This window comes from Helianthus annuus, chromosome 12, assembly GCF_002127325.2.
Source record: "Helianthus annuus cultivar XRQ/B chromosome 12, HanXRQr2.0-SUNRISE, whole genome shotgun sequence".
In the NCBI taxonomy this organism is placed as follows: domain Eukaryota; kingdom Viridiplantae; phylum Streptophyta; class Magnoliopsida; order Asterales; family Asteraceae; genus Helianthus; species Helianthus annuus.
Window position 1 is genome coordinate 58,319,794 of NC_035444.2, and position 72,089 is coordinate 58,391,882.

A 72,089-nucleotide genomic window follows, 5' to 3' on the forward strand; every position below is an offset into this window, starting at 1 on the left:
GGATCACTTCCGCCTCCCCCAAGTCTTTCATATCAAAACAAGACGACAAAAATTTCTTTGTTTCATCAACTTGATCCTGGTCAGTACCGAAGATCAACATGTCATCTACATATAGACAAATTATGACTCCTTTCTTAGAATCATCAAATTTGCTATATACACACTTGTCTGCTTGGTTTAATATAAAACCATTAGACAAAACCACTTCATCAAACTTTTGATGCCACTGTTTTGGTGCTTGCTTTAAGACATATAATGACTTAACTAGCTTACACACCTTATGCTCATTGCCAGGCAAAACAAAACCCTCTGGTTGTTTCATATATATCTCCTCATCCAAATCACCATTCAGGAAAACAGTTTTCACATCCATTTGGTGAATTACAAGATTGTGTATTGCAGCCAAAGCAACCAACAATCTAATAGTGGATATTCTTGCTACAGGAGCATATGTATCAAAGTAGTCAATTCCTTCCTTTTGTCTAAAGCCTTGGATAACCAATCGGGCTTTAAACTTTTCAAGTGAACCATCTACTTTCATCTTCTTCTTGAAGATCCATTTACAACCAAGTGGTTTACACCCAGGGGGTAGATCAGACAGTTTCCAAGTGTTATTCTGCATAATAGAGTCCATCTCATCATTTATAGCTTCTTTCCAGAAAGCTACATCTCGAGATGCCATGGCTTCTTTCCAAGGGGTCGCTGCCCCCGGACCCCCGCCAAGGGGTCGCTGCCCCCTTGGAACCCCCGTAGAGTACGGGCTCCGCCCGTACACTTCGAATTATAATAACTCAAACAAGTGTGCACTCCCGCACCTCCTAACTTGCTTGATGTGTATTATTATTTGCTTTGATCACCAAGTCAATCCTGATTACAATAAAATATCTAACAATTTATAGAAAAAAACTGATTATGGAAACTTTTATGGAAGAAACAGGAAGTCCCTAAAATGCCCTGTCCCCAGTCCCACGTATCTAAGTGTGAAGGATCACAAAAGAAAAAAGTGTGTATAATTGAATGACTTGTCGTGTTGTGTTTGTTAGATTGTTTGGAAAATATATTAGACTATATGAGAACACTAGCAACTTATTTCTGACTTATTTTACTTCGAACAATTTCAAGTTGTACCTTGGTATTCACATAGAAACAAAAGAAACGATTACGAATCTACACTTTGCAAGTTCGAGTCGAATATTCCATGGTTTGTTTTTTCAATTTGGGAAATTTCCAAAATAAAATATAAAAACTAATGCCCATGGCTTTATAGCATGGTGGTATCTTGGTGGTGGGATAAGACTTTGGGATCAATATGTCCTTGGTTCGATTCCGACAAGAGGGGTTTTCAGTAACGGAGCCAGAAACTTTTTCTTATGGTGTCATTTTTTTATGAATACCCCGGTTTATAGTAACCCAGAGTCGAACTTTTTGGATCGGTTCGGATTTAGTCGAGTCGAATCACATAATAAAAGCAAATATCACAGTAAAAGTATAATGTCAATTAATAAAAACACATAATAAAATTACAAAGTCATTTGAAATATATAAAAAAATTCATTTAATAGTTGCTCTGTACGCATTTTCATGTTTTGAAAACGATTCATAATGTTTTCAACTAGTATTCGAGCATGCGATTCGCGACGGGTCGTAGGAGGTTGATGGTGAAGATTGGAGCCCACGCTTCGCGACGAGGTCGTAGAGGTTGATGGCGAGGATGTATATATTTCATGACGGTAAAATTAAGCAATCAACACAGTTAAGTAAACAATTTAGAGTTAAAAGTTCCATTTAACTATAATAAGGTATTCAGAAAGGGGTAGCAGCGCAGCTTGTTGCTCGCTTACCTGCGATATTGATGTAACTCGGCCAGTTCATATATATATTTAAAGTTTATAGTCAGAAGAAAAAAAAAGTTCCATTTAACTATAATAAGGTAAATAAAAAAATGATAATATTTGTTATCTTGTATATTTTATATTGAAGGGTTAAAAAACAACATGATTAAATAACCATGCCTAGAGTTAAAAGTTAGCCTTAATTATAATAAGTAAAACAAAAAAGAGTTAAACCTATAAAAAGAATAAAAGAACAGATATTTGTTAAAAAGAAAAAAGTTAAGTTTATTAATTTATTAAACTTTAAGAACCGTATGATAACTCTATTAAAGTTTGGTGATCGAAACATAAATCGCTTATAACAAAATTTAATTATTATTAAACTTACCTATGATAAATCTATTAAAGTTCAAGGGTATATGTAAATCGTTTATCAAAAATTTATTATAGTTTAAAGGTTGTGTGATAACTTTATTAATGTCCAGGGTTAGAAACGCAAATTAATTATAAAAAAAGAAAATAATATTATAGCCTTATAATTATGAATTAAACTATTAAATGACCACACATAGATTTATTACTATTCGTGTTTTGAATTTTTATAGTGTAGAATGACAACTTGCCAAAAAAAAAAAAAAAAACTCTTTTTTGTTATAACAAACAAGTGCAAGCATCATTCAGATGATCATCAAACATCTGATTTCGGTTAGGTTAAACAATTAAAACAAAACCAATTAGACATGTGCCTATAATGCTTACTAGATTAGAAAAAAAAATTAAGCATGGACCTCTAATGATTTAAAATACACTAATTAAATTCAAGTAACTGGGCTTAGTTTTTGAACTATAAATTTGTTTATTATCTAATTCTTTTAGAAGAAAACAAAACAATGGTGTTGTTTGTAAAAAGATAATGGTGTTGCTCATAAAAAAACAATGGTGTCGTTTGAATTTTTCCTATTATACGTTGTATTTGCTACACAAAATTCAATGGTGTTGGGCGACACCGTTGTTCAAATTGTGGGTCCGCCACTAGGGGTTTTTCCCATATTTATTGGGTTTCCTCCTGAATTGTTGTATAAGCATTATGCCTAGTGGAGATGGATATGATCGGGTGGTCCGCTGGTGACAAGATGATACTCTACTGGTCTGTCAGTGATCTAAATTTGTCGTTCAAAAAAGTAATAATATAAAAACTAACTCTTTTTTGAAGGGCCATAAAATCGCGAATAGTGAAGAAAGGAACAATACCTTGTCAAAGCCATGTTAACATGTAGGGGTGCGTGTGGGTTGGTTTGGTTCGGTTTTATCATTAATCATAATCATAACCGCTAACTTCGGTTATGCTTAATCGGTTATGAAATCGATTATGGTTCGGTTTTGGTTAATTTCGGTTATTAACTAAAACTTTAACTAAAACTAACTTTTCGGCTAAAGTTAAAAATGATACGCCAATAAGCCTACAAAATAAGAATGAACCCCAACATGTTGTACTTAGCTTGGGCTTTTTTTATAAGACTACACCTTTTAGTTAAACTAGCGATGTGAGATCCATTTAATAAATTAATTATGTAGTTAGTGTTATACAGAAGACTCATACGATCATAACACCTGGTTCTTAATCAAAATAAAGGACATCTGCATCAATATCATTTTGTTATTAACATACTTTTATATCAGTAAAAAACCTCTGCAGACATAAACCTATTACATAGAATTTTAGACTTAACATTACAAGTTCGGTTCGGTTTTGGTTATATCGGTTAACCAAGGCTTCATAACCATAACCATAACCGATTGGTCGGTTAACCAAAGTTTCATAACCATCGGTTATGTTGGTTATTAGTTAAAATCGGTTTGGTTATGGTTCGGTTATTGGTTATGACGATTAATTTGCCCACCTCTATCAATATGGTAAATTGGGATTACATAATTTCATTTTCTAACTTTGTATAAAAAATTGAAAACCTGAGCATAATAGATTAAATTAAAGGGTTGTTTGTCAATCTAGTGTTGAGTTTTTAAGAAACCTGATTATTATATTTTATTTTATATTTTAATTGAAAGGCTTGATGAATAGTGTTTGACCTTTCTAATTGTTTATTTATTTTATTATATTATTTTTATGCATTTATTTTTTAATAATATTTTATTCTTGTTTGTGACGATAAATGAATATTGGCACCAATAGCGTGACGATCTAAATCGATTGATATCGTTCGAATAACATTGGTATCAGTACCTATTTTCTTTTTTTATCATGTTTTGTCAATGTAAAATAGTTGTTGATTTCTATACTGAGTGCATGTATGGTACATGTACTTTAATAATTCGAACTGATACCGATCCAGTGATTGTGGTAATGTACCGCCACAACGCACAGACTAATACCCTAATTATATATAATTAGTGGGGAATTGGTGGAGTTGTGGAGATTTAGTTTTCTATCTTTTTAGTAAAACTTACATATTATTTTATTCTAGAGTTTAGACTCTATGTCTCTTCATTACAAAATTGAGGGTTTTCAGTATAAACATACCCGTCAGATATCTTTTGCTAAAAATGATATCCGTTGAGAAACATAAAACAACTAAAGAATATGTTGAGATGTTGGAATAAAGTCTAAGACTAGTTTACAAGAGTTTAAGAAGTTGAGGGGCTCATGTTGTAATTCTGTAAAGATGGTTTATGCTTGTTTAGAACATGTTAGATAGTACAGGGATGATAGTGAAAAAAATAGAGATAGTTTGTTAATGGTTGTTAGTTGTTACTAACCGTTGTAATCAGTATAATGGGGGATTAATTGGGTGTTTAGGGTTTGTTTGTTGTTTTTGAATTTCAAAGTGTATTCTTCTTGAATCATTTGTAATTGTTCAATTCGTGAGTTAATAAAACCGAGTGAATCATTTGAGGTCAAATTCCTATATTATTCTTTAACAATTGGTATTAGAGCCTCGTTGGCTCGATTCTAAGAGAGTCTGATCAGAGAGTTTTGAGTTTTCATGATGGGATCAAAGACGGGGTTCGTTTTTGATAAATCTAATGGGAAAGCGATTTTAGTCTGCGGTGTGTAAAGATGAAGGCACTGTTAGTTCATAATGGTGTTGTTGATACACTGAAGGGTGAAGATAAGCTCCAGATAGATTTTACAGACAAAGAAAAGAAAGAGATAATGGAAAGGCTCATAGTGAGTTTGTTCTGAGTCTTGGCAATAGGGTTCATACAGAGGTTTCGAAGGAGACAACAACTGGGATTTGGACCAAATTGGAGGGTTTATATATGACCAAATCATTGGCGAATCGATTGTACTTGAAAAAGAGATTATACACTTTTGATATGTCTTCTGGTAAGTCACTTGAAGAATTCACTGATGTATTTAATAAACTCATACTTGATTTGGAAAATACAGAAGTGGTTCTTGATGACGAAGATCAAGTAACGATATTCTTGACTTCACTACCAAGTTCTTATGAACATTTTATGGATACTCTCATATAAGGGATGGATTCGATATCAATGGAAGATGTATTGGCAACATTAAATTATAAAGAGTTAAAGAAAAAGTCAGATGCTCAAGATGATGTTGGTGAAGGCCTGATTGTGAGGGAAAGAACATAACAGAGATATTTTAAGACAAAAGGGCAAGAAAGATAAAAGTCAAAATTTAAAAGAAAATGTTTTATATATAGTTATGGGAAACATTAAAAGAGATATTGTCTTGATAGGAATCAAGGTCATTAGTCAGCAGAAGAATCTCTAGATGGATATAATAGTGGTGATGCTTTGGTACTAACAAATGCTTGTCCAAAAGATGACTGGATCATGGATTCTGGATACTCCTACCATATGACTCCTAACATAAATTTATTCAAGAAATTCAAAGATGAAACCTTGGTGAAGTTAAGTTGGGGGATGATAGGCCATGTGTAACCAAATGCCATGGCACCATTATTCTCTAGTTGGATAATGGTACAGAAATGGAGTTGTCCAACGTAAGGTATATGCCTAAACTTTCTAAGAATTTGATTCATTAGGAACATTTGAAAGTAATAGTTATACTATTAGTTTAAAGAATAGTAAAGCCAGGGTGGTTAAGGGTTGTATTGTAGTGTTGTGCAGTACAAGAAAGGCTAACGACATTTACGTTTTAGATGGTCATGCTATGGAAGGAGTTGTGGCAGTAGCATATAAGAAAGATAGTTCTGCTATGATATGGCACAAAAGATTAGGGCACATGAGTTGTTAAGGGTTAAAAGATTTAATGAAGTAGGATATGATAGATGGTTTGACAGATTGTGAATTTGGGTTTTGTGACAGATGTATTATGGGTAAGGCACATAAGGTGAAGTTTTCAATGGGAATTCATTATTGGTTTTGATAATCAGAGAATGCTAGAATAATTGATAAAATTGTATTGTATATTGCATCTTTTACAATGACATGTACAGGGAATATATAGCTTTTACACGAAGTCAAATATGGAAATATAGTAATTTGTGATAAATGGATGAGTTGTCTCAATGGCTGTAATATTGCTGGCAAATGTTTTATATTTGGAGATGATGTGATCTGATCCTTATATTCAACATTCCCCCTCAAGTTGGATAGTGGGATTTCCGATATTCAACTTGCCAAGACATTTTATGAAGACATTTCCATTGACAACTTTTGTTAGGATATCTGCCAGTTGATCTTCTGATCTAACAAATGGAAGCTTAATAATTCCGCTTTCAAGTTTTTCTTTGATAAAGTGTCTATCCACCTCAACATGTTTTGTGCGATCGTGTTGAACAGGATTTTCTGAAATCTGAATGGCTGCCTTGTTATCGCATATGATTTTGCTGGTTTGAGCTAGAGAATACCCAATTTCATTCAAGAGTTTCTGTATCCATAATACTTCTGCTAGTCCTCGTGCTATGCCTCGAAATTCTGCTTCAGCACTCGAGAGAGCTACAACTTTCTGTTTCTTGCTTCTCCAAGTAACAAGGTTTCCACCAACAAGAGTGAAGTAGCCAGATGTTGATCTTCTAGTTCCTATATCTCCTGCCCAATCAGCATCAGTATATATTTGAGTCTCCAAATGCCCGTTTGCCTTGAATAGGACTTCGTAACCTGGTGTCCCTTTGAGATATCTGATAATTCTCCATACTGCTTCCATGTGAGTCACTTGGGGTTGATGCATGAATTGACTCACAACCCCTACTGCATACGCAATGTCTGGACGAGTATGTGAAAGATAGATCAGCTTCCCTACTATTCTCTGGTACTTCCTTGTATCTGCTAGTTCCGCATTTTCTTCCATGTAAAGTTTCTGGTTCACCATCATAGGAGTATCAACAGGTTTGCAATCTATCATACATGTTTCTGCTAATAAGTCCAAAACATATTTCTTTTGGCAGATGAATATTCCTTGCTTAGATCTTAAAACTTCAATTCCAAGAAAGTATTTGAGCCTCCCTAGGTCTTTCATTTCGAACTCTTTGAACAAACTTGCTCTTAACCTTGTTATCTCTTCCGCATCATTACCTGTGATTATCATGTCATCAACATAGATAATTAAACAAGTTATGAGTTTATCCCTTTGTTTGAGGAATAACATATGATCTGAGTTACTTTGTTTAAAACAGTATTTCTTCACGGCTAAAGTGAACCTGCCGAACCATGCTCTAGGAGATTGTTTCAAACCATAAAGAGATTTTTTAGACGACATACTTCCGTTGGGTTAGAGTCCTTCATGAATCCTGGAGGAGGATCCATATAGACTTCTTCTTTGAGCTCTCCATGTAGGAAAGCATTTGTAACATCAAATTGATGAAGGGGCCAGTTCTAATTTGTAGCTATAGAAAAAGGACCCTGATGGTGTCAATCTTGGCTACAGGAGAAAACGTCTCTGAGTAGTCGACCCCATATGTTTGAGTATATCCCTTTGCAATAAGTCGGGCTTTGTATCTTTCTATGGTTCCATCCGCTTTACGTTTTATAGTAAAGACCCAATGACATCCCATTGTTTTTTTTCCATGGGGAAGAACACATTTTTCCCATGTATCATTTTTGTTCAATGCATCCATTTCAGTCTTCATTGCCTCTCTCCAGTCTTTAGATTCTAAAGCTTGTTCGATAGAGGTTGGGATTTCTTCAGAGTATAGGGATGTGACAAAATTCTGAGCTTCTGGTGAGAAATTTCCTCTTGCTATGTTTGCCATTGGATATCTAGAGCTTCGAGCTTCTTTTTCAAGGGAGTATCTTTTTGGAGGTATTCCTCTGTTGGTTCTTGGTGGGAGTTCATATCTAACTGGTTCAGTCCTGTTTTGATCTTCTGATCCATCCTGAGGTATCGGCTGTTCTGGTTCATTGTTAGATGAATCAGGAGGCTCACTATTGTCCCTTGTTTCGTAGTTAGAATCTTCAGAGATTGGATTAGACAGATTAACAGAGTCAAGATTAATAGAATCAACATGCTCTTGAGTGTGTTCTTGAGTTTGAGTGGTACTTACCTTGGACATTAGGTTGGGGAGATCATTGTTGATGGTACTGTTTTTTGGATCCGTGGATTGTGGTAGTGACGTGTAGTCTGATGATGGTATCCACTTCAACCAACTGAATGCATCATTGTACTCCTTTTCCCCCTGACTGTTGTGTTGGGTTTTATAGAAATATTCAGTTTCAAGGAAATCGCAGTTCACGGTGGTGAACATATGACGTGTGTTCGGGTTGTAACATCGGTAACCATGTTGATTAATTCCGTAGCCCACAAATACACATTTTTCGGCGCACTGGTCAATTTTGGACTGTTCTGTTTTTGGTATGTGAACGAAAACAGAGCACCCAAAGACACGAGGTTCAATAGTAAGAGCAGTGGGGAGTTTATGGATTTTTGACAGTATTTGGAGTGGGGTTTTCAGATCAAGGGCTTTCGTTGGAAGACGATTTACGAGATAGGTTGCAGTGACAAGGGCTTCAGACCAAAAGGATTTTGGAACTTGGGATTCAATCATAAGGGAACGGGTTATTTCTAAAAGAAAGCGATTCTTCCGTTCAGATACCCCATTTTGTTCAGGAGTATGAGCACAGGAGGTTTGATGAATTATCCCTTTTTCTTGACAAAACTCTTTCATGGACGTATTTACATATTCCCCCCCCCCCCCCCCGTTGTCAGATCTAAGGATCTGTATGTCCCTTTTAAATTGAGTTTTAATCATGGCCCAAAAACTCATGAATTTTGTAAACACTTCTGACTTATTTTTTAAGAGGCAAGTCCAAGTCATACGGGTGCAATCATCAATAAATAGCAAAAAATATCGAAAATTTTGCCCCCCTCCCCCAATTTTTGCTGGTCCCCACACATCTGAATGAATTAAAGAAAACGAAAAATCAACCTTAGTGTCATTTGATTTGAAAGTATGTCTGTGGCTCTTGGCTAAAAAACATGTTTCACAGTTCAAAGCTTTATTTGTAGGAAATAAATTAGGAAATAAGCGGTGTAGATAACCAGCAGAGGGGTGTCCCAACTTCGGTGCCATAACCAAGCTTCCATATCTGTAGACCCATGAGCTAGCATCACAGTTCCTCGTTGAGTCACTACCTCATCCACATAGTACAATCCTTGGCGTTCAGTACCACGCCCAATGATCTTGCCCGTCCTGATGTCCTGTAAGATACAAAAAGTTGGGTGCATTAGAACTATACAGTTTAGTTCTTTTGTTACATGGCTTATGGATAACAATTTATGGGATAGGGATGGAACATAGAGGCAATTTGGTAATTTCATATCTTTTGAAATTTGAATAGTTCCTCCCCTTTTACTTGGATAACTTCTCCATTTGCAGTATGAATTTGGGATTTTTGGGGTTTTGATATTGAACACATGTCAGAAAGCTCATAAGTCATTGTATCAGTGGCACCACAGTCAAATATCCAGGTGTCACTATCTTTATAATTGGTTACCATGTTTACTTCCCCATTAGTCAAGGGATTTTTTGATTCCTTTTGTAAAACATAAGGATTTTTTGATTCCTTTTGTAAAACATAAGGGGGCTTTTCTGTCATTTCCAAAACTTCAACTTTATTTAATAAGTCTAGGATCTCCACATTAAAGAAACGTGGATTTGATATATTTTCTATTAGTTTGTCCATATGTAAAGAAGAGAGAGAAAAAGGGTTTCTCCCCAAACCCTTTACCTAATCCACCGTCTACATCATCAGTCGCTGCTGCTGATCCACAGTATTTTCCATTTCCTGCCGCCACAAAGAAAGTTCCGATGCCGTCTGATCCACCGTCACCGCCGCTGCTGGTGGTCGCTTGACTGCTTACGGCGGCGGCTGCCTTACCATCGCCGCCGGTTTTGTTTTCACGCCCCTTTTTGTGGCCGTCGGCCCACCACTCAGGGTAACCAACAAGCTTGAAACACTGTTTTTTTGTGTGTTTCATCATACCACAGTGGTCACATTTCAATTTACTTTTATCAACCCAGGATTATGACTTTTGGTCTGGCCGGCGACCCTTTGAGAGGAGCCCTACCCCATCAAAATCACCGGTCAGATTTGGTCCCGATGAAGCCCCTTGCTGTGCGCCCCCAAGAATTTTTTGGTGGGCTGTTTCTTTCCGAACGGCTGCATATGCAGCTTCGGCTGATGGCAGGGGGTCCCATCGGAGGATCTCCCTTTTTATGGGGTCATATTTCCGATCAATGGCATTAAGAAATTGGAACAACTTGTTTTCTGGCCTGATTTTGTTATAGGCAGCAATGTCTGTAGAACACTTCATTGGGTTCGGATCTCTTTGTTCAATTTCTCCCCAGATGCCCTGTATCACAATCCAAAATTCCTCTAATGGTGCACCATTTTGTTTTAACTCATTTGCCTTGACATGGAGATTGAACGTCTGGAGTTTATCCTTGCCACTGCTATAGGTAACCGCAAGGGCGTCCCACAGCGCTTTTGCTGTCGGAAACTCTGTTAAGTTACTGGCCAGCGCTGGTTCAATATTTTGAATCAGCCAAGAAAATATGACAAGATCATTCTGTTCCCACTATTCGTATTTTTCATTAGTGGGTTCTGGAGGTTCTTCGGTAAGATGGTTTAGGAAGGCTTTCGATTTCCCCCCTATGGCAACTCTTATCATCCGAGCCTATAGGGGATAGTTTTGGCTTGTGAGTTTGAGACCAATTTTTAGGCTATCAAACTGGTTTGGTTTGGTATTTGGGATCTGGGTTTGATTTTGAACTCCATTTTTTAGGAGATTCGCGATTTGAATGGCGAGGCTGTTGGTTTCTTCATCGGGCATGTTTTTTTTTACTTGGGTAGATGATGAGCACGCTGGCTTCTTGGATCAAGAACGCTACTCTGATACCATATTGGTTTTGATAATCAGAGAATGCTAGAATAATTGATAAAATTGTATTGTATATTGCATCTTTTACAATGACATGTACAGGGAATATATAGCTTTTACACGAAGTCAAATATGGAAATATAGTAATTTGTGATAACTGGATGAGTTGTCTCAATGGCTGTAATATTGCTGGCAAATGTTTTATATTTGGAGATGATGTGATCTGATCCTTATATTCAACATTCATAAGTTAAAAGGAGCATTAGATTATGTACATGCAGATCTATAAGGACTAGCAAGAACCATGTCATTAGGAAGGGCTTCATACTTCTTATCTATACTTCTTATCTATGATTGATGACTTTTCTAGAAGAGTATGGGTGTATCTTATAAAGCATAAGCATGAACCGTTTGGCAAGTTAAAGAAAGGAAGGTGTTGGTTAAGGCACAAACAGAAAGAAAGATCAAAATGTTGAGAATAAATAATGGTCTTGAGTTTTGTAGTACTGAGTTTAATAAATTTTGCAAGATGAATGGGATTGCAACGCATTCATCCATATTTGGAACTCCCAAGCAAAATAGTCTTGTGGAAAGAATGAATAGAACCCTTCTTGAAAGGGTTAGATGCATGCTTCATCAGTCAGGTTTACCAAAAAGCTTTTGGGAAGAAGCTTTAAAGATAATTGCACGTATAATCAACAGGTCACCATCCTCAGCCATTGAGATGGTAGTGCCTATGGAGAAATGGTCAGGATTACAAGTAACTAACTATGAAGACTTAAGAGTATTTGGATCTCTTCCTTATTCTTATGTTAACAATGGTATGTTGGAGAACAGAGCTCAGAAATGCATTGTTATAGGCTATACAAATGGGGTTAAAGGATACAAGTTGTGGAGGTTAGAAGAGGGTAGTCCCACGGTCATCCAAAGCAGTAATATTGATGTAAAAGAAGACATAATGTATAAAGATGTAATGAAAGGTTCAAATGAAACTCATGTGAATGGTAAGGGAGTTCAAATTGAGGTGGAGCCTGTTACAAATGACTCTGCACAGTCTAGTGCAAGTCATGGTTAATCTTCATCAGGTACTACAAGTGAACAAGTCACTGAGCATTGTATTGCTAAAGACAAAACTAGAAGGCAAGTAGTGAAACCTGTAAGGTTCAGAACATCAGAGGACATCTCTGCATTTGTCTTTCATGTTGCTGAACCTGATAGCATACTTGAACCAATGTCCTATAATGATGTTATGAGTTCTGTAGAGAAGGATAAGTGGCAAAAGGCTATGAAAGAAGAAATGGAGTCATTGTACAAGAATAAAACTTGGCAGTTGGTTATCAAGTGTAAAGATCAAAAGTTAGTGTCTTGTAAGTGGATATACAATATCCAGAAAGGCATGCCACGTGGGAATCACCAAGATATAAAGCCGGGCTAATGGCTAAGGGATTCACATAGAGAGTTGGTGTGGATCACAATGAAATTTTCTCTCATGTTGTTAAACATACATTAAGAGTTATGTTGGCATTGGCAACATACAAGGGTTTTGAGTTGGAACACTTAGATGTGATGACAACTTTCCTGCATGGTAATCTTGAAGAAAAGATCTATATGAAACAGCCTCAAGGTTTTGAAGTTGTGGGGCGTGAGAATAAGGTATGGTTACTGTTAAGATCATTGTACAGATTAAAACAGTCACCTAGACACTGGTGCCTTAGGTTTGTTGAGTATATTGTCTCACATGGGTTTCAAAGAAGTAGATTTGACAGTTGTGTCTATCTCAGAGAGTATGAATATGGGAAGTATGTGTACTTGTTGTTATATGTAGATGACTTATTGGCAACTTGTAAAGGCCAACAAGTCACTAAAGATACTAATGATTTGTTGAAATAAGAGTTTGATATGAAAGAGTTAGGGCCAACTAAAAGAATCTTAGGGATGGAAATACAAAGAAATAGAAATCAAGGGTTGTTGTACTTAAATCAAAGATTTTATATTAACAAGGTGTTGGACAGTTTTGCAATGATAGAGAGTAAAGTTGTTTTAACACCACTGGCTTAGCATTTCAAGTTACCAGCAAAATATTCTCCTCAAACTGAAGAAGATAAGGTTGATATGGAGAGGTATCATTATGCAAGTGTTGTGGAAAGTTTGATGTATCTCATGATATGCACAAGACTATATCTAGGTTATGCAGTTAGTTTGGTCAGCAGATAAATTACAAATACTGGGAAAGTCCATTGGGAGGCAATTAAATGGATTTTCAGGTATCTAAAAGGTACAAAAGATGTGGAATTGATATTTGGAAATAAAGATCGTAAAAGCTTGATTATTTGGTATTCATATTCTAGTTTTCCAAGGAACTTTTTAAAAGGGAAATCAATAACAGGCTATGCTTTGAAAGTCTTAGGTTCTCTTGTTAGTTGGAAGGCATCACTATAACAAATAGTTACTTTTATCTACAACAAACATTGAGTATATAGCAATCACAGAATCAGTGAAAGAAGGTTTGTGGCTAAAAGGATCTGTAAATGATTTGGGAGTAACAACTGAAAGGACTGTGGTGATGAGTGATAATCAGAGTGTTGTGCAATTAACAACGAACCAGGTTTACCATGAAAGAACTAAACACATCAATGTGAAATTACATTTCATCAGAGTTGTGGTTAAAAGAAAGGAAATTGTAGTTGAATAGGGGAACACTTTAGAGAATGGTGCAGACTTGTTCACTAAGGTGTTATGTAACAACCTATGTAAACCGTGCCAAGATATTTTCCGCTTTGCCCCCGATGGGTTGTCCATCCAGGAACTCGTGGTTTTATTTTTTACCCGACGAGTTGCCCGCCCAGGCAAAATGCGTCTTGGTAGAGATGGCTTCTACCCCTTTAAAGGGAAGGTTTCGTTCTCCTCCTCAACCATCGTGGGACTTACATCTCCACCCCTTAGGGAGCCCGACGTCCTTGTTGGTATACCGGCTCGACCCCTAGCTCTGATACCATTTGTAACAACCCAAATAAACCGTGCCAAGAAATTGTCCGCTTTGCCCCCGATAGGTTGCCCATCCAGGAATTCATGGTTTGTTTTTACCCGAAGAATTTCTTGCCTAGGCAAAACGCGTCTTTGGTAGAGAAGGTTTCCACCCCCTAAAAGGAAGGTTTCGTTCTCCTCCTCAACCGATGTGGGACTCACATGTCACCTTGTCCAAAATTTGAATTTTGTTGTGATTTACTCAATACTAGATAGACTTTATCCAAAGGTGGAGATTGTTGAGATGTTGGAATAAAGTCTAAGGCTGTTAGATTAGTTTATAAGAGTTTAAGAAGTTGAGGGGTTTATGTTGTAATTCTGTAAACATGGTTTATTCTTGTTTAGAAGATGCTAGCTTATGACACGTGTATTACACGGGTTTGTTTTAGACCAGGAGATCAGTCTTTCCATCAAATCAATCATAAGTATATAATGCTTTAAGTTTAATTCATTAATCGATACAAATACGAAATGCCATATGCTTATGCTTGACGGGTGGTCCGTAGGACAACCCTTATAAGGTTTAATACAATGCACATTCTATACTTTATTCGGTTAATTGCTTGAACTTGGTAACCACTAGATGTTTGGATTATGCAGGTGCTAAAGTGTTCAAAATGCAGAATTATAAGATGGCAGCGTGGATTTTGTTTTGTTGGAGGGCCATAATTGACATTTTGGGAAACAACATAAATGGCCATGATCATTATTCTAATAAAAAAAACCTACAAATATTCAAAGGGGCTTTTCAATGGATTGACATCATCATCATTAAAAGTTCACATGAACATAGTGGAGAGCATATGTAACTTATCGAATTTAATGGCCTTTTTATGGAATTTTAAGAGGTCTCATGAGAGGTTTTTTTATTATTATTATTCGGTTACACAACACTTAGTTAGGGAACGAATTTGGGACTTGGTGGAGGAGGGTTGTTCAAGCAATGGATAGCTAAACTCTTTATGTTCATCTTTAGTTGAAGGTTTGTAAAGACAAGTGTGCTTGATTTCATATTTCTAGAATGGTAAATTGAATTTATGTTTTATTTATCATGGTGTGTTCTTATTTGCTTGTAAATTGTTGATGCTTATGATTATTCTATTTTGAAACCATACGTTCTTGGTGCCGTTGGCAATCGAGATATCATGGGTAGAACTAGGATCGGGTAAGGGTCAATTGGTCATCGGGTAACAACCTCACGTTCTAGGAATTTGAGTACTTAGTTCCCTTTCATCACAACAAGTAATTGCACATGAACTATGTCTATGTAGTTCTTTCTAGTGAATGATAGCACAAATGTTGAAGCAAACCGGAAACTAAAGATGGTCACTCGTCTCTAATTGTTTACAACCAAAACTTTTCTTTTGCAATTTAATTAGTTAATCTTAGTTTTAAAAATCAACCAATCAAACCCACTCTTGAATTTATTTTTCTTTCAATTTAGTTTACTTTAGTGAAGTTAGACATACATCGAGATAACACATATTCCGCAAACTCCCTGTGTTCGATACCCACTTACTGCTATCTATATAGTTGTTATTGGGATTAAATTTGACTGTGACCACGACATCACGTCAAATTTTGGCGCCGTTGCCGGGGAGTAGTGCGCAACGTGTGTTATCTTGTGTATTAGTTTAAAAAAAATTTAAAAAATTAAAAAAAAATGAGTTACCAAGAGGAGTACGATTACGGTGATTATTATGATGAATATTCCCAACTTTCATATGAAGGCGCTCAGATGTACGATCAAGACTATTATCATGCTCAGTATACATTTGATCAGTATGGTTATGAATGTGTAACCCAACAACCTACTTTGCATTATCAGTCACATAAATCTGAAAGTCTTGACGAGATGATGAGAAAGAGACACATGGTCCATGTTGAAAAAGAATTAACAAAACCTCATTTGTCAATGGAAGAACGAGTAGAACTTTTGGAATGGAAATATGATTTGTTACCAAAAGAGGTGAAAGAGATGAGGCCAGGGACGTCGATATTGGAAAAACGTCAAGCAAAACAACACTGGATATATGTGCAGATTGAACAAATGACACCTATGGGTGATGTAGAAGAAAAGGTTTTGAGTCCTCCCGAACTTGAAACTGAATTATTAGGATGAGGAATATACAATTGAAATTATTGTGGAGGAACCACCTATGGAGAGCAAAGTTGAGGGCCTTTTACTTGATGAACCAATCAAAGTTGATTACAACTCTCCGGCTGTGGTGGTTATGGAAACCAAGAGTGTTAAGGATGCATGTTTAGAAATTAAGAAGGTGGCACTTCATGATGTGGGATATTTCATTCATAAGTTGTGTTTATGGGAGAGTTTGGATTTGTTGGGTACAGAAAACGAAGTAGTGAAGTGGAGAGTAAACTACCGAGCATTTGTTGGAAATTCGGTAGGAAAATATGGATTTAAAGAATTTTGCAAAGAAAGATGGGACGTGACAAAGCACACACACGATAGAAGAATCAAACACCGTGCTTACATCAGCAACGAAAAAGGTAAATGTGCATTGAGACCACCTTGAGACATATCAGGTACGGTCGGGCTGAAGACCTAAATTTTAGCGCTCTCGGGAGGCAGCCCGAGGATGTAGAGTATTGTATTTGTGTTTTGTCTTGCTTTGTTTGGTGTTGTTTTGGTGTTGTGTTGTGTTTTGGCAGGTTATTACGTTTCAACCCTCGCGGATGCAATAATTCAAGTGTGGGGATGTTTGGCAACATCCCTGTTGAGATATTGGCGAATCTAAGAGATGTTTCGAACCGGTCCGATTACTGCAGCTTCATCACTACCAACACTGCTAATTTACTAATCAGGTCGTGTCTTGTTCTCATCTTGTGCACCTTTGTATATATTCATGTTTAAGTTTTTGGTTGGGCGGTTGGGTGGTGTTTTGATGTGTTTAGTTTATGGGTGTGAAAGTTGGTGGTGTCATGTTTTCAAAGAAGAAAAAAATATAAAAAAAAATATAAAATGAAAATACAAAAAAAAAAAAAAAATTGTGGTTTGAGTGTGGAGCCTTTTGGTTGGTGTTAAAAAGGTTTAGCAATCAAGTTTCCTTAAAATCATACATTGGGGTCAATGTATCCTAAGTGTGGGGATGGGGAGAAATTTTGAGGTTTAAAAAAAAATATATTAAATCAAGCAAAACATTATGAGAATTTGAACACCTTGGATTAACCCCAAATGATACACCGGCAACCCTTAATACCCTTCATTCTTGGTGAGAGTTGAAGCCACACTTGTATATAAATAATGCTTATATTTGATGAGAGTGGCTACGGGTGGGGGTACATTAGAACTTGTGCTTGTATGCGGTTTGAGTCCTTAGTTAGACATGAATGCGAAAAGGATAAGGGCAATTAGGTAGCTTCGTCTTGGTGAGTGCGAGTGTGGGATTTGGGGGGTTGGACCTCATTAAGTATATATATGAGCATGGTTGCGAGAGGGGCGGGGGTTTGGACATTTAGTTGCCCATTTTGTGCCTAAAGCCTATCGTTTGTTACCCCTTAGCGTGTTTCCTAAAAATTTACCCCACTTGACCCGGTCTTATAGTGCTAGTAGTTATTTTAGTAGTGTGTAGATACGTTCGATGTTATGTTGAATGTTTGAAAAAAAAAAGTGAAAAAAAAGAGAAACGAAAAGAGAAAAAAAAAGAATGGAAAAAGCAATGAAAAAAAAAGTAATGTTGAGTTGTCTTGTATATAAGTTTAAGTTTGTTTGTTTGTTTATTTCATTATGTAATAAAAGACCGGGCAAGTCCTTCGCTACTTCATATATATTCCATGTCCTACCCATTCACCTAGCCTTATTACAACCTTAAAAGCCCCTTTGATTTGCATTCATATTTGACACTCGTAGGAGGAGGACCGATTTAGGTACAAGCATATAGTTGTGCAACCGCCCGTTTGCCTTTTGTGTGTCTAGCTTACTAATGCTAGTGCTTACTTGTAGCCGAGAGGAGAGATTTAGAGAGGGGTGTATTGTTTTGGGTGTTAAGAACGGGTTATTAAAAGGACAACATGTTTTTGCTTGGTTTGCATACTTGATCGTTCTTGGTTGAAAATAGTTTTGAATGGGTTGCTTGGGACAAGCAACGGGTAAGTGTGGGGATGTGACGGGTGGTCCGTAGGACAACCCTTATAAGGTTTAATACAATGCACATTCTATACTTTATTCGGTTAATTGCTTGAACTTGGTAACCACTAGATGTTTGGATTATGCAGGTGCTAAAGTGTTCAAAATGCAGAATTATAAGATGGCAGCGTGGATTTTGTTTTGTTGGAGGGCCATAATTGACATTTTGGGAAACAACATAAATGGCCATGATCATTATTCTAATAAAAAAAACCTACAAATATTCAAAGGGGCTTTTCAATGGATTGACATCATCATCATTAAAAGTTCACATGAACATAGTGGAGAGCATATGTAACTTATCGAATTTAATGGCCTTTTTATGGAATTTTAAGAGGTCTCATGAGAGGTTTTTTTATTATTATTATTCGGTTACACAACACTTAGTTAGGGAACGAATTTGGGACTTGGTGGAGGAGGGTTGTTCAAGCAATGGATAGCTAAACTCTTTATGTTCATCTTTAGTTGAAGGTTTGTAAAGACAAGTGTGCTTGATTTCATATTTCTAGAATGGTAAATTGAATTTATGTTTTATTTATCATGGTGTGTTCTTATTTGCTTGTAAATTGTTGATGCTTATGATTATTCTATTTTGAAACCATACGTTCTTGGTGCCGTTGGCAATCGAGATATCATGGGTAGAACTAGGATCGGGTAAGGGTCAATTGGTCATCGGGTAACAACCTCACGTTCTAGGAATTTGAGTACTTAGTTCCCTTTCATCACAACAAGTAATTGCACATGAACTATGTCTATGTAGTTCTTTCTAGTGAATGATAGCACAAATGTTGAAGCAAACCGGAAACTAAAGATGGTCACTCGTCTCTAATTGTTTACAACCAAAACTTTTCTTTTGCAATTTAATTAGTTAATCTTAGTTTTAAAAATCAACCAATCAAACCCACTCTTGAATTTATTTTTCTTTCAATTTAGTTTACTTTAGTGAAGTTAGACATACATCGAGATAGCACATATTCCACAAACTCCCTGTGTTCGATACCCACTTACTGCTATCTATATAGTTGTTATTGGGATTAAATTTGACTGTGACCACGACATCACGTCAATGCTGAACATCATAAATTTGCTAACAACATTACTAAGTGTTTCATATATGAGTATAATGGGTCAGATAGTGCTTGGAAACCTTTTCTTTCTCTTTTATTGAATTTTCTAAGTTATTAATTGTTTCATATATGAGTATATTATCACAATGATAATCCTTTTTGCTGAAACAAAACAATTTAAGAGGTTTCAAATAAGACTGCCTTCTAGTCTTTTAACTTTTCGCCATATGCAGTACTTCCGACTTCTTACATTTTTCTCTGCCAAAGATCTCATCTTGTTATCAATATAAAATTTTCAAATTCATCACTTGGTTGCCTAGCACCCTGCTTTGGTAAAAAAAAGAAGCCAAGTATTCTTTTTCTTAGAGCCCAAATGTGTTTTTGGTTCTCATACGAACCTGCAGAGTAAGAGTAAAACCATATCTTCTATAAATAAAAAATCATCAACATAATTAAAAAACCCTTCACTGATTTAAGTATGTAGATTTATAAACAAACCCTACAACGTGATGTTTCAGTAAACTAATAGTTGTTCAATAGGGTCTTGAAGGAATACCCTTTTATTTATATTTTCCTTTAGATCAAACTAGGTTAATGCCCGCGTAATACGCGGGCTTCAACCAAAACCATATTATTTACTTTGAAATGAAATATTCTATACAAACAAAATAAAATACAAAGTGTAGGGTAAGAGTAAAACCATATCTTCTATAAATAAAAAATCATCAACATAATTAAAAAACCCTTCACTGATTTAAGTATGTAGATTTATAAACAAACCCTACAACGTGATGTTTCAGTAAACTAATAGCTGTTCAATAGGGTCTTGAAGGAATACCCTTTTATTTATATTTTCCTTTAGATCAAACTAGGTTAATGCCCGCGTAATACGCAGGCTTCAACCAAAACCATATTATTTACTTTGAAATGAAATATTCTATATAAACAAAATAAAATACAATTTAAAGATAGTAGAGTCTTTTTGAAAATTATAGAATAATGCACGTGAGTACGTAGCTATGCAGTCATTAATATAATTGGGTTTTCGAAAATAAACCTGAACCACTCTTCCACCGTCAAGGCACCCGATTGGGAGCATATTGAAAGTTGAAGTAGTGAAACCACACCTGCAAAGCCAAATTACATGCAATGTCTATATCATTTATGGATCCATTTACATAAGAATGGGTTGAATTAAGACTTCAAGTTTTGTTTTTCTTTTTTAACAAGTCAAAAATGTAAAACTCAAAAAATTTAGCCGAAAAGGAAATGGATTGAACGGGTCAAAAATTGTGCGACTGTGTTTAAATATAGATATAATCACTCGCATGGTATCTAACACACCAATTACTTAAATGACTTTTTTTCTCATTTAAAAACAGTGTTCCCAGTTAACTGAACCCAAGCTAATTTCAATTTGTGCCAAGAATGAGAAAACAAAAGATAAATGTAAAGTGACTAACATACCCTTGAGCTAATTGAGCTTTTGGATGGACATAGAGGGTTGGACGAAAATGACAAAAAATGAAAACCTTAGGGACACAGATGAAAAAAAAATTATTTGGACTAAAGTGGCATTTTTTTGTTAAGCCACAGAGACTAAAATAACAATTTACTCAATAAATATTAACATCTAAGAACAGTACATTACCAGCCAGCAATTACAAGTGGATGGATAGACACTGTGGCTCCATGCAGCGCACTACAAAGACAAAAAGTAAACATCAAATAATAAATAAAAACCAGCATTATAAACCCATTATTGCTTTCATATATTTACCAACTCATCAACTGACTCGATTGAGATATTGGTGATTAGAAACTGACCGTAGTAATCAACCCCCAATTTAAAAAACAAATAAATCAAAAAAGAGTTTAACCAACTTAAGTTTTGAATATATAACATTAAAATGTGAGTTAATATATAGTCTCTCACTCTTTGTATCATTGGTTTTTTCAGCATTTTTTTTCAAATCTTGGTACACAACAGCTATATGACTAAGCTCAATTTGGAATTTATTTAAGATCATAAAGAGTCACACTATCTTCAACCTTGAAATTATACACAACCTTAATCACATCAAATATTCTATTATTTATAAATAAACTATATTAAAAAATGTTGTTTTTTACAGATATTCGACACATAGATCATTCACCAAAAAGGATTATAAATTTCGATAAGGTTGTTTCACCCAACCCGACCAGTACAATTGAATTATCCATTCTGACCCGAGAACCCAACAAAGCAGCAGCCCCTGCTGCTTTCTTGCTAACCAAAAGCAAAAGTAACCCTAATATAGCATGATTTGTTGTGTAAAATAACAGCACCCAAAATTCAGCCTTTGTCTATAGGTGATGACAAACATCAAGCTTTTCCACTGCCATACTTTTACCATATTTTAATATTGCAAAATAAACCATTCCATGAAGCTTCACCAATCAATGCCTTTGATCCAAAATTCTCATTTTTTTCTTTCGGTTCATAAAGCAAAAGTGCAGGCATTTCGATAATAATTGGAGAAAAAAATAGAGTAAGAAGTCCATGGAATCCGTGGCCAAAGACACACTCATCACGCACAGCCCCATTGGGCGTGGTGTTCTTGCTCCTCCACGGCCCCCGTGACACATTCTCCACACACCCTACAAGCCCTAAATATAGTATACATAGTTATAAAAAAAAAGATTATGTTACTCACAACTTTTTTTAAAGTTTCGGTGGGCCCGTTTTGAAGTCTCCATCATACACACACACACACCACTTATTACATTCCCACTATCACAACTTCAAGACTGCTTTGAGTTCTACCACAGTATACTATTTTTACAACCTGAGCAAGCAATATATACTCGTTGTTAACCACGGATGCAATATAAAGCTACACATAATTCATAAAATGTTATGTTTATTTGAAATGCTGACATTTTAGGACTGCTAAGTGCACACACAATACAAAGAACATAATATAAGGAAGCTAGTCTTCTCTTGCAAAAAATAAAAAAAAAGCCTACTTGAATGTCAGGGCCAAACCCGGGATAATCTTACATCATACATTCTAATCTAGTAGCTGACTTGAAAGCAATTTTTATTGCATCCTTGTATTTGTCATCCAAAATACACATTAATTATTAGTTACACCCTTTTCTTTCACCATCTAACAATGATTAGATTAATTTGACTACTTTTAAAAATGTTCTTTATATAAAGAATATCAAATAACCTTTTTGCTAACAAAACTCATAACCTATAGAATATTAGGGAAAAATATAGAAAATTAGTTACTTGGGGTTACCGAACTCTTTTATAGCGCCACCAGTTTTTTGATAGCTCATCAATGTAAGGACCAAGCTCAAAAATCAACTGCAATGAAATGTATAACCTATAGAATATTAGGGAAAAATATAGAAAATTAGTTACTTGGGGTTACCAAACTCTTTTATAGCGCCACCAGTTTTTTGATAGCTCATCAATGTAAGGACCAAGCTCAAAAATCAACTGCAATGAAATGTAACAATAAAATCAAGACCATGAAAAGAAAACAACAAAATAACACACATGGAAAGGAATGTCACAATACCTGCAATATACTTGGTTAATGTTTTATGGGTGGTATGAAAAGTAGCCAGTTTCATAATTAACATCACCATCAGCATGACATGTTGCTCTAAGCAATGGATCCAGTTGAAACTCCAAAGAGTCGAATCGGTATGTGGTCATGGGTGAAATTTCTTTATACGAAAGTTTCACAACAATCACCCTTGTCTTCAGATATTGATATTACGATCTCTGTGAAACTTTTCTTCTGCAAAAGACGTGATTCATTTGTCAAACCTATACAAAACAAAAACTAATTGCATAAACATATAAAGCAAAAAAAAGTAATATTGGTTTTTTTCAACCCGAATAAAGGCGTACATGCTCCAGATATGGTCGGTTGCCTCAAGAAGTGTTTTGGAGACTAACTCTTTAACAGATGGGTACAACTTCACCAATTCATTGGACACAAAATCATGAAGCTCAGCTGCAAACTCCACTCCAGTTGGGCCACCTCCAATAACAACAAATTAAAGAATTCTTTTCCTCTCATCATCACTCAAAGTAGGTAAGCTTGCCTTTTCAAAGCAATCTATTACATTCCTCCTAATCTAAGCATTTTCAACTTCCTGAATTGAATTAGTCAAATAAATAAGTCAAACTATATTATGTAAGTGGAACAATTGATAAAGAGTCATTTACCTTCAAGTAGTGACAATTTTCTTCTACACCAAGATTGTTAAAACGTATTAACACGGGCTCTCACTGCAAGAAGGATGGAATTATATGGTAATAAATTAGGTTTGTAAGTAATGGATTGTTTCAAAATGATGCCAAATTGAAGACTAACTGAGTAAATAGTTAGATACAATAAAGATACATGTAGGAGCAAGACTTGTTACCTTCGACAGGGGAATTCCACCTGGTAAATCACATTTTAATCAAATCTCGTAAAGATATTGTTGCATCATTAGTTTTGTTTTTAAATCTCTTTTGCTAATGGCACGAATACCACACCCACCTATAACCCATCTACTACCAGATCCGTGCAGCCAACCACCGCCTCCACTCATCTTCACCGCTGCGAAACCACCACAACCAACAGCGTTGAACCACTCCCCCTTGCACCCATAATCGACCATCAACACCCCCTTCTAACCCTAACCGACTGCTGCTCCCAATCAGTTTCACCAAATCAACCCAAATTGACATGTTTTTAACATCAATTTAGCAAGAAAAAAAATACCCAAATCGTTACATCAAACAAACACTCGATGATCAAATATCTTGAATGAAACAAATGATACAGAAAACATATATATGCATATCAAGATACCCCAAAACCTCATCAATTATCAAGATATCTATATAATGAATATAATAAATGAATCTAAGCAAATTATCAACAATAATAATCGTACGAAGAAATCAATCATACCTGATTAAGGATTTGATGAGGAGGAAACCATAGCGATCGATCCATGGTAAATAAACTGAGTAAAAGTCCATCATTGGGAGAATCCGAAAGCGGCATGAAGAAATATATAGATTAGGGTTTCGAACATGAACCAAAATCAGAATAATAACCAATTTCGTACAATTAAAATAACCAAAATCAATCAGAGCTTATTAGACAATGATTGTTACCTGGAAACAGAATCGTGTTGGCGATGAAGAAATCTGAGTGAAACACACACGGACGGTGGAGGAGATGAAGAGGATTAGGGAGAGATAAAGAGGCACACGAATTTTGATCTAGGGTTTGGGTTTAGATTGCCAGTGAAGATTGAGAGAGAGAGAGAGAGAGAGAGAGAATGATAATTAGGGTTAAATGTTAGAATGAAGGTTACGGTGTAATAGAAAACGTATATAAGAAGCCTCTCCAATTCTCAGACCGGAGCTATGCCACAAATCCTCCAATTTGACATATGCCACATCATTGCCTATGTGGATGCTTAGTTGGCTTACACCATTGGGTGACATGTGTCCCCCAATGGTTTGCTTTATTAGAAATATAGATGATGCAATCTGCATCATGGTAGTATATGATTATTAAAAGTTCAAAAAAAGAAGCAATTAGTAATAGCTGGTTGAATTTGGATGAAGAAATAATACCTGTGTAACTGAATTTCATTAGCATCTTCAATAATGAAAGCTTCAAGCTGAAACAAATGACAACGAAAAATAATGTCTTATAAGCTCTACAATATTATTTGGTTAAGCATAGCATGTTCAACTTAATAAAAAATATGCACCAATACTATTTAGAAGTTTAAATGAGTGGCAAATTGGATTTAAATAATCTCAACTTGCTCAATTTGGCCGATAATAATCTCACTCAGTTATTGGCCGATAATAATCCGAACTGGTCCACTTTTGGCCGATAATAGTCCGCCGTTAAAAATAGCTTAACGGAGTTAAGCTTTTTCCCGAATTACAAACCGATGTTTTATGGATTTTGATCAGAACGAGGATACGAGTTGATTGATATAAAATTTACCTCGAAATACTGCCCCAAACGATGAAAACGGTGCTTCAATTCGGGTGTTTAAACTTCCAATTAACAAAAATCAAGTCGTTTGGAGCACCGTTTCGAGGTATGTTTTACATAAATCGAATCGTATCCTTGTTCTGATCAAAATCCATAAAACATTGGTTTGTAATTCGGAAAAAAAGCTTAACTCCATTAAGCTATTTTTAACGGCGGACTATTATCGGCCAAAAGTGGACCGGTTCGGATTATTATTGGCCAATAACTGAGTTGGGATTATTATTGGCCAAATTGAGCAAGTTGGGATTATTTAAATCCAATTTGCCTAAATGATTTGAGTAAGTTTAAGATAATTCAAAAGTTATATGATAGGTCCTAATTATTTTTCTTAATGCAAGATTTGAAATTGACTCACTTTAATAACTCATGTGGATGAAATGCACAATTGCTTCTTTATTTTTGCCTTATCATGAGACCTCATTCCATTTATATAACCAAATTTATTAAAAGCTAAAAATCACAACATGCCATTTGAAAAAATAACAAACCAGAACCCAAGCATGGGGCCGTGCCTGCCGGGCATAGGGTCGTGCACCACTCAAGACTCTCAGAAGATAAAGACAAATAGAAAACGACAAAGGACACGGGAACATGTCTCCTAGACACGGGCCGTGGTCAACTCTCAGATTTGCAAATCTAGGTTCATACTAGGGCTGAGCAGTATACGGTTCAGAACCGCCAGAACCGGGGAACCGAACCGGAACCGTTAGATCCAAACCGTATTTTTGTATATAGGTTCCGGTTCTTAAATTTGGGTAAAAATGGTTCCCGGTTCGGTTACGGTTAAAGAACCGCTAAAACCAGTTGGGATTATAAATATTTAAAACCCTATTTTATTAATGGGCTTTTCAATATCATACGACAATCCTAGTTCTTGTTCCCTCATCTTATATTCATTCCACAATCTCATCTTTCATCTTCTAATTATTCTCCATCTTTCAACCCTAACCGTAATTGCTATCATACAAGTTCATCTTCATCAACACCCTGCAAATACAGGTACGCTATTCTACATGACCTTTTTTTATGATTGCATATATTTTCTTTCTAGATGTTTGCTTTCTGATACATATAGTTTTTTATATGTGAAAATAAAATTTGAACAAAAATAATCAAATCAATGTTGTTCAAATTGTAAATGTGTATATAAATAGTGTATCACTTGGTAAATACAGTAGATGCATTACTGATCAATCTATTCACGTGAACTAAATACAGTAGATGCATTATTCGTTTATTTTTTTTTAATTGCTAACACTTGGTTTCATTTAGATGTTTATGAGAAGATTGAGAGGATGAAGATCGAATGAAGTTTGAAGATGTTTGTTTTAATTGTTAACACGATGGTTGTAACAATTTTATTTAGATTTTGTTTTATGGCTTAAAATTTTTTATTGTTGCTTTTCTACTTTTATTTTGGTTGGTTTGAAATTTGAATGTTGCAACTCTTAGTTAATGTTTTAAATGGTTTGATTTGTTTTTATTGAATTGCTAATTTTACGATTTAATTGTCAACCGGTTCCCGCAAGAACCATTTACACGAGAACCGTTTAGCCGGTTCGGAACCAAACTGGAACCGTTATAATACAGTTCGGTTCCGGTTCTTAAATTTAGCAATTAACGGTTCCGGTTCGGTTCTGGTTCGGTTCGGTTCGATCCGGTTCTGAACCGTTGCACAGCTCTAGTTCGTACAACAAGTACAGGGGCCACGGGGCCGTGCCGTTGACAAATGGGGTCGAGTGCAGATGGGCTGACAACAACATTAAATGAAGACAGAGAAGGAGAAGGATACAGGGCCATGCCTACCAGGCAGAGGGCTGTGCGTACTCACTATTTTCAGCTATAAAATGAGGTGCTTGGCTCACTGCAACTCATCCCTTGGCAAACCACTTCTCTCACACCTGCCTCCACTCCACCACCACTACCACCATCATCCATCATCCATTCTTAGAGTGTGTGTAGTAGTCTCGGGATCCAAGATCGATAGTAACAGTTTTTGTCAAACAAAGGTCATGCTTGGCTAATCTCTTACATCATTTGGTGAAAACAAAATCCTTTATGTATTACTTTTGATTTCCTAGCTTTGGTTACTTTTTATTTAGGTTTGTATTAATGACTTTAATAACTAGTTTTTTATATTGAAAGTGAACATCATTCAATCATTTCTTCATGTTTTGTTGATTCACTCATTCATGTTTTTACGGTCTATATAAAGCGCGTTAACTGCCTGGAAGGGGATTAGAAGGGTGGTTGGGTAAAGTTCTTGCTTCATTCAGTGTATAGATCCTGCGAGGACTTGCTTCAAGCTTATTAGGACTTCTCTTGAGGCATATAGCATCAAATCGAGGGAAGTAAGAACGACTTGTAATACCTTATAAATTAACTACTATTAAAACTTTAAACCGGCCATGCGGGACTGTATCCCTGCTGACTCAGACCAATATGTCCGAGGGTAGCGTTGCCTCCAAAAGAGGGACATGCCACATTTTGCATTAATAACATACTTAATTGCTTTTCAATAATCCGGCCTTGCGGGACTGTATCCCTGCTGACTCATACCAATATGGCTGAGGGTAGCGTTGCCTCCAAAAGAGGGACATGCAACTATTACTAAGATAATCTCTTAAAAAACCCAAAGCGCGAAAATCATCAAAGGATACATAAATGAAGAGTTGGATCCAAGTGATTCTATCTTGTCTATCTGTTTTATTTATTTATTTATTTTGTTTCTTTATTTTACTTATTTAAAAATCTTTTCTCCAAAATTTGGTTAGATTAGACATCGACGATATTTCGGTATTAAAAGCTCTTGTGTCCTTGGACGACCTCGGTATCTTACCATCACTATACTACGCCAACGATGGGTGCACTTACCTTAGCGTGTTGTAGAGAGTGATAATTTTATATCGCGTTTTATAAATTTAAAGCTTGATAAAAGAGTAAAAGGTACTAAAAATATATCGAAAATCCGTACACACTCACGACACGTCAACAACAAACATAACAAATCATGATATTGATCTTAATATTTTGTTATATATATAAACATGGAAGACCAGATCCGGCTAAAAAAATGCATGCATACCTGGTTCAGGTCATCGGGTTCTCACTGGAGTTAACCGAACTTCGTTAGAATCCTAAAACTTCCAGCTGTCGTCGTCTCTTACAAAGCCCTAACCCCTCTAGGTTGCCTTCACTGAAAGAGGGGAATGCTAACAGAGAGCAGCTGACTACATGATTCCGTGAATATATAATCACATACATAGAATTTTTCCAGAGATAAAACCAAGCAATCACATAATGGTTCCGTGAAAAAGACAATAATTGATGGAGAAGATTGAATAGAGGAAGAAGAAATAGGATAGATTGATACAACATACCTGATGTTGGAAGGTAGAAGATGATTAGAATTAGGGTTTGTGTGATTGAAATTTTGTTAAATCTTGAAACATGATAATGAAGGGACAGAAGAACGTGCAAAAGAATAGGGTTTAATTAGGGAGGAGTTTGACCCAATGAAAATATTGCAGGGATTTTAATTACTCTGGGTTATTATTTAAAAAAGTTTAAGTAAGTTAATTTTTTTTCTTTTTTTTATTGTTTAAAAATCTGAAAGGGAATGATATCATATATTGAGAAATTGACATCATCATTTATAAATTTTTGTCTTAGATCCTTAATCCACATTTATTAGATAAAAAGATTAGATAGCACAGAGGGTGATAGTGACAAAATTAGAGATTGTTTGTTAATGGTTGTTACTAACTGTTGTTATTAGTATAACCGGGGGATAATTGGGCATTTAGGGTTAGCTTGTTGTTTCAAATTTCTGAGTGTATTCTTCTTGAATGATTTGTAATTGTTCAATTTTGAGTTGATAAAACTGATTGAATCATTTGAGGTCAAATTCTTGTATTATTCTTTCACAGAATATGCTGCCGGTTTATTATAAATATTACCGACTGATCAAGACTGAAGTTATGACCATACAATGAGATTCACTGTTGGATTAGCGATGAAAGCGTCATCGAAGGATGCCACAGTCAGCGAAAGTGTTGGTAACCATCGATGATTATTGATTGATATTTTTAATACTTTTTATTTTTTATTTTTTTTGGATTTGCTGATAGAATATTTATAAACATTTTTTAGATCTACTATATTTTTTAACGATTAATTTCTTTTATTTCCTGTGGTCTGTGGGACCTGAACTCAAGACCTTTCCTTTCTCAACCTAGGTATTTTTAAATGTTTTATCTTTGCTAATGGACCATCATCCATTGATTTTAGATCTACTATATATCCATCAATAATCGGTATTCTATTTCTAGTAGCGGTGCATGTAATCGAAACACTTTGCAATTTCATTGGAAGGTTGTAGGCCCATGTGTTATTATAAGGTACAGTTGGATTTCAAAGAATTGTATCCATAATATGTCACATCTGCATGCATGCAACCGATTTAGAATGTTGGAAATTATATCTATGTGTTTTCTTTGAACTTTCCAGTACACACGGAGACACCAACCAACCCCACGGGATTTATAATTATAAATAACGTACCTACGTACCACCAACCGAACTCTGATCATCTACTCGTAAAGCCTCCTGGCCTCAATTCATTATCAAGTTTCAAATCAAATTAAATGAAGCCACCGGCGGCTAGAGAAAAACAACGTCGAGATCATATGAAGGAACTCTACTCCACATTAGCTTCTCTTCTTCATCTTCAACCTTATGTACATCCATCTTATTTCTATATCTATATTCACACACCACAATCATTCAATTCCATCAGGGCTGGCCGGTGGAACTTAACCATATTTGTTAGATTTTTATATAAAAATCCAAGTCTCTTTGACAAAAACATGAGTTGGATCCCCTTGTTGTAACCAGTAGAGTAAAGAATCGTAAGATGACCCCTAACGAAAAATAACAGGTTCCACCACTGAATTTGAGCATAAGAATGAAAAAGCCCGGCTTAAAAAATGTTTTTTTTTTCTTTTAAACGGCGAAATGTATAAAAATATAGTTAGCATAAAAATAGAAACGTTACACAAAGAGGAGGGGCGCGTTAACGTAACCATTCCGTCCATCTATCGAGTCATGTTAACTTACATTTTTACCCTTTTGTAACCATCCCGTCTATCAGATCGACTAAAACTACCATTTACTCGATTACACTCTATATCGTGATAACTGAATAATATGATTATGATTACAGGTGAGAATGTCGTTGCCCGAGCTCTTGGATCAGGCAACGAGGTCGCTAAAACAATTGAAGGAAAGAGTAGAAGGATTGAAGAGTAGAAAAGAAGAGCTTGAGAAAGTGGTTCGACTTAATGGTGAGTCAAGTAACAACGAAAGGAGGTTGCGAATCGTTCAAGTGAGAGAATCAGTGGATATGGAACTAGAGGCTAACTTGATAATAATGGTGAACCATAAGAAAGTGATGCCATTTGAAGTGCTGGGAGTCATAGAGCAAGGTGGTGCTGAAATCAAGAGTGCTACTTTCTGTACCGTCGGCCACCACATCTACTGCACTGTTCATGCTAAGGTACATATATATGTACTTTCATACAAGTATGTACTCTTATTGCTCCGTGTAATACACGGGGTGAATCATAATTATAATATGAAATAAAAAAATATGTTCATAATATGATCTAAGTATATATAATATAGAGTAATATGCAGACCAAATACGAAATAAATGTTGAAGTTTGTATAGCCATTCATAATAATATATTTATAATAATATGATCTGTTATTTGTTTTAGGATTTGTTATAGGAACTTAAAATTTTGCACCACTACTAATATTTATTGTGACATTTTCTTGTTCAAAGGTAACGTGTCTGATTTTATCTGATAATAGATTATTCTGACGGGTTAATGTTGGCATAATATTATATTTTCTACCATCCAAATTTAGTTTCCTCACTTTCGCTATCATTAACATTAATATAAGGTATGCTCGTATTCAAAGCTATAAACCAATATGAATTGTATGAAATAATTACTTTTATCACAATTAGTAAGGAAACCAATAAAAACTATTGATAATGTAATATGTCCCATACCATTTGAAAGGTCTGAAAACGGACTTCTAGACAAATAAAAGTAATGTAAATGAATAGACAAAAATTGAATCAATAAAACCAATTAACTATAGTTGAGAAAATACTATGTATAGTGTAATACTTTACATGTACAATTGAACCAATAAAACATATATATAAGTGAAAAAATAAAAATAAAGACATGAGACACCATACGACAACTAAGTAAGTCTAAATTTAAAAAAACAAAGTTATGACATTCCAAATGTGAAGATACCTTTCACAGACCTCTACATCTTAGTTACAATAGGAAAAAATATGTATGTTAAGAGTTTACCTTGTTTTAAAACACATATATCTAACTTATCTAAAAATACATGATGTTTTCTATGTGACATAGATAATATGCATATTACTTATTTGACATGGTAAACTTATCTAAAAATACATGATGTTTTCTATGTGACATAGATAATATGCATAGCATATGAAGAGTAAAAAGATACGACGTTTTTAGTATTTAGTATACAAAATTACATTTATTTGATCTCTGTAATACACATGGTTTTTAAAGATATAATTTTTTTATTATTTGATGTATAAAATTACATTTATTTAACCTGTACAATATACAAGGTTCATAAAGATATAAGTTTTTATTATTTAATATATAAAATTACATTTATTCAACCCGTGTAATACATGGGGTTCTAACCTAGTAATGAAATACTTGTATTAAAATTATAAGAGGTTTTCAATATCAAATTTATTTGTTAAGATTATAATAATATACTTGCATTAAAAATTTAAAAAGTTTTTAACACTAAAGTTATTTATTAAGATTACACTTAATCAAATAATATAAATAACTAATTGTTTTTCATGATTATCAAACTTCGACATTGCAATTTACTTTTGTAGATATTTCGTATACACATGGTTATAATATTTAAATCTTTTTAATTTAAAATTTAAAATTTATCTATAAATTATTGATGCCTCATTGAATGACATGTGTCCCAAATCAGGTTTCTTTTATTATATAGTATAGATATGCAATATGTTACGCCCCTTCATGCATGCATGCATGTGGTTTGTATATACTTTATAACAACAAAAATTAGATGGTTTAGTACGTACAGGGATGGTTCAAATGAAAACCAATTTTAACGCGAAAACTTGAAAACTAACTAAAAAAAGGCTAAAAAACACACCAAAATTTTATTTTTCAATTTTTTTTATAAAAAATCGCAGGTTTTTATATATATATATATATATATTTTGTATTACACATGTGTATGTGTACTACACATGTGCACTACAATTTTTTTTTTTTGAAAATTTTTTTATATACTAAAAGTGGCGAAAATTGGTATGCAAAAAAAAAAAAAAATTGGTATGTTTTTTTGGCTTTTTTAGTTAGTTTTCGAGTTTTCGCGATAATTATTGGTTTTCATTTGAACCTTCCCCTGGTACATACTACGTAGTATTTATGTATATGCTATAGGAGACCATAAATTCAACCATTCAATCAATAACAAAATAATAAGAAAGGGATTAACCCTAATACATAATTGTACTAAACTGAACGAATGACTCTGATTGATACAAGGTACTAAATACAACCTTAAACAGTGGCGGACTCACACTTTGAACAACGGTGTCGCTCAACACCATTGAATTTTGTGTAGCAAATACAATGTATAATAGGAAAAATTCAAGCGACACCATTGTTTTTTTACGAGCGACACCATTGTCTTTTTACAAACAACACCATTGTTTTGTTTTCTTCTAAAAGAATTATAGTTCAAAAACTAAGCCCAGTTCCTTGAATTTAATTAGTATACTCTAAATCATTAGAGGTCCATGCTTAATTTTTTTTCTAATCTAGTAAGCATTATAGGCCCATGTCTAATTGGTTTCGTTTTAATTGTTTAACCTAACCGGAACCAGATGTTTTATGATCATCTGAATGATACTTGCACTTGTTTGTTATAATGAAAAAGAGTTTTTTTTTTTTTTTTTTTTTTTTTTTTTTGCAAGTTGCCATTCTACACTATAACAATTCAAAACGCGAATAGTAATAAATCTATGTTTGGTCATTTAGTAGTTTAATTCATAATTATAAGGTTATAATATTATTTTCTTTTTTTATAATTAATTTACGTTTCTAACCCTGAACATTAATAAATTTATCACACAAGCTCTCAACTATAATACAATTTTGATAAACGATTTAGATATATCCTTGAACTTTAATAGACTTACCATAGGTAAGTTTAATAGTAATTATATTTTTTTATAAGCGATTTATGTTTCGACCCCCAAACTTTAATATTATCGTACGGTTCTTAAAGTTTAATAAAGTTAATAAGCTTATTATTTTCATTTTAAACAAATTTATGTTCATTTATCCTTTTTATAGGTTTAATTCTTTTTTGTTTTACTTATTATAGTTAAAGCTAACTTTTAACTCTAAACATGTTTATTTAATCATGTTGCTTTTTAACCTTCAATATAAAATATACAAGATAACAAATATTATCATTTTTTTATTTACCTTATTATAGTTAAATGGAACTTTTAATTCTAAATTGTTTACTTAACTGTGTTGATTGCTTAATTTTACCGTCATGAAATATATACATCCTCGCCATCAACCTCTACGACCTCGTCGCGAAGCGTGGGCTCCAATTTTCACCATCAACCTCCTATGATCCGTCGCGAAGCGCATGCTCGAATACTAGTTGAAAACATTATGAATCGTTTTCGAAACATGAAAATGCGTACAGATCAGCAATTATTAAATGAATTTTTTTATATATTTCAAATGACTTTTTAATTTTATTATGTGTTTTTATTAATTGACATTGTACTTTTACTGTGATATTTGCTTTTATTATGTGATTCGACCTGACTAGATCCGAACCAATCTAAAAAGTTCGACTCTGGGTTCTATAAACCGGGGTATTCATAAAAAATAACACCAGAAGAAAAAGTTTCTGGCTCCGCCACTGACCTTAAATCCTAACCTATTTATACAAAACGAACCGATGCGTCTTGAACCATCGCGTCCTTTAAAGAAACGACGTACCTTTGATGTTGTTTGATGCTTGGTGCCTATTCTGAATTGTGATGTCTCTTGGATACGTCGCTTCCTTTGTGATGCAGGTTATAGACTTTCATCTTGTTGCTTCTTGTTCTCGCATTAACAACAAATTATATGGCTGTTTAATGACGGAAAGAAAGTGGCTAAACTCGAAATATCATAAAACATTAGAAAATCACAAAATGTGACTAAAAATATTCACAATAAAAACTTATATATGACAAATGTGTGAGGACAAACTCACTTCTTTCTTTTTATTTTTATTTTAAATATATTTTTGGACACAAATACTTCTGAAAAGACGTCACCAAAACCTAAAATATCTAAAACCGATATCTCTTTCAAATACTTTTAGGATATAAAATCCTAACCTATTTATACAAAACGAACCAATGGTCTAGTTTTAATTTACGTGATATCATTTTGTAATCGTTGTTGTTCGTTTTTTGTTCGAGTTTTCCAGTTTTCCGCTGACCCCTTATCCTATAAGTTAACAAAATAGTTGTTCTAAAAAACAAAAAAGGAAGTCTTTTAGCAATTTTTAGAAAATAGTCACTAAACTTTTAAGATAGTGACATTTTTGTTGTGTCATTAGTTGACATTTTTAGGATGTATAAATAAAACCACGTATTTATCACTTATGTTGACGTAACTAATGGAATTACTCGTTTATATTGAGCTCAACCTTGTCAACTGATGGCTAAATGCTTAATAAGGTTAATGATTGTACTTTCTTTCATTTGTGTAGGCTTTTCAAGCTCGGATAGGGTTTGATGTTGAATTAATAGAAGCCCGATTGCTGAAACTAGTTTACTAGTCAAGACGAACCACACCGTATTATCTTCTAGTTTTTTCATATTGTACTAAAGTGCGTTGTACGCTATAATTATATAATTATCGTTTGTGGGTTGCCGAGTAAATGGTTATTGTAATTGTATTTCATTACATAGACGATGCTTGTGGTATGCATATATTACAAGTTTAGTCACTTAGGCATTTATGTTTAAACATTACATACAAAATCTCATTGTTCACCAATAAGTAACACGTTGATCTTTTTCACCAATCAAATGATCATGCAAAGTTTGTATCACTAGCTAGACTCAAAAGATTAAGTCACTAAATAGTGAATTCTATAATATATTACACAACACACATATACATGTGTGAATGTGTGATAAGATCAAAAGAAATCCACCTAAATAAAACTTTTTTTTGAACGGCCGATAAAATTTTATTCATTGTAGCAAGACGCTACCTACCAAATTTACATAAAGTTCAATACCAAATACAATAATCGGTTACATAAATACTAACTACCAAGGTTAAACCGACTCCAATCCTCACAAGATAAAGTCGCCATTCTTGATCTATTCTTGACCCAAAGGTACGCCATTGCTTTAATCTCCTCCAGCAGCTTCGTAGAGTTTGGAACGATTTGTCCGAAAACGGCCTCATTCCTACTCTTCCATAAGCTCCAAAACGTCACCAACGCGACTGCATGTAGTGCTTTCCTCATTTTCCTTGAACCCGAGCTTGTTTCATGCAAAGTGAGAAGGCCGTTTATACCAAAAGCAAAAATTGGAGGAATCATACACCACCCTGCTAAATTCTGCCAAATCATCTGTGCAAACTGACACGACACAAAGATATGTTCACTCGTTTCAATACAGTCTCCGCATAGCACACACATTTGATCCAATACCGGCACGTTCTGAACTGATAACGCATGTTTGGTTGGTAGCCGTTCCATCTCTGCTCGCCAAGCCACAAAACCAACTTTCTTCGAAACCCAATTGTTCCACTCAAATATTCTCACGAGTCGTATACGGTTAACTGAACTAAGTATTTTCTTTAAGCTAGCAACATTAAAGATACCATTCAGTTCATATTTCCAAGCCCATCTATCAGTTCCGGTTGTCAAGACCAATCCGCCAATCAAGTTTCTAAGTTGCTGTAACTGGATCGTTTCTACACCATCAAATATGGGCCGAACCATTTGTCACAAAGCAACTAATTAATAACAATTAAAATATCTGAACAAAACCATTTTTCGGTTTAAGATTTTACATTTGGATAGCAATCTCCTCATGTTTTCTCTTCCCAAGCTCGCATAGATGCCAAGAACCACTTTTGTGCCCAAAATCAAATAATATTCGACAACTAAAAAGAAGTTTACCACATAAAAATCTCCTCGTTTGATTTCCATCTCCTCAGCTCACATAATAATGAAGTAAGAGCTCCTGTCACAATGTCAATGTATAATAGCAACAACAACAGTTGTAGCATACCATTTGAGGATTAAAGATGTTACCTTAATTTAGTAATCTCATTATACTTTCACTTCCCGAGCTCTCATATACATTGGCGTATCTTGAAATTAATTTTTCGGTAAAATCAGGGGGTGGATTCAATACATGAAAAAATTCAGTAAAAAAAAAAAAAAAAAAAAAAACAGAGGGGTCGTAGCCCACCTTGGCCGAAGATAAAAACCGCCTACTCATATATGCCAAGAACCACCTCCTTTCTAGAAATATATATATATATATAGGTAGAGGATCCTGTAAAAAGTGCTCAAAGTGTAAGAAATGTGAGAAGTGTTATAATACTATATATAATACTATATAACACCATATAAACACTGTATAACAATATGTAACACCATATAATACCATATAACACTTTGTAACACTATATATCATTATATAACAAATATAACACTATAGGTTGTCTGATAGCATGTCTATGATAGATGTATAGTGTTATATTTGTTGTATAATGATATATAGTGTTACATAGTGTTGTATGGTATTATATGGTGTTACATATTGTTATACGGTGTTTATATGGTGTTATAGAGTATTATATATAGTGTTATAGTACACTTCTCACACTTCTCACACTTTAGGCCATTTTTACACTATCCTTACCCTATATATATAAATATAAATATATATATATATATATATATATATATATATATATATATATATATATATATATATATATAGAGGATAATGCTAGGGAGAAAACCCTCTATTTTGAGAAAACTTTGGAAACCCATCAAAAGGCCTACAATCAGCCACGTATACACAGACAACTTGACTATACTTTTTGCTTTTGAGGGTATAATTGTAACTTTACATTTAACCTCCCAACCCAAAAGCTCTTATCCCCATTTGATTTGACAACTCTAATTAATGCATCTCACATCATTGTTCAACCACCAATTTCTTTTAGCTTATTTATTTTAAAAGGGAAATTTTTCTAATCCTCTTCATCTTCTTAAACAAGATCTTTAGTACGAGATCCATCATTAATGTACCATGGAGCCTCCACCAACAATGCTTGAATTAATGTTACCAGAGTTTGGCATCGAGTTTGACAACGACAATGAAGAAAATGTTTCAGGTTTGTACAACGATTATGTCGTTGATGTTGTTATTTTCAAAGTAGAAATCAAAGAATCAAGATGCTGTCAAAATATTTTCATTTTGGTTTTAGTTTCCTTTCAATAATAAGTTGGTTTTGATGATTAACTGCCATTTACTTTGATTTTCGTTCTTCACAATTGGTTTTATTTTTTCCAGAATTAAGAATGTTGCCAAAAGATTTTTAATTTTCAATACCACTGATTTTTGTTTCAAAAGAAAGAAGGACGTTTATAGGTAATAATATTTCAGTGCTATTGAAAAAGAAGTGTTCTAGGCAACCCAGGTTTAAATCTCTGAAATATTTAATCTTTTTTCCTTGCTTTTCACAATTTTCAAAAAAAAGACGAAAAAATATCAAAAATTATTCATAAAACCTGGATGTTAATAGGTTTTTGTGTAATGGTTGTTTTAGAGATGAAACATGTTTTTTTGTGTGTTAAAATGGTTCTTAAAAGGGGTAAATGTTTATGTAATTTACAGGTTTTTATTTTTATGTTAAAAAGTTATGCTTGGTTTGCATATGAACTGATTTTGGTTGTGTTGTGATTTTATTTGAGAAAAAGATTGCAATTTAGCTAAAAAGTTGTGATGTTGTTTGAGAAAAAAGATTTTCTGGCTATGAATGTGTTAATAGTTATGTGTGGTTAACGACTTAACGGTTATCTTATCTTTTTGTTATTAGGATGGTGATGGATACAAGGGAAACAAGATCCAATTCTCGGGACCGTTGGTTTTGTCAAATGTGGATCAGATGCTTAAGGATCATGACCATGTTTATGTTACAACACAACACAACTAACACGTGTTATAGTTTGAACTTCAGGACATGCATGTGTTACATGTGACATGAAACCCATGTACAACGTAACACGTATTAGTGCTATGTATTTTTGTTTACTAGTAATATGTAATGTGAGACTCTTCTTGTTTTCTCTAGTACACGATGTTAAAACGGTCTAGACTTAACACATTTTCTGTTGGAGGCGCCCGTATTTGTACCTTTACTGTTACAGTTACTATTGAAGTTTATGCATCCATTCTAGAAGTCTCAACACATGTTATAATAGAGGCTTAACCCACGTTATATCATGTTTACTCTGTTGTTATTAAGTTACTATTGGAGTTTATTCATCCACTGTGGAAGTCTTTACACACGTTATAATAGATGCTTAACACACGTTATACATTTCAGTCGCTTAACACATGTTACAGTATGTATATACACATCATGGTGTTTTGGAAACTAATAGCTTATACATGACACCATGTTAGGTTAAACCAAGATTATAACAGAGGGTTAACACATTTTATCCCAGGTATACGGTGTTACGATATTGTAGTTTATTCATCTATTATGGAAGTCTTAACACACGTTATAATAGATGCTTAACACACGTTATACATTTTCAGTCACTTTAACACATGTTACAGTATGTATATACATATGGTGTTTTGGAAACCACTAGCTTATACTCATGTATTCAGGTATAACAGAGGCTTAACACATTTTATTCAGGTATACGGTGTTACGATATTAACTTGTATGTTCCATGTTAACTTGTTCACGTGTTACGGTCAGTATATGCACATCATGGTGTTTTGCAAACCACTTTCATATACATGAATATAAGTCGGGTTATAATGGATGCTTACATGTTATCATATGTATACAAGTGGGGTTACAACAAGATTACGATATTAACTAAGCTCCCCATTAAACTCATCGCCCCCGTCGACTGTTTTCACCCTTGTCACATGTTAAGCAATTACATGTTCCGAACAGACAAATTGTAACACATATTAGATCAGTATATACACATCATGGTGTTTTGTAAACCACTAGCTTATACATGAATACAATATTATATATTCCAAAATTACCGGTACATGTGTTACCATAAATGGCTCGTTTCATATTACACGTTACATCATGGTGTTCTATTACAGCATGAACCACCAACACATATTATAAATGAACGAAGACTTCTTTTCCAAATGATGTGACTTATTCAACGTCCTCGCATTAACGTCGCCTTCATCCATCCAGCTTGTCAATTGAATATCTTTTATGGATCTGTTTCTGTAAATCAACACACGTTATATATCATTCTAACAGGTGCTTAACACATGTTATGTGTCTGTCTCTGTAATTCAAGCAACCCAACAAAAAAAACAATTATTGTTAAGATCAAAAGCCCCAAACAAGCAACCAAACCAACAAGAAAACCCGTTCAAAATCTCATCCTAAAGTTTTAGATTTATTTAAAATTCATGAACATTAACCATTACTAGAACACGTATTAACTTCGCCTACATCCATCCAGCTTTGTCAATTGAATATATTTATGGGTTTGTTTCTGTAAATCAACACACGTTATATAACATTCTAACAGGGGGCTTAACACATGTTATGGGCCTGGGTCTGTGAATCAAACAACCAAACAAAAAAACACTTACTATTCAGGTCAAAAACCCAAACAAGCAACCCAAACCAACAAAAAAACAGCTACTGTTAAGATTAAAAGCCCCTAACAAGCAACCAAACCAACAAAAAACCAGTTCAAAATCTCATCCTAAAGTTTTTGATTTGTTTAAAATACAAAATCATATTAACAACCATTACTAAAACACTTTCAGCACACAAAAACATATTAATAACCATTTCAACAAAAAAATCAAGTGTGAAATGATATTTCAAGAACACTTACCGGATCTATAACCGTCCGATGAACATGAAGAAGATCTTCAAACCTTCTTCTCACACACACACTTGTGCGTGTGTCATCGTTCTCTCTCTAAAACAACATACTTCAAACTTCTTCTCTCTCACACACTTGTATGTGTGTTCTTGGTGTTATAGATGAACATGATGAAGATTGTTGTTTCTCTCTCTAAAACAAAAAATTCATCTCTCTAAAAACATTCATCCTGTCCTCGTTCTCACTCTAAAACAACAATCTTCAAACATTTTCTCTTTCCCACGATGTAGATCTGAACTTGAAGATCGAAAGTTGTGTTTGGTGTTCATCATGATCTTGATTGAAGAGAGAGGAGAGAGGAGAGAGGAGAGAGATAAGATGTGTGTGTAAGAGAAATAAAGTTGATGTGAGTGAGAGAAAAGTCAGATTTTTAATCCCTTAAATGCCCTTCTCCTTTACCTTTTTTCTAATTTATGGTTTTATTTAAATGTAAAGGACACCAAAAAAAGCTCAACCATTGATCTACTTGGATGAAACAAAATCAATGGATGAGGTTGGGTTTTCAAGGTTTTTTAAAAAAGATGGGGTTTTTCATATAACTCATCCCTATATATATATATATATATAGGACAAAGATCCGTTAGGAACCACCCTTTATTGCGAGAACCGCGAGAACCAGTGTGAACACATGGCATTTTTGTAATTATAACATGTTTATAATAAAAACACGCGCATTCCTCTTTTTTTGTTACTGTTCTCTGTTTTAGGGTTTCAAGAGTTTCACCAGTTCACAATTTTCACAAGTGGCAGAGACGCATTCACGGTGGTTTCACGTCGGAGTAGAGGCGTTCATGGTGGTTTTCACGGCAGAGACGTAGTCGGCGTTCACATATTTCACGGTGGTGGCAGTCGGCACAGTGTTTACGGTGGCATATAGCGTCTTCTGATTCATCAGGTATCGATCCCCATACATCTATTGATCCTCCTGATACTTTGTTCCTCCTGTAACCCTAATTGTGTCATTCCTCCTACCATTGTTCCTCCTATAACCCTAATTGTGCCACACTCCTCGATGATTTTGATCGTGTTTCCCTAATTACGAATGGAATACTCGATTACGAATGGATTGGGCTAAAATACGAATGGATTGGGCTAAAATACGAACCGTTTTGACAAAAGCAATGGCCTTGATGCACCTGTGGTCAACATAGTATTTTGCTAATTCTTGTGATACTAGATTTGGTTAATTAATAAGTAGTTTTCGTAAGAACAATGATAATGGAGATAAACACCCCTGTAGACATCTATTGCTGTAATTAGAAGTCTTAGTTAGGTTGAGTGATTGGATCAACTTGATGCAGGACTGTATTACTGGTTAATTGGTGTCAAATTACCAGATTTGGAGCAATGGTAAGTAGTTTTTTGTACAAGCAATGATTAGGGAAATAAATATGTTTGATTCTCCAAGGGAAATAAACATATTTGATGTAATCGGGACGAAGACGAACTACTGAGAACTGCTAATGTCTGTGAGCTGATAACTACTGATGCAATTCGAGTGTGGAACGTGATTTTTGTATAAATACACCATCCTGCACATGTGCAACGGAAGACGAATATGTAAATGTTAAATAAAAAGGTTAGAAGCTGTTGATTATTTAGTATTATTAATATATTTTTTAGTAATTAAATTTGAGTTTATGCACATGTGCATCATTGTATTACTTTTTTTGTTAATAATGTGATCGGGACTTGTGCTTCCATTTGATTGAATGTTTTTCTTACCTTGCCAGATGCTAGGTGTTTCTGAGAAAGCCTGCTTAGTGGTGGAAGATAGTGTTATTGGCCTACAGGTTGACCATTTGCCATATCCAGTCTGCAATATTGATTGCTTGCAACTTTTTTTTCAATGAATAATGGATTCAAACCGAATAAACTCTGCAGGCATCAACAAAAGCTGGAATGTCTTATGTGATTACCTACACATCTTCAACCGCAGAACAGGACATTACAGATGACATAACGAAATACCCCGACTTAATTGACGTAAGGTATGGTAACAGTTTCGATTTTCATTTAGTGGGCGGGTTGTTAACGGGTCAAAATGGATAACTTTTATAAATTAAGGTTTTATGTGCGATAGATACATTTTCAACCCATATTCTTCTAAGCTAGTTTGCAACTTGTAGATTGACATTAAATTGTGGGGTCATATCAACTAAAGCTGTTCATGTATAGTTTTCTGTAACAGAGTTGACCATAAAGTCAAACCATTACATTTGTCTTGCTACATATGATTCTGAAGTTGTGCTAAGTTGTAATCTTATTCTGAAAATATATACATAAATCATACGATTTTGTATTGATACAAGATCTTTATTACTTATAAAGTGATCATATTATATACACTGTTTCAAATGTCACAGAACCATTGCTGGTTGAGGTCGATCAAATATACCATCTTGCATGCCCTGCTTCATCGATTTTGTATAAATACAATGCTGTAAAGGTGTGTATTCGTCCTCATCCTTATTGCAGCTAGAAACTACAACAATTTGTTATGTCCCTTTCACTTAATGCCTCCAAAAATGATTATAACGGAACCTTAAGGAATGTGTAATTCTTGACAGACAATAAAGACGAACGTGATTGGCACGCTAAATATGCTTGGTCTTGCAAAGAGAGTTGGCGCAAGCTTCAAAGATTGTTCTATTATTTTGGAACTTTGGATTATCTTGTTAAACTTTTTTCTTTATTGAATTTTGCTTACCTCAACCTCAGAGGTATACGGTGATCCTCATGTGCATCCTCAACCTGAGACTTACTGGGGTAACGTCAACCCAAATGGTAAGTCCGCACCGTTATTTTATCTTCATCAATTCTTGTTTGTTTTCATAATGTTCGCACCGTTTTCAACATTAAAACCATACCATCTAAACTTATCGATGCATAGTTTTTAATGTCATTATGTTTTAACTATATGTACTCCATTTTCAACACACCTATTATACATTGCAATGTATACATTATGCACATGTGCATTGCCAACATATACATGTGTATCACATTACCAACACCCCATATTCATTACTAATAAGCATTAAACAAATCACTGTTTTTCACATTCATTACTTTTATTTCCATACATTACATAATTATACACATGTGCATTATGTTGCAAACAATCCATAATCATCACAAATAAACTATTAACCATCAGTACATAATTATGCACATGTGCATCAAATTACCAACACCCCATACTCATCACCAAAAAAAATTTGTTAAAAATTTATACATCGTGCGTATACACACCATATACCACATTAATCATAATATTATATGTTTTTCTTTTTCTTTATACAGGAACAACTACGACTTCTACAACTAATGGCACACCATATTGGATACCCGATGTTGATGCTGAATACATGCCTATTATAAACATTACGTTTAACCATTGGGAGGATGTTGATTCCAATGATACTGATGAAGATGTTGATGATGCTAAAGACCCTACATCATCATTAACATTATTATTATTTTTGTTTACAGTCATGTAGCACTGTCTGTATACGTATTCATAGGTTATGATTGCTATGATTACGATCATCATACTTTGGTATCAATTACTTATTAGACATAAGTGTATGTAATTTCATTATTAACCACCTAACATATATTACCAACATGGTTACTTTTTTGAAAAATGCACATGTGCATACATGTTTACTGTTTCAATCCACATGGTTATTCTTTCAAACAATGCACATGTGCATACATGTTTAATGTTTCACTACATATTGTTATTGTTTCGACCAATGCACATGTGCATACATGAATATCTTAATTGCATATAATACGTTTTCCTTTACATACATCATCATATGCAATATGGTACCCCATACGTAATATGGTACCACATACGTAATATGATATGTTATATCAAACTTCGCACATGTGCAATACCAACATTTCCTCTACCAAACAACATAATACATCATATATTAACAAACATTATCATCCGTAATACGTTATACATTACCAATATACCTGAACAATCAAATATATTTTTAACCCATCAACCACCATATAAGTCATTGTATACGTTAAAATTTTTATATTAACCGTTATCGTAAAAATTACCTACATATTACCATCAAAAGACATCAAGACAACAAAAAAATGTCTTTATGAATTGCATATCCACAAACTACCTACATATAACATTCGCATTAGTTCACAACCTCACACTTTCTGATCTTCTTCCCATTTACCAACCATCTTCCAACACTCCTCCTGTTTCAACGCCTATTCGTCTATCATTTCCCTGATATTTTTCATCGGTCAACCAATTAATCAAATACGTCCTTGTTGTCAATCCATGAGCAGTTTCGAATATTTTTCCTGCATACATTACATATATTACATCAATCATTTCATATATGCACATGTGCAGTAAACATATTACCAGTTTCGGCTCAACCATTTTGGTGGCCTAAGGCGACTTAACAGCTTGTGGCCTTTTCCAAAAAAAAAAAAGAAAATAATTTGAGAAAAACTTCTTTCAGCCGACGTAACCGTTACCGGAATAGAAAACATAATTCTATAAGCAATATAAGCTGAAATTTTAAAAGATATACTTAACATACAAACTAAAAAGTTCACATTAATGCACTTAGTTTCTAAAAAAACATGTAAGTACTTACTGGATTCCACTGCAAGTAGTGCAAACGAATGTCCATATGTTTGTACACACATATTGTTGTCCCTGTTTAGTAAACAACATGAGATATATTAGGAATATTGGTAGCAAAATTCTGTATAAATGGCGATATAGTACAATAATACTCAACACAAAGGCAATAACACAATTGGAAAATTAACAAACTGTTGCAGTTAATACACCTCCTATTCTCTGAAAGTTTAAGCAAATTCCTTATGGCTTTATCATTTCTCTCTTCCTCTTTGAACCGACTCATCATTTCATAACTATAATCCAAGCCCTAACTTCTGAAAGAACATCAAATCAACAACTCATACATAAAACAAATCATCAAAATCAACAACTCATACATACAACAAATCATCAATGATCAAAATCACAGTTTCTCAAATCAACAACTCATACATACAACAAATCATCAATGATAAAAAACACAATTTATTCCATAATTAACTAAAATACCAACAAAAAATAATAAAATAATAAAAAATAAGATCAATAAACATAAATTATCAATGAATATGTGCATTAACATTAACTCTATCATCACCATATACACTATGCACATGTGCATTAACATAAACAACCTTGTTAACAACCTATGCATCAACTTTATCATCACTATATTAACTATGCATATGTGCATCAACATAAACGACCTTGTTAACAACCTATGCATCAACTTTATCATCACCATATTAACTATGCACATGTGCATAACTATGTGCACATGTGCATTAACATGACAAAAAGTATCAACAGGTAAAGTCTGATTCAATCGAACAACCTACCCATTCCCAACTTAAATTCTGTATCACCACCAAATATATTTAAACTTAATCAGTAACAAAACCTACATACAAAAAAAACACACACACACACATAGTTACCACATTACAATTTGGTGTATCACAACAATCACCTCGAATCCCTTGAACATCATATACATCAAACCATTTTTGCTAATTCAGATATGAAACTACGATTTAAAAGATCTGAATCGACAATTAAGCATCATGTTAACATATGAACATGCAAAAACAAATTGTATAAACTTACAAATTCACATAACTATGTAGCATCATGTTACGATGGTTTAATCTGATTTTTGTGATGTTACAATTTGTTTCCTTTGTCCTCTCTAAATGTATACTTCCCATTATTTGTCCTCCTTCAATGTCATCTGCATCAACATTAACTACCTTATTCACATGTTATTGCACATTATGCACATGTGCATATTGACTATTATGCACATGTGCATATTGACTTATTATTACAATCTATGCACATGTGCATAACTACATATTACACAAAAATTACCTTAATATCCAATTATGTTAAAGCATATTCACTATTATGCACATGTGCATATTAACTTATTATTACAATCTATGCATATGTGCATAACTACATATTACACAAAAATTACCTTAATATCCAATTATGTTAAACCTATGATGGAAAAATATGCACATGTGCATAACTATATGTCACACAATACAATACAATACAAAACGAAATTTGAATCGACAAATTATATATCATATAAAAGTATAAACAACAAAATATCTATCATATAACAGTATAAAAGAATTGTATAAACTTGCAAACAGTGTCTCTATTTATATGACAGTATCTATATTACAAATCCGTCAACGATTCCGTTGGTGGCAACGATTCCGACGGTGATTGACTCCCGACGATACCAACGTAGTGACAAACTCATTGAATCATATATTCTTTAATCACCGGACGAATTTTGGGAACTAACCTCGATTATATGATGAAATATGAAATATCTGGTGGTAAAATCTCAAATCTGAGATACAAGATACAATCTCAATCCAGATGCTTCAATATGGTGGACTGATGATGGTGAAGTGATGATGTATTCGGGACGATGATGTAAACGATTGTAATCGACGAACTGTTGAGTGAATCAGGTTGAGAAATGTTGAGATATTTAGATGTAATCATAGTTCAGATGATAGAGATGATAGTGGATGTGAAAGTTTTGATTAAATGTAATTTAATTTAGGTTGAAGTCCGGTGGTAAAAAGGAATCGCAGGTAAGCGGATTTTTAAAAGATGTTTGATATTTACAAAATTGCCCCCTGTTCACATTGGTTCTCGCGGTTCTCGCAATAAAGGTGGTTCTCGCATGAACCCTGTCCTATATATATATATATATATATATATATATATATATATATATATATATATATATATATATATATATATATATATATATATATATATATATATATATATATATATATATATATATATATATATATATAGGAAAAGGATCATGTGAGAAGTGATATGCTAGTTGAGAAACTTGAGAAGCATTCTGGACCACACATTTTTCTAAGCCTTTCGTAATATACACATATGTATAGTTTAAAATTGACTATATACATATATGTATATTGAGTTATACACATATGTATATAGTCAATTTTAAACTATACATATGTGTATATTACGAAAGGCTTAGAAAAATGTGTGGTCCAGAATGCTTCTCAAGTTTCTCATATAGGATGGACTTCTCTTAGGATCCCTACCCTATATATATATATATATTTGACAACTAAATGAGTAAATTAACTGTTTAGGTTTGAAGAATTTACCTCAACTAAAATTCTCCTCATTTCGCATTCGCTTCCTCGGCTCACATAATAATGAAGAAAAAATACTATGTATCACGAAGCAATTGAACCATTAGCAATCAAAACATCTAAACAAAATCACTTTTTGATTGAAAATTTATTAAGTTTAAAACCCTTTAACCTTCTCTACTAAAATCTAACCCAATTAAACAAAGTTTTATAGTGACCTTTTTAGATTGGCCCATGACCTATCTAAATAGATGATTTTACTACATTATTTTGTTTTGTTTAGTGATATTACAATTACATCGTTTTACAATTATCATCGTTTTATTGAATCTTTTTAGATTGGCCCATGACCTATCTACTGGCACAGGGCACCCGAACTCTAGGAGACGGTCAGCCCTTTGGGTCCATTAAATGTGTTTTTTACATTATTTTATTCGCTTAGAAGTCGATAAGAAATGAGAGCACAAGCATTTTCTTTTTATAGTATTTTTGTTTAACAACGTAAGATGGTATAGTTTATTTCATTCATTAAAGCTTACGTTGTTGTTCTACAATTTATATATATATTTCTTAGGAAAAAAAAAATCGATTACGTAAACTTCTATGAAGAGAGATTCCAAAATCCCTGCTCCACATATTAACCATGAAAGATCACAAAAAAAGCGTGTATGATTGACTGATTTGTTATGTTCGTTTGACTTGTATGAACACTAGCAAGTTATTTCTGACTTATTTTTATTTCAAGTCGTGGGTTGGTATTCCCATAGAAACAAAATAAAAAGATTACGAATCCTAGTTAAATCATGATCTATGGTTTGTTTCGCATTTTGGGATATTCACATAATAAGAATATAAAAACTAACTCATTTTTAAATGGTCAAAACGCAACAATACCGTGTCAAAGCCGTGTCAACAACGTAAGTTGGAACCACATAATAATAGATTAAATTAAATCATTTTGCAACTTAAATTTTACTCATAACTATTAGAAATTGATAACAAGGACAAGATCAAATAAGAAGTTTGAACTTGCTAAGTGAAGGATAAGAATCTATCTAGGTGTTATATCTTGTAAAAATTGAAAAATAAAGGGGAACAACATTTTAGTTAAGAGAATTTTTTTTTGAGTCCCTATGTTTTAATGGTTTTAATCACTTGAGTATAAAATCAAAATGTTTAACGCCCCGAGTCCCTAAACGCTTATTTTGTAACCTTTTGAGTCCAAATTTTTAACTCCATCCACTAAGTCTGTTAACTACAAGAGTGTTTTAGTCATTTACAGACATGGTACAACTTTTTATGCACAAGGTATTATTTCACCTTTTTATATATATTTAAACACAAAAAAAATCTGCAATATCCTATCTCTTTCTCTCCCATCGCTCTCTCTCTCTCTCTCCATCAACACCCACCTCCATACATACATCTTCTCTCTCCCCATCAACAGCCACCTCAAACAACGAGCCTTTCCGGTTCTGTTCTCCGGCCAACATTTCCATTCAATTCGCGAAATCCAGCGACCGTCCGTTCAGTTACAATTAGGCCAAATAAATGCAATTAATCTCGAATATTTATTCCTCAGACCCATTCCATAAACGTTCTGTATAAATTGTGTGTTCCAATCTCACCCCGGAACCTTTTTCAATCATCGACACTCTCAAGTTAATAGTTTCTGCAACCTGTGTTCGAGTCGGATCCCCATTGGGAAACTCAATAACTCAGGTAAAGCTGCAACCCATTCAATCTCTGTCAATTCTGATAATTCTTATATGTTTTGAAATCATTTTCTGAGCTTAATTAAAAACCCCATCATAATTTTGTACTCACTTGTTGGATTGTTTCAATTTAGGATTATAAGGATTAGGGCTCGTTTTAGTGGTGCAGCGGTTGTGGGTGGTGTGGTGGTGACGGTGGAGGTGCAGTGGTGGAGGGTGGTGTGGTGGTGACGGTGGAGGTGTAGTGGTGTTGACGGTGGAAGTATTGGTGGTGCGGTGGTGCTGCGGTTGTGGGTGGTGTGGTTGGTGATGGCGGTGGTTGTATTGGCTAGTAGTGGCAGTTGCAGTGGAGGTGGTTGTAGTGGTGGTCTCGTGGCGGTGTATGGTGGTGATGAGGGTTATTGTTTTCTGCAGAGAGAGAAAGAAAAGAGGGAGAGTGTGTGTGATTGATTAGTGGGAAAGAGAGAGTAGATGTAGGTTTATATATTATGTTGAGTAAACTGCAATTTTACAACCTGGGGTTTAAGCCAATTGGCACTCTGACCCCCTCCCTGGAAAATATTGCTATCCGACCCCCAACGTTGTTGTTCTGTCGCAAGATTACCCCCGGGCCTATGTTTCCGCTAGATTCCAACGTTTTCTTTAAACGGTCAAAGGGCAAACAGGTAATTTGACCCTAATCCTTACTTGCATCCTTTTATCTTTCACATTTCATCAGTATGAACCCCTCAACCTAACATAGTTCTAAAATTATCACTCTGTACAAGGCGATCTTGCACATTTGAACAATTACAATCGATTGTCACTCTGTTACGAGCATGGATCTTCGATTATGGAAGATTAGAGCTGAAGATCAGTATTTCGAACCAGACGAGATGTACCGTGAGTGACATGCAAGCTCACAGGGTCTGATTAAGGTAAAATTTGAACCTTTTGCTGTGTTAATATGTTGTTGATGTTTGTTTACAGGTGAAACTCAAAGTCAATTTACAATTAAATTACACCATGGAGGTAATTTTGTAGAAAACCCAAATAGGGAATACTTAGATGGAAAGATGAACTACATTGGTCATGTAGATTTTCGTGTGCTGACTATGGATGTTTTAGAGGAGATGATTAAGAAAATAGGCTACAATGATGGTCTCTTTTTTTGCATTCATTACAAGGAACCTTACTGTTCTTTGGATTTTGGTCTTAGGACATTAAAATGTGATGTTGATTTATAATCTATGTTTGATCACGTGCGTCAAGGAGTCCACCTGATAGACATGCATGTTGAACACCGGAGGTCAACAATCTTGATGGAGTCTAATGAAGTTCCTGCAGGGCCATGTAAAGAAATTGTTCCAGCATCATTGTTAATACAAAATGAATATGAAAGTCTGAATGAAAATGAGGAAGAAAGTGAAGATCAGAATGAAGAGGATGAAGAAAGTGATCCTGATTATGAGTATGTTGAGGAAGATAATATGGTTTATGAAATAGAAGACGATATGCAGAGGTTCATGGCTAATGTAGAATTTACTAGGGAAGAACTGTATGGTTCAAGTGATGGGGATCATGATGATGAGAGAAATGAAGAAGGTCATCTTTCTGTAGACCTGGAGGACTTTGAAAGTGGGTCTGATGACAATACAACACTTAGAGATAGGGTTGCCCGAAAGATAAGGAGGAAAAGGAAGGCTGCTATCAAAGAGAAGGGTGCAGATGATGTGCCCTTCTTTGTTGGTCAGCTTATCGATGACAAGAGTAAGATGAACGAGATGGTCAAAAACTATGCTCTGAAGGCTAGGAGGGATGTTTTTATCCTAAAAAACGAGTTGTTAAGGTATAGAGTAATATGTTTCGGTAGTAATCCACCACTACTTGGTGCTGCAAGAAAAAGGAGATGACGGGCAAAATAGTAAAATCAACAAGGTAGGGCAAAAATACAAGCACCTTAAAAGGCATACAAAGCCCACCTGCCCTTGGGCAGTTCACATCTCAAGGAAGACGGCTAAGGAGAAGTGGTGTGTGAAGATAGTTCATAATCAACATAATTGTTTGACAACAAGGGACGTATCATTGTACATAATGAGTTCGATTGCCAGGGAGATCCAACCTATGATTGAAAGCAACAGAGAGATGCCAATTCAAGCAATTCAAAGTCAACTTGAAGTATCAGCTAGAAATATCACTATATAAGGTGTTCAGAGCCAAGAGGATAGCAACTACCAGGATTTATGGTGATTACCAAGAACAGTATGGTCTTCAAAGGTCATACTGTGATGAACTTCTCAAAGCCAACCTAGGTAGTACAATTAAGATAAATGTGGAGCCATGTGGGAACCCAGGTAGTCCTACTAGGCAGTTTCGCAGGATATATGTTTGTTCTGCATCTATGATGAGAGGATTTAAGATGATTGGAAGACCATTGCTGTGTGTCGATGGTTGTTTTATGAAATGTCCTTTTCCTGGATAGATCTTGAGTGCTGTTGGTATAGATGGGAACAATAGCATATATCCAGTTTGTTATGCTCTTGTTGAGGCATAAACAACACAAAGTTGGAAATGGTTTTTGCAACTTTTAAGAGATGACCTAAGGTGCACGGTTGATTCTTGTTTCACCTTCATCAGTGACAGACAAAAGGTAATCCATTATTACATGTTAATTCCTAACTTCCCTTTAACTTTGCTTGAAAAATAACAGGAATATTTTTGCAATTTGTATTACAAGGTCTGATTCCAGCCATGCTAGCAGTTTTTCCTAATGTTGAGCACAGGTTTTGTTTGAGGCACATTCATGAGAACATGAAATCCAAGTGGCGTGGAGATGTTTACAAGAATTTGCTTTGGTCAGCCGGTAAGAAGACCTTCATTCCATATTTTAACAAGGCTATGGAAGAAATTAAGACAATAGAACGGGCTATGTATGACTGGCTGAATGAGATCCCATACACCACTTGGTCAAGAGCATATTTTTCTGGAAGAGCTAAATGTGATTTGTTGCTAAACAACATATGTGATGTTTTTAACAGACAAATCATAGGTGCAGGGGACAAGCCGATTAGCACATGCTTAGAATTCATTAGGGAGTACATGACCAAGATGATAGTGAATGTAAAGAAAATGAAAGCAAAGTGTATGGGGCCACTGACACCTCATGCCATTGAGGTCTTCGATGGGATCAAGAAACAGGCATCTGAAATGTTTGTTTTAATGGTTGATACAGACAAGTATCAAGTAACAGGTCCAAGATCACAGTGTGTTGTGAATGTTAAAAATAAAACTTGTGCATGCAGGAAGTGGGACTTGACAGGGATGCCTTGCAAACATGCTTTTGCAGCCATATGGGATATGTTAAGGAATAGCATTGATGTTGGTATACCAGAAGAGTGGGTTTCGGATGTTTATTGGTTGTCAACATGGAAGAAAGTTTATGAGAATGTCATAGAGCCAATCAATGGGCCAGAGATGTGGACTCCTTCTCAGTGTCCAACAACACTCATCCCACCAAAGCATCATACATAGGTTTGAAGGCCAAAGAAGAAACGAAAGAAGGCATTTGGTGAAAAAGAGCTTGAGAAGAAGTTCGACAAAGGAGGTAAAATGACCAGAAAGGGAACCAGCACCAAGTGTGGTAATTGTGGAAACCTGGGTCACAATGTCAGGAGCTGCAAAGGACAAGGGTGTGAACAATCTGCTGCTTCACAAGAATCATACACTGCCACTCAAGGTGCCCCAATTGACAATCTTTATGATTGATGGAAGTTTTTTATGGTTTGTAATATCTGTAGTTGTATGGATGTTTGTCGAGTTTGTTAAAGACAATGTTTGTTTTCATTTCTGCACTTATGACTATGTTTGTAACTTTATTATGTTGTCATGAAAATGTTTGGTTGTTTTCATATGGCTGCATTTTAGAAAATTCACATTTGTGTCCAAACATAATTTCGACGGAAAGTAATTCAATTACATTGCAAGCTTTAGTACAAATTCCCTAATTTAGTGGTCCAAAATACAACATAAAACAAATCTACATGTTGCTTTCTACCCTATTTCCAGTGACAATCATCCAAACAAGACCAATCCGAATCAGAACCATGCTCCCCTTCATATGGATTGTGGTACCAATCATCCTCTTCATCCCAATAAGTGTAATCCCATGCATGTTCCAACACTTCAAGGTCCCCTTTTGTCGGATCTTCGGATGTCTTTTCATTCTCTGTTTGTTGCTCTAGGTAAGGTCTGAGTATCTCAGAGTCTTGATCCTCAAAGTATACATAATTGTCTGGTTCTTCAGCTGTAACAACATCTTCATCCTTATCAATATCTTTCTCATTCTCAGCAATAGCTACAACATTACATTCAGGCTACCAAAACAAAGATACAGTAAGAACTTGAAAAAGACCATTGCAATAACTGGAAAACTCAGTTACAAGTAGGGTGAAAATACACATACTAATCCAATTTCTCTACATTTAACTACTTAAGCAAATAAACTAGCACAATCAAGACCCAAGTAATCCCTAAGTACATCTTCCATTTGAACACATCGTCATTCTTGTACTGAGCCAATTGGTCTTTGCACTTAGCCAACTCATCCTTATCTTTGATGCTTTGAATTAAAGCAGGCATTACCTCTCGACAATTGGACATCCCTATTCTTCACCAACATTAGCCCATCTGAGGAATCCACATCCTCCAATCTATAATCGAACATCATTATCAACACCACAACTCAGTAACAATCAGACAACTACTTTCATATGCATAAAACATAATTCACTTACACATCGAAGATACCATCTTCTAGGATTAGCCTTCGTTTCTGACTGTTTGTAAACATTTTTCCCACCACACGGACAGATAATGTCTGAGGGTTGGGTTTTCACCATTGTTTCCTTCGATCGAAGCACAGTGGAAGAAGAGCTAGACATTTCAACCAACAAGGAATTAAAGAGCGATTGAAGATTTGGGGGAGCGATTGAAGAATTGGGGGAGCACGATTTAAGATTTGGGGGTAACAGCGATTGAAGAAATTTGGGGGTAACAGCGATTGAAGAAGCAAGTAAGGAGACTAGGTTTTTATTTGAGGAGGAAGAAGGAAGATGGAGAGGGTAAAATGGACATTTCAACAAAGACTAACAGTCATAATAATGTTGGATGGACGGAGGGGTAATCTTGCGACAGAACAACAACGTTGGGGGTCAGATAGCAATATTTTCCAGGGTGAGGGTCAGAGTGCCAATTGGCTTAAACCCCAGGGGGTAAAATTGCAGTTTACTCTATTATGTTTTTTATTTTTATGTTTTATTTAAATGTTAGGGGCATTTTAGTCTTTTCAAGAAAAACTAACAGTATATTCTAACGGTGTTGAAAAATTGGACTCAAAAGGTTACAAAGTAAGCGTTTAGGGATTCTAACGGTGTTGAAAAATTGTATCTTTAGTCCATTACGTTTTATAAGACAATGAAAAAACATATTTTTATGTTTTTAATCCATTGCATTTTACAAACGAATGAGAAAATCGATGTTTTGTATTTTTTTTGTCCATTGTGTTTTACAAAATAATGATAAAATACATTTTTGTGCGTTTTTAGTCTATTACGTTTTATAAAACAATCAAAAAACACATCTTATTGTGTTTTTAAGTTATTACGTTTTACAAAAGAATGAAAAAACACATTTTTTGTATATTTTTAAATCATTGTGTTGTGTAAAATAATGAAAAAACACATTTTTTGTGTGTTTTTAAGTCATTGCGTTTTACAAAAGGGGATTGGCCTGTAATAATCCCACCTAGACCTTATTGGCCATTAATAATCCCACCTCAGAATATTCCCCCCACCAGTCCCACCTTTCACATATTTTTCCTACAATGGTCCCCCGTTAAAAAAACTTAACGGAGTTAAGCTTTTTTCCAAATTACAAACAGATTTTTAGGGCTTTTGAGCGGAACGATGATACGAGTCCATTGATGTAAAACATACTTCGAAATGGTGCTTCAAGTGACTTGATTTTGGTTAATTGGAAATTTAAACACCCGAATTGAAGCGCCATTTCCTTCGTTTGGAGCACCGTTTCGAGGCAAGTTTTACATCAATGAACTCGTATTGCTGTTCTTATGAAAAGCCCTAAAAAATCTGTTTGTAATTTGGAAAAAAGCTTAACTCCGTTAAGTTTTTTTAACGGGGGACCGTTGTAGGAAAAATATGTGAAAGGTGGGACTGGTGGAGGGAATATTCTGAGGTGGGATTATTAATGGCCAATAAGGTCTAGGTGGGATTATTACAGGCCAATTTCCCTTTACAAAATGATGAAAAAACATTTTTATATGTTTTAATCCATTACGTTTTATATCACAATGAAAAAACATATTTTTTTTGTGTTTTTAGTACATTGCGTTTTTGAATTTGATTTTTCATTGTGTTATAGTATGTTGTGACATCCATTGTGTTTTATGCATCTGGGTTTCGATTTTTTTTTCAAAATGTATAACAATAGTATAGTCATTTTAAAGATAAAAAACACCCGTTTTGTGGTGCAATTTTTATAAAAAAATAATGTCGCATGAAAGAGTTATTAATGTTTTAAAATGGGGGAGAGGGGAATATGGGAATAGAAAAACTATTGTCTTGAATACACTAGAATACCTTTAAACAAACCCACCGCCTCCAATTTTGTTTTAATTCACCTCATTTAATCCAAGTCAACATTATTTCCTTACCTTCCTACATTAACACATCTTTCTATTAGACCAATCGGTATGGGGGACGGCCAAGGGCCGGCGAGGCACGGTGCCTAGGGATGAGATCGGTACGATACCGGTACCGATACCGTAAATACCGTTACTGAAATTGAGGAAATGTTGATACCGATTACCGTACCGTATTTATAGATTCGGTACTAGTACGGTACCGGTATCGGTACTGGTATTTCGGTACTTTACCACATTTGTACCGCTTTGGTGTCATCCATTCTTTTACCTAAAAAATTTCATGTGCAACCCACCATCCATTATTAACTGAATTAGAGTAATATGTAGAGGAATGTAAACAAAAGGTAAACATATTAAGTAGTCAAAAAAATCAAAAGGTAAACATCTATGGGTTCGACTTTTAACATCCAAATTCCAACATGTCTAAAAAATCATCATAATTGATTAAAAATAACCAAACAAAAGAAATTTGATATTCGTTTTTGTAAAACAATGTTCAAGAAAATATAACTTTATAGTGGGATCTAAGATAATAGCAAAATACATAAATTCATTATTAAATTCGGTATTAATACTGGTATTTACCGAAAAATATCGGTGCCGATACCGAATTTCAAAAAATCTATTACCGATACCGGTACCGTTTATGATCAGTACCGGAACCGGTATTTCGAAAAAAAATCTCATCCCTAACGGCGCCGCCCCGGAACACCGCCCCCTTGGCATGTCCCCGTCTTCAGCGGCTCCCTGCAGTCGTTCTCAACGTCCCCTTCCATCACACACATACCTATATATATATATATATATATATATATATATATATATATATATATATATATATATATATATATATATATATATATATATATATATATATATATATATATAGCCCCATCCCCCACCCTCTTGGTCCATCCCCTTTAGGCCCATCCTCATACCCGCTTACGTGGCAGGAGACGTAGCGGCCCATCCTCCCCACACCATACCTTCCAGCCTTATAAACCCTTTATAACAATGAGGTGATAGTTCATTAGTAAATACAAAACCTTTAAACATCTGAAACTGACGAGAAGATTTTAGATTTAAATCCTACAGACAAAAAATGAATAAAATAAATTCCCCATTAAAAAAACCTATTAAATATAGATCTCAATTGGATTGACGTTTTGTCACTAATTTAGTTATGGACATCGACGGAAATTAAAACTTTTAGTTATATTTTGAATGATCAGCGACAGGCGTTATGTGGCCAGAATGAGATTTACCGATGGATTAGCGATGAAAGCGTCATCAAAGGATACCACCTTCAGTGAAAGTATCGCTAGTAACAATCGATGATTGTTGATTGATATTATTAGAATTTAGTTTAGAGTTAAATACAGTTTTCCTCCCTGTGGTTTGGGCCACTTTTCACTTTGCTTCCCTCTAGCAAAGACTTTTTGTGTTGCATACATAAATTGTCCTTTTGTTGCATTTTGACTCCATGTGGTTACGCTTCCGTTAATTAAAGGAATATTACGTTACCTCAGTTAAACGGAAGAATGGTACTATGGTCATTTCACCATCATTTTATAGCCACATAAACCGTACCCTCCCCTAAACGAACCCGTCTTCATTTAGTCACCCCAAGCCACTTCTCCTCCACCTCATCTCCCTCTAGCTCATCTCCGGCCACTTCTTCCGTTAAAATGGTTTTCCTGTATCAGTTGCTTTTCCGATCTCGTCTACTATAGGGTAATTCAAGTTGTTTACGGTTTTTGTGTATCACTGGTTAAGATGAATAGGGATCGAGTTTTGGTTGATTCTCGAGGGAAACTTGAATACTTATGTGTATACGAGATTAAAAAAGTTTAATTTCAGTTTGATTTTACTTAAGGAATATTGGATTTTAGTAATCCCAACTATTCGCCATTGACCGTCAATAGTCCCAACTTTCAAAATAACCCTTGGCAATCCCAACTATTAACATATTGGCCTCCAATGTACCCTGACTAACAGAATCCGAACGTCGTTAGTTTTCGGTCGCCGAAAAACCGTTTTTGGCTAGAAAAAGGTTCCTAAAGGTCCGATCTAAGGTTATAAAGAGGTTTAGGACGAAAATGTTGAGTTTTTAGGCATAAAAGTTGAGTTTTCTGGCGAAAAAGGAGTTTTCCGGCGACTTCACTAATTGTGGCTTTTACTAGAAAAAGGTTCCTAAAGGTTCGTAATAAGGTTACAAAAACGTTTGGGACGAAAAGGTTGAGTTTTCTGGCCAAAAAGGAGTTTTCCGGCCAAAAAAAGTTTTTCCAATGACCGGAGACTGACGGCGTTACGGTTCTGTTAGTCAAGGTCTATTGGAGTTCAATATGTAAATAGTTGAGACTGCTAGTGGTTATTTTTGAAGTTGGGACTGTTGGCGGCCAACGACGAATAGTTGAGATTATTTAAATCCAATATTCCTTAACTTAATTGCAGTTCAATAGTGATATCGGGTTTTGGTTGATTTTTGGGGAAAACATTGAAGTTCTTAAATCGGCTAAGGAACATTTAAGAACATTGAACTTTAATAACATTGGGTTGGATTTGATTTCACAAATTAGTGGATTTGTGTATAAACAGGAGTATGTGTAAGAACATTTAATATGTGGATAAATAGTATTATTGGATTTAATAAGCAGCATTATGTTTAATTGTTGTTTGCTTGATCTTATATAGAAACTGGATTTAATAAGCAGCATTATGTTTAATAACATTCACTTTGATCTTGTTCTACAGGATTTTTGGATTTAATAAGCAGGATTGATCTTATATAGAAAATGGAATAGAAACTGGAACTTTGATAATGGATTTGTGTATAAGAACATTCACTTTGATAATGAGATTTGAGGGAACTTGATTAACGGGATAATGTGTATTAATAGGAACTTTGATTATAGGGTTTTAGTATGTGTATAGACTAAACTGGAATATGTGTATAATAGCATTCACTTTAATTAACTGTATTATGTGTATAATAACATGTACTAGTTATAGTTCAAAATATCTTGGATTCAGATTTGCAGCTGACATTATGATCACCTTTGGACCACACCGCTTACACATCCACATCAGGGTGGTATTCCCCGGCTACTTCACATTGGACTCCCGCTTCAACTGGTTCTGTCGTCAGCGGAGGCATTGGACCATTTGGTTTATGTTCCAGTGGTAGCTATATATATATATATATATATATATGTGTGTGTGTGTGTGTGTGTTAATTAAGTATGTGTGTGCTAATTAAGTATTTGCTAACTATCACTGTTTTGTATATGTAAATTAAGTAGATTATGTCTTTGGTTATTTAAAATTATAAACAACGGAGGTTTTGAATAATTAACAATGCTATATATAATAATGAATGCTTAAGTCAAGTTTGGTTATGTTTACATATGGTCTATGTTTGCAAGATTGGTTTATGGTTTACAGTTATAATATGGTATGCATAATTTTGTTACAGTTTTGATTTGGTTTGACTTTAAAAGTCAATTTAGGTTTTAACCCACCTTTAGAAGTCTTTGAGTTCCAGATACTTTTGTAAATCTTTAAGTTCATTGTCACAGTTGGCCCACCTTTTGGAAGTCTTTTGTATTTAGTTCCATATTCATGTATTTAGTTTTGAGTTAGGTTATCATTTGAGTTCCAAATGCTCTTGGTATTTCCTATTTGGTTTTTTTAGTAGCTTACATATGTAGGATATGGGTCACTAGGTCACAAAGAAGAATTTCAAAGAGCAAAGGTCAATGTGTAAATGTAATCCACTTCAAAACCAATGACTTGAAGTTGAGGCAATTCTTGACTTTGGTGAGGTTAAATATCTCTTGACTTTGGTTGAGGCAATTCTTGACTTTGGTGAGTTCAAATATATCTTTTTAGGGTTGAATCTGTGTTAAGTGATTCTCATTTATCCACTCAGATAAAGTATTGTGTTTAACACGAGTTTACATTTGTTATGTTTTGATTGTGCAGGGGAAGTCTTTGGTATAGTCTACATAGTTTTGGTTTTGGTATTACATTTGTTATGTTCTGGTCTGCATAGTTTTGGTTTTGGCAATATTTTGGTCTGCACATTTTTGATATAATCTACACGATTGCATCCAATACACACCAATTGTAGTTTGACTTATAAGTTAATTACAACTTGACTTTAGTAGTCAACTGTAATTAACTCTATAGCAATGTACAAGTCAATTATACATTGCAGTTTGACTTATTAGTTAATTACAGTATTCGGTTTAACTTTAAAAGTCAATTTAGGTTTTGTTGACTTATGTCTTGAGATAAGTTGTCATAGTTAACTTCAATAGTCAAAGGATGTTAAGGTTTTTAAGTTATAAAACTATATAAGTGAACATTTTATCTAAATATGATTTTCTTTAGCTCGGTTGACTTTAAAAGTCAATTCATATTATTGGTGGGAAATTGAGATAAGTTGTTTCAGTTGCTTTTAATAGTGAAACTGATTTTAGTGGGAAATTCATACTAAAAGGTTGATGGGGATAAAGGTGAAGGGTTTATAAAACCACATAAGGTCATACTTAAAAGGTAAAAAGGTATAACAGACTTTTAACAAGTTTTTAACCTTATGCTAAAATAAATGTAACGTTGGAGAGGCAAATTACAATAAATGAACAATTTATGTATGTTGCACAAAAATTCTTTGTTGAAGGGAGACAAAGTAAAAAATGACCTAAATCATAAGGGACAAACTGTAATTAACTATTTATTTTAATACTTTTGGATTTTCTAGTAGTGAATATTTATAAACTTTTTTTAAATCTATTGTATATCCGTCAATCAATAAGACCACCCATGATGGTTTCACACTCCTTGCCACATGGGCTTGTTAACGCCATGTACACTGCCTCGGGGGTGCCAAAGCTAGCTTTGCCAAGCTCTTCATGGGCTTTAAAGGTTTGAAAACGTGGGGGCCCACTCTCTCTCACACACACATTTATATAGGGGTGTGTACGGTTTGGTTTAGTTCGGTTATTATTGACCTTAACCGTGATCGTAACCGGAGTCATCGGTTACTCGGTTTAGTTAATTTGGTTACTTTGTCGGTTTTCGATTTGGTTCGGTTAATTTCGGTTAATAACCTATTCAAACAAGGACTAAAATTTTTGTTTAGAAATATATGTAATGGAGGTATAAATATATGAAATAGATGTATAAATACATAAAACTGATATATAAATAAATTAAATGGAGGTATAAATACATGAAATAGAGGTATAAATAAATAAAATCTAGACATAAATACATGAAATGAAAGTATAAAACATGAAATATATGAAATGGAGGTATAAAATCCAGAAATATATGAAAATATAAACGGTTCGGTTCGTTTAATGTCAGTTAACCGATGGTAAAAAAAATAACTGATAACCGGCTTCGGTTGGTTTCGATTAATTTCGGTTTGATTTTGTCGGGTTTCAGTTCAGTTTCGGTTAACGGTTTGGTTATCGTATATCCCTACATTTATATGTATTTTTTTTCTTTTATTTAAATACTAATAAAACCATACCGTAATAGTTAAAATTTGAGTTAGTTAAAATCCTGCTGTTTATTTGACAATAACATGAAATGTCCTCTTCCATATTAAACCATAATGATCAGCCTAATTGGATGTTCCGTCCAATTTTCTAGTAGTGGTGTATTTAATCATGTTCCGTCCAATTTTCTAGGAGTGGTGTATTTAGTCGAAACACATCAAAGTCATTGCCATTTCTTTGGAAAGTTGTTGGCCCACATGTTATAATAAGATACAGTTGGACTTCAAAGAATTTTATCCATAAAATACAAGTATATATGTGTCACATCTTCATCCATGCAACCGAATTAGAATGTCAGAAATTATATCTATGTGTTTTCTTTGAACTTTCAACGCACGAAGACACAGAGAACCAACAATGAACAACCAACCCCCCTTGATTTATTTTTATAACTATAAATAACCCACCATACACTGATCTATACGCTACACGTACAGCCTTCGTTTTAAAATCAAAATGAAGCCACCAGCGGCTAGAGAAAAACAACGTCGAGATCATATGAAGGATCTCTACTCCACACTAGCATCTCTTCTCCATCTTCAACCTTATGTACATAACATCCATCTTTCTCTATATAAACTCACACGATTCACACACGATTCGAGTGAAGGGGGTGAATGGGGTCTGCTGAATACCATGAATTTGTTGGATTTTTTAAATACAAAATCAGAATTTCTTTAATAAAAACATGAGTGTTGGATCCCTTAATTGTAACCGCTAAAGTAAAAAACCTAATAGTGACCCTAGACTAAAAATGACTTGTTCAACTGGCTACTAAATTCGAGCCTAAGAATTAAAAAGCTTGACGAGCCTCATCAAGTCATGTTTTTTTCTGAGCAACGAAATTTAAAAAAATAAATAAATAAATAAATAGACATTACACGTAGAGGAGAGGGCTTGGAACCATCACGTCCATAGAGTGGTTTTAACTTACATTTTTACCCTTTGTGTATATACATAAATAGATCTAATAAAACTACCATTTACTTTATTACACCCTAATATATCGATAATTGAATAATATGCATACATGCATGATTACGTAGGTGAGAACGTCGCTACCCGAGCTCTTGGATCAAGCAACGGAATCACTAAAACATTTGAAGGAAAGGGTAGAAGGATTGAAGAGCAGAAAAGAAGAGCTTGAAAAAGTGGTTCGACTTAATGGTGAGTCAAGCAACAACGAAAGGAGGTTGCAGATGGTTCAAGTAAGAGAATCAGTGGATATGGAACTAGAGGCTAACTTAATAATAATGGTGAACCATAAGAAAGTGATGCCATGTGAAGTACTAGGAGTTATAGAGCAAGGTGGTGCTGAAATCAAGAGTGCTACTTTCTGTACCGCCGGCCAACACATCTACTGCACTGTTCATGCTAAGGTACATATATATGTACGTTCATATGTTACACCCCTGCATGCATATGGGTGTAAGAGCATCCACAATGTTGCAACATTTTAGAGTTTTACAAACAGTCACTTCAACGCCATATTCAAACTTCCCTAAAAAAATACTCTTTTTTCTCATAATGTACAAACCTTCACAATAAAAGCCTATATATGACTAAAAAACGTGAAACTTCTTTCTGTTGGATTTCAAACTTCCCTAAAAAATACACTTTTAAACATATTCGCTGTTTAAAAAAATATGTTTTCGGTTATCACCATTTTATCTCTGATTTCACGCATATTTTCATCGTAAACTTTGAAGTAATGATATGCTACTCTAAAACCAAGTAGTTGTTTGTCACTCATGCTGAGATAACTAACGGAAGCACTCGTTTATATTGAGCTCAACCTTGCGAAAAGCTAAATGTTTAATAAGGTTAATGATCACATTTTTTTTATTTTGTGTAGGCTTTACAAGCTCGAATTGGGTTCGATGCTGAACTAATAGAATCCCAATTGCTAGAACTAGTTTGCTAGCCAAGATGAACCCGTACCGTATTTTCTTTTAGTTATTTCATATATTGCACTTAAGTGCGTTGTAAGATAAAGTTATGTAATCATCGACGTGTTGGTTGCCAAATAAAATTGGTTATTGTAATTAAATTTCCTTGCATAGACGAGGGTACTTGTTGTATGCGTATAATAATATTGCAAGTTTAATCTTTTAGTCATTTATGTTTAACATTACATAGAAAATGATCTCATTGTTCCGTAATCTGTAACACTTTGATCTTTTTCCCTAACCGCTTTAAAAGTCTCTTTAAACGTTTTTCTTTTCAAATGATCATATAAAGTTTGTGTCACTATACTTTAAAGCTAGCTCATAAGATTAGGTCACTAAATAGTAAATTCTCTAATATATGTACATGGGCATGCATGCGCGCACACACAAGTGTGTTTAGGATCAAAAGAAATTCAGGTCTTCTAGTAAACCACCTAAATAAAACTGGACTACTAATAAGATCAATAGTTAATTTTACGATGACATTTTAGAATCACAATTGCTCGATCTCCTTATCACAAAGCAACTAAGTATTAGCAAAAAAACATTTGAACAAAAACCATTTTTTGATTGAAGATTTTACATCATGATAGTAATCTCGCCACGTTTTCGGCATAGACACCAAGAACCACCTCCGCACCCTAAAACAAATAATATTCGGGAAAAATTACATTTTTCGTTCTTTATGTTTGTATCAGATTGCAATGGATAGCCTTTAACTTCAATAACTACAGTCACAATCCTTTATTTGAAAAACTCAGTACATCTTTCGTCCTTTAGCACTAATCAGGTTAAAATTTGCAGTTAAGTCTATTCAGTTAAGGGTATTTTGGTCATTTCAATCTTTTATTTAAAATGTTTCTTAATAAATAACCATCACCACCACCCATTCCCTTTTATATCACTGGTACCACCAGTGGCGGAACGAATGTACAAGGAGGGGTAGCTCGGGCTACCCCTCAACTCCCTCTTTGTAGTGTAAATATACTCTTCAATTTCGTCTACGTAGTGCAAAATTTTTATCTTTTTATACAAAGGATACCTCTAATCCCCCAAAAAAAAGTTAGGATACCCCTGAATTTTTGGGCTAGCTCCGCCACTGGGTACCACCCAAATCAAAACATATTTCTCATTTCTCAACCATTGACTATAGCCTAATATTTCCATCCACATCCAACCCTAGGACCTGAAATTTGCATCTGGTTTACCATGATCATCACTAAACACTTACCATATTGGGCTTGACATTTGATCGAATAGTTGGAAAGCTCCATCAGAAGCAAGCACAACTCGCAGAGCTAACCGCGAACGGAATGATGCACTTCTCGAGTAAAAACATCATTTTCTCACTTGAGTTCTAGATAACCGACGACACCAGTCCTAAGGCTGTAATAAATTGAAATCGAATTTCGGCTAAACAACCAATTGTGTGCCACCAGTTTCTTTGGGGGAAACAACCGCCGCCGCCTAAAACATGTCCTCCAAAGTCGGAAACCTTCACCACTTTGTCTTCTCCAATAACCACCTCTGAGCCGCCTTCAAACCCTAATACTGGATCCAGATGCGGCGGCGAGGGTTGTGGCAATGTTGGTAGCGTTTGCGTCGAATGAAGAGAGGAGAGGTGTGGGGTGCTTGGTGGTGGTGGCAGAGATGATGCAACCTGTTTTGATTTAGGGTTTGGTTTAGGGATTTGGGGGTTTTGGATTAGGTTAGTGGGGATTGTGGTGAAGATGAAGGGAGAGAGAGCGTGAGAGAGAGAAAGAAAATGGTGGCAGTGGTGGATCGGTGGCGGATCAGTGGTGCTGGCATACGTCGGTGAGTGGGGTTTTGGATTAGGTTATGGCAGTGGGGCTTGATCGGTGGTGTTGGCATACGTCGGTGGTGGTGGTGTGGCTCGATTTGTTGGCGGCAACTAGGATATGGTGGTGGCGGTGGTTTTGGAGGTTGGTTGAAGACAGAGAGAGGGGTTGAAGAGAGGAAGAAGATGACCACTTGTATGGATTTATATGCATACATTTACAATTTTTTATCTTTTTTTAATATATGGGTAAAATTACCAATCTGTCCTCATGTGCGACTAGACTTAACTGAAAAATTTGACCTTGTTACTGCTAAAGGACGAAAAGTGTACTGAGTTTTTCAAATAAAGGACCGTGGCTGTAATTATTGAAGTTAAAGGTCATCCATTGTAATTCAGTACAAACATAAAGGACGAAAAATGTAATTTACCCTAATATTCGACGATAAAAAAGTAAATTAAAAGTAGTTTAGGATGTAAGAAGTTTACCTCATAAAAATCCTCATTTGACTTTCGTCTCTCGGCTCACATAAAAGTGAAATAAGAGCTCTCTGTCACAAAGTAGATAACTAACTAGTATTAAGCACCCCCGCGTTACGGTGGGGGTGAACACAAATATCACACTACTGCCAGTGACAACCAACACTAAAGTTGCGGCGTGTTAATGCGAAAAAATAAACTGAAACGTAAAACATATAAAAGAATAACTAAGTCGATCTAGAACTCGAGCGTTACGATGAACCGGTCAAAAGGGAAAAAAAGACGACGCAAAAACGTTTAAACACGGACGCACGTTACGGCGTTTTAACTCACAAAATTTAGAACGGGACATAACACGAAAATTTTGCGGAAAAATGAAAAGTATGGAGGACCAAAGTTGAAAGTAAAAAAGTTTTGAGGTTAAATTGTAAAAGATGAAAATTTTGGGGTTAAAAGTAAAAAAAGAATCATATAGTTTTAGGTTAAAAGTAAGCTGAAAAGTTTTGGGGTTAAAATAAAAAATCAAATAGTTTTGGGTTAAAAGTAAAGAAAATCATTTTTTTGAAAAACTCAAAAGCATAAGTTACAATACCTATGTGCCTAATAATATTGTAAACATCAAGCATGATAGACATCCCCTACACTACAAAGTTAGAACAACAAATAGCATAAAACACCAAATATGCACATGGTACAACAACCAAATGCCTAATATTGTTGCAAATTATACTATATATATACATATATATATATATATATATATATATATATATATATATATATATATATATATATATATATATATATATATATATAGGGGAAGGTTCATTTGAGAAGAAGTTTAATGTGAGAAGAAAAAGAAGAAAGGGCATATTAGTAAAATACTATTTCATTTATAACTTATATCAATAATTTTTAACTCTTTAATTAATTAGTCAACTAATCTTTAATTATCCTACATACAATCTACAAAACCTACACATATCAAAATTTTCCTACATATACCCTACACATTATAGAATTTTATCCTACACAGTCGAAATTTATCCTACACATCTCGAAATATATCCTACACAACTCGTAATTTATCCTACACAACTAGTAATTTATTATACACTTTAAATTAAGTTGTTTTTTTTAATTTGGAAAAAGTATATATTTTGAAAAGAAGTTACAAATTTAATTTAGTTAGTTATTAAAGGGGAAGAATATAAATTAATGATTTTTGTAAGTTTACCAATATACCCTTATATTAAAATTAAATGCAAATATTAAATGAAGTAAGATGAAGCATTCTTATTGGTTGAAACTTCTTCTTTTTTCTTCTTACAAAAAAATTCTTCTCATTTGAACCCTCCACTATATATATATATATATATATATATATATATATATATATATATATGAATAGCAACGAAAACACTAATAGAAAACCATTTGAGGATTCAAGATGTTACCTTAATTTAGTAATCTCGTGACACTTTCGCTTCCTGATCTCTCATATATGCCAAGAACCACCTGGTCCACCTCCTTTCTAGAAAACAAATACTCCGTATTATTCAACAACTAAATGAGTAAAAATACATGTTTAGGATTGAAGAATTTACCTCAATTAGAAATCTCCTCATTTGGCTTTTGCTTCCGGCTCACATGAAAGGGAAGAAAAAAAAACTTTGCATTACAAAACAATTGAACTATTTATTAGTAATCAAAACATGTAAACAAACTATTTTTGGATCAAAGATATTACTTTAGTATAGTAATCTCCTGACGCTTGCCTTTCCGTGCTCGCATAAAGGCCAAGAATCAACTCAGCTAAAAAAATTATATACTATAACATTTTGAAGTTGCAAATATAGTAGACTTTTTAAGGTTCTCATATTCACCACAAAATTTTCATAATTTTTATTTAGCAAAATTCTTTTTGCCAATGAAGAAAAGGTCGCTTATGAGTTATGACACATGCGTTTTACTGTTCAATTAATTCATTTGGTTATTTTGATAACATAATTAGTTTAACTTTTATTTTGTTTTTCTTATATAATTTTTTAAATAGTTGTTTTACAAAATTTCAAACTAACCCACATTCATGCTAGGACCTATCTGAGAATGAATATGCAAAAGTTAGGGATTATAGCTGTAATTTTGAAAGTGTAGGGACTATAGGTGAAAACGTAGCAAATCACAAGGACTATACGGGTACTTTTCTCTAAATTTTATTTAAAACTGAGTCTAATCAAATTTGATAAACCTTTTTGGGGGTCTTCTCTTTCAGTTGGTATAGTGAGTGCTAGAATTATAACGAGCTGAAACAAAATCAACCAAATTTCCGAGGCGTTGTGCGGAACCGAGTTGGCTCTAATATAACATATATTTTTTATGTTTCCTCTTTAGTTGTTATAGCGAGTGTCTAAACCGTAACGAGCCGAAATGAAACTGACCGAACGTAATGAGCCAAAACGAAATCGACTGAATACCCGCCGCGTAGCGCGGGCAACCCCGCTAGTTAATAACAATTCACAACTGAGTAAAATAAGAGCAGTTTAGGATTCAATAAGTTTTCCTTAATTATCTTCTCATTTGGCGTTCAAATATATTTGAAGAGCTCTTCTCTTCATCACATATCATATAACTATTAACGACTAAAACAGTGGAAGAATACCATTTTAAGATTGAAGATATTTTTCTTATATAAATCCAATTACATGTTCGCTAAACAATCTCGCATTGACACCAAAAGCTACCTTTGTCCAAGAAAACAAATAATACACCACAAGTAAAGAATAAAACAAAGACAGTTTAGGATTTAAGATGTTTTACTAATTCATTTAAATATCTCCTCATTTGGCTTTCGGCTCATAAACTTGAAATAAGAGCTATGTATCACAAAGCATATGATTATTAGCAACAAAAATAGTAGAAGAATACCATTTTAGGATTGAAGATATTACCTTAGTATTGTAATCCCGTCACATCTTTGCTCGGAACTCTCATACAAGCCAAGAACCACCTTAGTCCTGAAAAAAAAAACAAATAATATTCAACAGCTAAATAAGTAAAATAAAAGCATTTTATAAGGCTTTAATAGATTTAACTCATATAGAAATCTCCCCATTTGGCTTTAGATTCCCCATTAAAAATTACCGTTGCTCGTTAATTTGTTATGTCTTTGCTTCTCAGTTCTCTCCCAAAGATTCTGTTGCATAGCCCTGCCAACAGAAGTAGAAGATGGCTCATTAAAAGAGTAAAAAAAAAGACCCATTTTGCGTAAGATTTTTTAGTACACCACAATGACTGACTTTGTTATTAGATAATAAATTAAACTTAATATTATGTAGCTTTATTTATATTATTATTTAGAATTCTAGGTAAACGGTTACAATGATAACGGTTAACCATCACAACGTTTCAACAACCAACACAACCGTTCCTTTTGTATATATATCAAAACAATGTAACTTGATCATTATCAAGATATTCAATAATATATCCATTACAAGAATTCGTTTTGCACTCTCTTCTGTACAAACACACACGTACAGAATCACAAACACGAATACGAGGATGATGATGATATCGGCTTCCGCTAACAAGTGGTATCAGAGGGCATGGTTAGAAAACGAAGAATTAGGATCAGAATTACATGATCCTGGGAAGATACGGATGAAGAAGATGAAAAACAAACGCAGGAAGAGGCGAGAAACAGATAGCGATTCAGATCATATAAGTCCGCGATTACGCGCGATTGCAATCATGAAACAAGAGATTGCAATAATGGAATTGCAATACGAAATTGCATTACTGGAATACGAATCGGGACGTCTCGAAGATATCGGAGATAAAGGCGTAGTCATAACACCGAAAGAAAAGAATTCAATGATACAAGAAATTGAATTCGAGAAACAGGACAAAGAAGAAGGCGATCCCGAAAGCAAAGAGATGGCCTGTAAAGATGTTCAAAAACTAAACGGTAAGATGCAAGAAGACAGGGACGGTTATTATAATAGAGAAGACGACAAGGATACGGAATCAAGAGAGAAATCAGTGGATAACCGACGACATCACAAGAGAAAGAATACAGAATATAGTGATGATTTTAAAGAGGATTGTGAAGAACAAGAAAGCAATCGGACACGAAGAATTACAATGATAAAGGATGTGAACGGCAAAAGACATGATGCTCTCTTTTTTAAAGAAGTTTATACAAGAGTCACTTCAGCAAATAAATCCAAAATAATGATAAAGAGAAGAAAGAAAGATTTAGTGACGAACTTTAGCGACAAAGAAGGGAAGGCCTTAGCGATAGCAGAAGAACTTTTAGCGACAGATGGACTATTAGCAATGGAAAAGAGATTTAGTAACCAGAATTACCTTAATTTCTGGAAGTTTAGAAGACCTACAATGGAACGGAAAACAAGGGAACAACAAGCACATTATTGCTATCGACTACCAGGTCATACAATTCACAATGGTTATATCAAATTAAGAGATAGTGGGGTCTATGATGAATTTAAAAGGGATTATTTGGATTCTGATTTTGTTGTATTAATGATCAGTCAAGATCATAACCAATTTCAGAAAATTGACACAATATTAAGTGAACTTGAATTTAATTCATCACCCACTGAGATATGCACACATCGTGGCATATTTAAGAATAAGCTTTTTCAAATGGTGGAATTGTTTGATCCTGTTGTTATCATCGAAAAGGAAGGTGGACACAAACGAGTCAGTGAGTATAACTTATGGGTCGTAATGACCAAATATTTTGGGCTAGATTACAGCGATAATGTTTTTGGTTCAAATTCTATATGCTCAGTACTTAGACATTCTTGAAAGGTATTATAGAGACTTTAAATCTCAAAGGGCAAAGATAATTAAAGAATCAACTTCAAATGAAGCACAAGATGATTTGCAAGGATATGATAAGGAACCGGCTAAGGGAGTGGGACCTACAAACGAAGACGCTTACGCTCTCTATCTTGGAGGCTACTGGAATGTTGCACAAAGACTGATCAAGAGGAGGAGGTTTGATTTTTGCACAGGCTGTCAAAGCTATGAAATGAAGCAAACCGATCTACCAAAGGTCTCCAAGAAGATGGTTTAATTTAGGGGGTAGTATTAGATAATAAATTAAACTTAATATTATGTAGCTTTATTTATATTATTATTTAGAATTCTAGGTAAACGGTTGCAATGATAACGGTTAACCGTCACAACGTTTCAACAACCAACACAACCGTTCCTTTTGTATATATATCAAAACAATGTAACTTGATCATTATCAAGATATTCAATAATATATCCATTACAAGAATTCGTTTTGCACTCTCTTCTGTACAAACACACACGTACAGAATCACAAACACGAATACGAGGATGATGATGATATCGGCTTCCGCTAACATTTCTTAGATGGCAACACTTATTTTATTTGCATGCTTTTCGTACAGCATTTTCATTCCTTGAATCCTTGTGACCTTTTATAACGAATTTTCGTTTAGTCTCAACCCCAACTAATATCCAAAGGGGTCAACCTGGGTTGTATTTTGTTAAATAAAAAAAAAGACAGCTTCTATGTGTATATTACCATGTTTGTATGTCATTACCAGTTGTATCTGCATCTCTCCCACCCTTGGATTCGTTGGCATAATTGTTCTTTCTTCTGGTGTCCTTTACCTCATTATTCATAATGGTGTACGTTACTTCATTGTGTTCTTCCACAGTTAAGATTCAG

The 72,089-nt window shown here is 34.5% G+C and overlaps 3 protein-coding genes and 2 long non-coding RNA genes across 17 annotated transcripts; 3 read left to right on the forward strand and 2 right to left on the reverse strand.

Moving 5' to 3' along the window:
• Positions 1-19,470: 19,470 nt before the first annotated feature.
• LOC110895041 lies at positions 19,471-24,788 on the reverse strand. 13 transcript variants are annotated; one of them, XR_004874136.1, is made up of 11 exons: positions 24,584-24,788; positions 24,375-24,429; positions 23,839-24,104; positions 23,639-23,701; positions 23,318-23,565; positions 22,980-23,204; positions 22,685-22,897; positions 22,101-22,232; positions 21,053-21,103; positions 20,459-20,528; positions 19,471-19,799 (listed from the first exon to the last, which is right to left on the reverse strand). It is a non-coding gene; the product is annotated as an uncharacterized LOC110895041 (long non-coding RNA). The 13 variants fall into 13 exon arrangements; XR_002566869.2 differs by having other exon boundaries at positions 23,839-24,107; XR_004874129.1 differs by lacking the exon at positions 23,839-24,104 and adding an exon at positions 20,869-20,933 and having other exon boundaries at positions 24,584-24,787.
• Positions 24,789-30,133: 5,345 nt separating this feature from the next.
• On the forward strand, positions 30,134-35,474 carry LOC110892932 (transcription factor bHLH168). The gene is made up of 3 exons (XM_022140063.2): positions 30,134-30,226; positions 30,712-31,044; positions 35,406-35,474. Exons 1-3 carry the CDS (start codon positions 30,134-30,136, stop codon positions 35,472-35,474), a joined length of 495 nt encoding a protein of 164 aa, XP_021995755.1.
• Positions 35,475-35,969: 495 nt separating this feature from the next.
• Positions 35,970-36,656, reverse strand: LOC110892933. The gene has a single exon (XM_022140064.1). The coding sequence runs from the start codon at positions 36,654-36,656 to the stop codon at positions 35,970-35,972; it is 687 nt and encodes a 228-aa protein (XP_021995756.1).
• A 4,951-nt stretch (positions 36,657-41,607) lies between these two features.
• On the forward strand, positions 41,608-43,496 carry LOC110896737. Its single transcript, XR_002568127.2, has 5 exons — positions 41,608-41,745; positions 42,584-42,643; positions 42,735-42,841; positions 43,217-43,299; positions 43,421-43,496. It is a non-coding gene; the product is annotated as an uncharacterized LOC110896737 (long non-coding RNA).
• Positions 43,497-52,585: 9,089 nt separating this feature from the next.
• On the forward strand, positions 52,586-53,365 carry LOC110892934. Its single transcript, XM_022140065.1, has one exon. The coding sequence runs from the start codon at positions 52,586-52,588 to the stop codon at positions 53,363-53,365; it is 780 nt and encodes a 259-aa protein (XP_021995757.1).
• The last annotated feature ends 18,724 nt before the right edge of the window (positions 53,366-72,089 follow it).

Bases quoted from the DNA above. Each gene is read 5' to 3' on its own strand.
- LOC110892932 (XM_022140063.2), top strand. From the start codon at position 30,134: ATGAAGCCACCGGCGGCTAGAGAAAAACAACGTCGAGATCATATGAAG. The intron at 30,227-30,711 runs GTACATCCATCT...TTATGATTACAG, and splicing joins TTCTTCATCTTCAACCTTAT to GTGAGAATGTCGTTGCCCGA. The intron at 31,045-35,405 runs GTACATATATAT...TCATTTGTGTAG, and splicing joins ACTGCACTGTTCATGCTAAG to GCTTTTCAAGCTCGGATAGG.
- LOC110892933 (XM_022140064.1), bottom strand. From the start codon at position 36,656: ATGGTTCGGCCCATATTTGATGGTGTAGAAACGATCCAGTTACAGCAA.
- LOC110892934 (XM_022140065.1), top strand. From the start codon at position 52,586: ATGCTAGCAGTTTTTCCTAATGTTGAGCACAGGTTTTGTTTGAGGCAC.